This window comes from Dendrobates tinctorius, unplaced genomic scaffold, assembly GCF_039654945.1.
Source record: "Dendrobates tinctorius isolate UK_male_01 unplaced genomic scaffold, ASM3965494v1 ptg000249l, whole genome shotgun sequence".
In the NCBI taxonomy this organism is placed as follows: domain Eukaryota; kingdom Metazoa; phylum Chordata; class Amphibia; order Anura; family Dendrobatidae; genus Dendrobates; species Dendrobates tinctorius.
Window position 1 is genome coordinate 5,450,250 of NW_027361916.1, and position 62,029 is coordinate 5,512,278.

The 62,029-nt window shown below is 46.9% G+C and overlaps 2 protein-coding genes across 2 annotated transcripts; one reads left to right on the forward strand and one right to left on the reverse strand.

The window, feature by feature from the left end:
- Positions 1-37,566: 37,566 nt before the first annotated feature.
- On the forward strand, positions 37,567-51,831 carry LOC141063352 (uncharacterized). The gene is made up of 5 exons (XM_073557395.1): positions 37,567-37,788; positions 37,872-37,995; positions 38,079-38,176; positions 38,375-38,465; positions 50,754-51,831. The coding sequence occupies exons 1-5, from the start codon at positions 37,567-37,569 to the stop codon at positions 50,870-50,872; spliced, it is 654 nt and encodes a 217-aa protein (XP_073413496.1). The 3' UTR covers positions 50,873-51,831.
- Positions 51,832-53,595: 1,764 nt separating this feature from the next.
- Positions 53,596-60,536, reverse strand: LOC141063300 (uncharacterized; the record flags this gene model as incomplete). Its single annotated transcript, XM_073557357.1, has 1 exon — positions 53,596-60,536. A coding segment is annotated over one exon (1,128 nt), but the record flags the coding sequence as incomplete, so codon positions are not given.
- Between the last annotated feature and the right edge of the window lie 1,493 nt (positions 60,537-62,029).

Consider the following 62,029-nt stretch of genomic DNA (forward strand, 5'->3'; position numbering starts at 1 on the left):
CTCTGGGTTCCCCACGGACACTTCCCTCAAGATATCTGTCATGACCGGATGACTGTCTTGTGCAGCTCTTGGCTCACCATCTTCCTGAGATTTACAGTCTTCAGGACCCTTTTCCAAGATGGGCTTTGGCAGTTCTGCCTTGCTATCAGTCGGGCAAGGCCGCTGTACGTATTCGCCCCTCCACTTCTCCTGCAGAAGACCTTTTACTACTCCACTGAGTTCTTGCAGAACTTTATCTTTCTCCTCTGCCAGGTAGCGACGCTCATCCTCTCTCCTGAGAATCTCCTGTTGATGCTTCTCTTGGGCCTCTCTGAGCACCTCCATATCTTCCAACAGGGTCTTGTTCATGGTTTTACACGCTGACAGGTGACCTCTGAGCTCAGAGACTTCCTTCTCCAGCTCATCCACTCTGTGCTCAGCTGCTTGCCTTAGGACTCTTTCCCGTTCGACATGTTCTGTTACATTCTCCTTTATCAGCTGTATCTCACGATCTTGTTCTCTTTTGTCAATCACGTGTCGCACCACTACCTCTTTAATTATATCGTTAAAGGGTACCACTGGGTCAGTCACCCCAGTCGAGTGAACCCTCCAGTTACCGTCCAGCACCAATGTGTCTAGTCCAGTCGTCTCATCTCCCAGCCCACCATCTGTCTTATCACGAGACGTCAGGTCCGTCACTTGGGCAGATGTACTTCTTCCTCTGGTCAGTTCTACCTCTGACCTGTCCATGTCAGGAGCCGTCACTGTCTCAGTGTCCGCTTGCCCCACAGTCGAAGCATCTCCATCGTCAGACCAAACGTCATCAAACAAAAGAAAGTCCCGGCCCCTCTCCCAGGCATAGACTAAGTCCCGTGGTATTCCTCTACCTTGGCACTCACCACCTTTGGTCCCCTCAAACACTACTGTGTCTACTGCGTAGTTCACCGTGACCCCGTGTTTACAGTGAACCCTGACGTTTTTCTCGGTCAGAGAGAAAACGAGAGGAGTTCCTGTCAGAGTCACCTGACTCTCTGAGTCCAGCCGACCAAAGGCTCCTTCCCGGTGCAGCATCACTGTACACATCTGTGGCCCATCATTACTACCTGGAAAGGATATTCCACATTCTGAAAAAGACCTGCACATACACTGCGGTACTCCAGACATACCTACTGAGTCACCCAGTGCTGTCACTTCTTCACACTTGGCCACTTTCTGGACCACCACCCCGCTTTGGGTTGCCACCCCAATTTTGGTCACCGCCCCTTTTGGAACTCCACCCCTTTTTGGGTTACAACTCCAATTTGGGTCACCGCCCCCTTTTGGGACTCCACCCCTTTTTGGGTTACCACTCCAATTTGGGTCACCGCCCCCTTTTGGGTTTCCACCCCTTTTTGGGTTACCACTCCAATTTGGGTCACCGCCCCCTTTTGGGTCACCACCCCCTTATGGGTCACCGCCCCCTTTTGGGTCACCGCCCCCTTTTGGGATTTCCCCATGTCCGTCCTGCAGAACCTCTTAGGCCACAGTTCACACAGTACAGTTTGTCTTTTAACGATACCACACAAGTCTTTGCTGGCACCACCACAGCTCCTGCTGTCACTGATCACCGGCACCTCCGGCTGCTGTTCACACACACACACAGCGGCTGGTGTCACTGCAGCTCCTGCTGCGCCATCTTCGTGGACCCGCCGATCCACCGGAAGCCGCTTGTCACCTTTGTAACCCTGCCGGGTTACTGGAAGCCGCTTGTCACCCTCAAAGATAAAAAAGCCACAAAAGTGCGCCCATAGGGCCTTACCAGTGCAGGTATAATGGGTTATGCAGCAATAATACAGGGTACTCACCCTTAATAGTTGTGTAAAGCCACAACTGCTGTATCCGCTTAGTCACATGCAATAAAGCTGCAGCAGGATGGTGTAGACAGACAGCGTCTGCTACCAATGCTCCCAGGGCAGATCCCTTAAAGAAAACACCAGGTCCTTGTGCTGCGAGACCTTCGTGACCCCACTGAGCCACAGCAAGCACCTTCAGGTTTTGCAGAGGAAAAGAAAAAAAAAAAAGAAAAAAAACACATGCACAGTCTCTCACATGTCCTGTTCGTGTGCCACTCAGGACCTACCGTCTCCGCCTGAGACCATCCACCACACAGGGCACACTGGGTGCTATTCAGGGAGCCGACCCTCCTCCCAGGGTCTCCCAACACACCGGCCTCACCAGGTCCAGGGGCTCAGCGGGTGCTATTCAGGACATCCGTCTCGGCCTGAGACTGCCCAACACTTAAGCCTCACCAGGTCCAAGGTCCTACCATGTGCTCCAGGGCTCTTCCCAACACTGACCCTCCAGGACCTTGCTCACTGAACCCTCCAGGAACACAGTCTTTACCAATGACCCAGGTCAGTAAAACACTTTTTTTTTTTTTTTTTTTGCTTCTTTCCCGACCGGCACCTGCTGGCCGCGCAGGTTCTCGGACCTCTCTACCGCAGAGGTATCCTATAAGTCTTTGCCACTGACTCCTGTCAGCACATCACATGGCTTTAAGATCGTCAGCCCTCCTGGCTCAGCGTTGCCCCCAGCAACCGAATCTACAGTCCTTTTCCGTTGCCCCTAGCAACAAGGCTACAATATTGCCCTTTGCTTTCTCCACCATATGTGAGGTAGCGCTGTCATGTAAGTAAGGGGTTCTCGCTTGCAGCGATCGAAAAACACATCCGGCACAGGATTTTCCAACAAATCATAGTCTATGAGGTTTATTCATCCTTCATAAACCTCCAGCAGCAATATACACAGCATTACAGGAGAGCGTCCATTATACAGGCTATTTAGCCCCAGGGTTATCTCACCCACGTCAGGGTTCCCATATGGCTGTTTCTCCAGGCCGCAGAAGTCCACTCACTCCTCAGGGACTCTCAGATACTGGCCGCCATTACACACACAGCCGCTCCACAGGCTGCTGTTAGTGAGGAGATCCTTCTCCTCACGGGACCTTCCAAACTGGACCAATCAGGTCCCAGCATTCACTCCATGTGACCTAACCTGGCCACATTATATGGTCCATAGCCACGCCCACCGGGTCACATGACTATGACCTCACCACAGGTCCTTCAAACAGACATATATACTTTACAATAGCATTCATAAACATACATATGTCTCTATCTCAAGGTCACCCACCTTGAGATACATAATGGCTCTTCAACCACTCACACTCTTGGGACATCCACACAGCGCCCCCTCGTGGACACAGTGGTCATTACACCACACAGTATAGAAGGTTGCGAATAACAGAATATTATAGGTAGATGGTTGACCCAGCTTAGGGGAAGGAATTTTTTTCCCTATGGAGAAAATTGGCTTCTACTCTGTGGGTTTTTTGCCTTCCCCTGGATCAACAATGCAGAACAGCTGCACTAAAAATAGGCTGAACTAGATGGACATAAGGTCTTCCTTCAGCCTTCAAAACTATGTTACTATGTTACAATTTCATAATTGCAAAAAGGAAAAAGGAGCGATGCAAAACTTTGAGCACCTTTAGAGATTTGTGTACCGAGATAATTTTGATCAAGATTTCACACCTTAATTAGCTTGTTAGGGTTATGGTGAGATCACATGGTGACCAGGAGCTACAGTCTGAGGAAAGGGCTAAAAAGCCTTCACTAGACCCCTGTACAGCTGTATAATGAGGCCCAGGCTTTATAGTGAAGGGACAGGAGTGAGGGCCTGTGCCCAGGAGCTACAGTCTGAGGAAAGGGTTAAAAAGCCTTCACTAGAACCCTGTACAGCTGTATAATGAGGCCCAGGCTTTATAGTGAAGGGACAGAAGTGAGGGTCTGTTCCCAGGAGCTACAGTCTGAGGAAAGGGCTAACAGCCTTCACTAGACTCCTGTACAGCTGTATAATGAGGCTCAGGCTTTATAGTGAAGGGACAGGAGTGAGGGCCTGATCCCAGGAGCTACAGTCTGAGGAAAGGACTAAAAAGCCTTCACTAGACCCCTGTACAGCTGTATAATGAGGCCCAGGCTTTATAGTGAAGGGACAGGAGTGAGGGCCTGATCCCAGGAGCTACAGTCTGAGGAAAGGGCTAAAAAGCCTTCACTAGACCCCTGTACAGCTGTATAATGAGGCCCAGGCTTTATAGTGAAGGGACAGGAGTGAGGGCCTGATCCCAGGAGCTACAGTCTGAGGAAAGGGCTAAAAAGCCTTCACTAGACCCCTGTACAGCTGTATAATGAGGCCCAGGCTTTATAGTGAAGGGACAGGAGTGAGGGCCTGTTCCCAGGAGCTACAGTCTGAGGAAAGGGCTAAAGAGCCTTCACTAGACCCCTGTACAGCTGTATAATGAGGCCCAGGCTTTATAGTGAAGGGACAGGAGTGAGGGCCTGTTCCCAGGAGCTACAGACTGAGGAAAGGGCTAAAAAGCCTTCACTAGACCCCTGTACAGCTGTATAATGAGGCCCAGGCTTTATAGCGAAGGGACAGGAGTGAAGGCCTGTTCCCAGGAGCTACAGTCTGAGGAAAGGGCTAAAGAGCCTTCACTAGACCCCTGTACAGCTGTATAATGAGGCCCAGGCTTTATAGTGAAGGGACAGGAGTGAGGGTCTGTGCCCAGGAGCTACAGTCTGAGGAAAGGGCTAAAAAGCCTTCACTAGACCCCTGTCCAGCTGTATAATGAGGCCCAGGCTTTATAGTGAAGGGACAGGAGTGAGGGCCTGTTCCCAGGAGCTACAGTCTGAGGAAAGGGCTAAAAAGCCTTCACTAGATCCCTGTACAGCTGTATAATGAGGCCCAGGCTTTATAGTGAACGGACAGGAGTGAGGGCCTGTGCCCAGGAGTTACATTCTGAGGAAGGGGCTAAAAAGCCTTCACTAGACCCCTGTACAGCTGTATAATGAGGCCCAGGCTTTATAGTGAAGGGACAGGAGGGCCTGTTCCCAGGAGCTACAGACTGAGGAAAGGGCTAAAAAGCCTTCACTAGACCCCTGTACAGCTGTATAATGAGGCCCAGGCTTTATAGTGAAGGGACAGGAGCAAGAAGAGCCGGACTGCCCATCACTAACCTGCAGAGCCGCACTCCACACATATGGCTGCTCTGTGCACAGGACCTGTGATGAGGTCACAGGAGGGGAGGAGTCAGGGGTCACATGATCTCCGGAGTGCAGACCTCCATGGAGCCTTCTCCTCAGTCAGTGACATTCCCGCCATTATTCGCCCCTCACTACTGGCACAATTACCCTGCGCCGCCTTTTCTACACAGTGTTATGTGTGGAATGTAACGTGTGGTTTCTCTGGAGGGAAATAGACCCCACACATGAGGGAATTCTCACCGGTTACCGGCCATCTACTATATGGCGGCATATGATTGTGCTCTCGACTCCACACCAGGAGCTAAAATGCCCAAATCTCTAATGTAACCGCTATAAGAGAAGATATAACAAATTTCCCCTAAACTCACACAGCGGAGGAGGCCTCACTTGGAGCAATGTGACTTGCGCACAGAAAATCTATTCCCGGTTCTGTGATTAAGTTATCAGCCGACAGGAAGAAGAAAGGTCTGAATTACAGCCCAGACTGGAGGAGAAACTGCAGGAGTTAGAATTGGCCAATCAGCGCTCTTCACCCCTATACTTATCTACACAAATACAAGATATGAAATGACAATTAGACGCCATTCTCACCACCAGAACGGAGAGGCCCTATGTGGAGGACACAGGACCCGTTCCTCCCACGTCACCACTGTGACGTAACTACACAGGCACAGCTCTCCGGCGCCCCCCCCGGTCTCTCAGGTCAGTAAAGGAACTGCACCTACAGCAAATGGCCGCCGGGGAGGATGTCCTGTTACCCGCTGGGTATTCTAAGATTCGTGATCAGAGTAAAAGCATCAGCCCAAGATTAATTTTATAGTTTAATTGCCTTAAGGGCGCATTAGATAATTATAGAAATATACAGAAAGCTATACAATGGAATTACAGTGGATTTGCAGTCGGAGTAAGATATAACAATAGGGTACAAGACATATGGCCCTTTTACATTTAGCGATGCACCAGCGATCCGACCCGGTCAGGATCGCTGGTGCATCGCTAAATGATCGCTAGTGAGCTTTCATACAGAAAGATCTCACAGTGATGCAGCAGCGACGCAGCGCACGATACTCACCTTTCACACACAGCGATCCTGGCGTCCTCCCGCCCGCCTCCACGCGTCGCTCGTCTCACACAGCAGGAAGCCCAGTAGGAAGCTGACGACGAGAAATGGAGCCAGACATTCTCGCGCGATCAGCGATGGACAGCGGGGGAGCCGGTCGGAGGTAAGTATCACACATAGCGATATCGCTATAACGTCACAAAACCAGTGACATTATAGCGATATTGCTAGCGATATCGCTTAGTGTAAAACGCCCTTTAGAGATATTAAGCTGGAGGTCAATTTACCAGGCTGCATGAGGGTGCCGGGATCTCTGCAGTCCACAGGTACAGGAATCTTAGTTGCCGGACAGACCCCAAAGCGCGGGCCGCTGCTCCCCTTGGCAGATCTGTCCCCAGTTCCTTCTTAGATCATCATCGTCTGGTTCTTCTGTGTGAGTCTCTCTGCCATGTGCTGCTAGTTCTTAAACACGCTAGGTTCCTCCCCCTATGTCAGAGGGAGGGCTAATAATCACCACCCTTTAGCTCTCTGCAGAACTTATTCACAATATCTAAGAAAGGGGGTAACTTTCTACAGCATGGTCGGATCAGGACATGAGAGGTACCAGTGAATGCGGTTTGTTTTGCCTGTCGTGTGGAGAGCAAACATGGCCCCATTGGGTCACTGTGGAGGGCCAATCTCTATATCTCAGGTCCCAGCGCCCTCACCGACTCAGGAGTCACACTGCCAGATGTGCAATTTCCTCAGGGTCACTAAGATATTTTCATGAGTCCATAACTCGCAAGATGTGTTCATAATCCATGCTCCTACGATGGAGCTGGAGCGACTGGGACACACAATGGATGTGTATTCCTGTGTCTGGCTGACAGGTATATTCTAATTAAAGCCCTCAGGCATTTTCCTGCCCCATGCTGGCGCGGCTCCTTACCTAAGTTTTGAAGTTCTGTTTTGGGCCTTATCTCATTATCATACTAAAAGGCCTTGCTATTCAACATTGGAGCACTAATTCCTGCATTATTCACTATGCACACAGGCCCTGGGGGGGTAGGAGAAGTTGGCTGCCTGCAATTCTGGTAAACTCAGACCAAAATGGATGCCAAGCTCAGACATGAGGCGAGCATTAGGCCCCATATCTAAGATGGCGGCTGCTCCTTCATCACACCCTAACTTGGACTAAAGCCGCGTTTTATAACCATGCCAATAAGCCTAATAAGATGCCGCTCGTAAGCTCAGAATGAGAGAGTCACTGCATATAATCTCCTCTATAAAAGACCCTAAGGGTCAGACCTCAGCCCACCCCGATGTCATGTATAGCACTTATAATGAATACCCCCAGAGTTTGTATTCCCCCCACAATCACCCCCCCTCACTACTGGAGTCATTCCTTCACACACTACATCTACCTAACCTGACTGAGTCCGCGGCACAACAACTCCATTTACACATCTCTGAGGAGGAAATAGTTTCAACAATCAAAAAACTAAAAGAGGAAAGGCCCCGGGGCCGGATGGTCTTACAGCAATATATTATAAAATGCAGCGATGTGCTGACACCACATATAAAAACCTCTGTAATTCACTACTAAATGGCTCACAGCTGCCCCCTGAGCTCTACGTGGCGCATGTAACCGTAATCCCTAATCCTAAGAAAGATCATCTCACAACAAATTATAGACCTATATCCCTCTTATACATTGACTTCAAAATCTTTACATCCATTGTGACTAACAGGACCAATAAAATCCTCCCTCACCTCATCCATCGGGGTCAGGTTGGTTTTATACCAGCGCGACAGGCCCCAGATAATATTAGGAGAGCGTTAAATATTATTCATACAACTAACCTACAGCGAAAGCGACTTCTCCTGCTTGCATTAGATATTGAGACGGCTTTCGATTCGGCGTCCTGGACATATCTCTTTACGGTTCTATCGGAAGTCGGATTCTCCCCTAAACTTATAAAGTGCCTCCAATTGTTATATGATAGCCCTATCGCTTATGTAAAACTCCCGTCACCACATCCCCCTCCAATTAATATTCAGAGGGTACCAGGCAGGGCTGTCCTCTATCTCCGGATCTTTTTGCACTTGCAATGGAACCCATTGTGGAAGCAATAAGGAGAGATCAGAATATCCTGGGCCCTGAGAATATGGGAGACCAATATAAAGTCAGCCTCTTTGCGGATGATCTCCTGCTAACATTAATAAGTCCCCACACTACACTCCCTCACTTGTTTTCCTTCCTTCAAGAATTTGAGAAGATCTCAGGGTTAAAGATTAACATTGATAAAGCCGAAGCATTATTTGTAAATTTTCCTAAGAGCAAACTAATATAGCCTCCCATTTTGGGTTTATAGACAAAGAACATTACTGTATTTTTCGGACTATAAGATGCACCGGACCATAAGACGCACCCCAATTTTCAGAAGGAAAATAGGGAAAAAAATAATAATGTGTCAAATGGGGGTCCGTCTTACAGTCCGAATTCAGCTTACCTGGGAAGGGATCCGGCACAGGTGGAGGAGTAGTCACAGGGGTCATTCAGTGGTCCAGGCTCGTGCGGTGGCGGCTCTGTGCTGGGGCAGGTTGGTTGTGCTGGGGCAGGGACAGCTGTGCTGGGGCAGGTGGCCTGTGCTGAGCTGGGGCAGGTGGGCTCTGCGGGGTGAGGGTGGCGGCGGGCTGCGCTCCGATGCAGGGGCGGCGGCTCCGCCGCCATTTCCTCGCAGCCCGGAGGCCCCCGCACATCCCTTGCTGGCCACCGCCATGTTGCAGTGGCCTCCAGGAACATGGACGGCGGAAAGATGGCCGCCGATCCGGGGACGGCGCATGCGCGGGTTCAGATCTCGCCGCCACCCCGCACAGCAGAGCCCCGCCCGCTGCCACCACCGCACCGCAGAGCCCTGCCCGCTGCCACCACCGCACCGCAGGTTAGTATATTGCGACCATAAGACGCACCCCCCACTTTCCCCCAAAATTTTGAGGGAAAAAAGTGCGTCTTATGGTCTGAAAAATACGGTATCTAACATATCTGGGTATCAACTTAACAGCCAACAGGTCAACTCTGTTTAGGTGGAATTACACTCCACTGATCCAAAACTTCCAGAGGGACCTGGATAGATGGGCTCCCTCAAAGTTATCCTGGCCCGGCAGAATACATGCATTAAAAATGGTGTCACTGCCTCGCTTCTTATATCTATTTAGGTCCCTCCCAATTATGGTACCAGCCAGAACGTTCACTCATTCACACTCTATGATGTCTAAGTTTCTTTGGCTCGGAAAACAACCCAGAATTGTGCAAAAACTTATGTTCCGTCACAGAAAAGAAGGGGGTTTATCCCTCCCTAATTTTACACTTTATTACAAGTCGGCACAGATTGCTCCATTAATAAGTGCGTGTTGATATCCCAATAGTCCGAGATGGGTTATTCTGGAATCATTTCTCTCCAAACCATTCTCTTTATCAGGCCTAATGTGGACCACAGACCGACTTCCACGGGGGTTAATGAATGTGGCTCCTTTTACAGTCCACTCGTTGCTTCTTTGGAGGAAAGTCCGGTTTAAATATAACTTACAATCAATCCCTTCTCCCCTGACAGCTATATTACAAAACCCCATGTTCCCGCCAGGCCTTGGGCCACAAATGTTTTCTTGGTGGAAGCTGAAAGGTATTCATATACTTAGGCTGTGTTCACACACAGCGTTTTTATCGCGGTTTTTCCCGCGGATTTTTTGGCAAACGCGAAAAAGAAGCTTCCCATTAATTTTGCACTTTTTGTGCACATTGATGCGTTTTTTACCGCGAAAAAAAAAACGCATCGCGGTAAAAAACGCAGCATGCTCATTAATTTCGCGTTTTGTTCCGCGTTTCTGGCTTTTTCCATGTGTCTAGAAACTACGCGGAAAAAAACGCAAAAAAAACACGCGGAAAACGCGCAGAAAAAACGCGCGGTTTCTGGAAAGGGAGTCAGGTTTTTCAGCAGAAAATTTCTGCTACGTGTGCACATAGCCTTAAACATTTGTGTTCCCCATTTAATATCTTAGGCTAAGTGCACACGTAGCAGAAATTTTCTGCTGAAAAACCTGACTCCCTTTCCAGAAACCGCGCGTTTTTTTCTGCGCGTGTTTTTTGTGCGTTTTTTTTCTGAGTTTTCAAAACGCATATAACTAGCCAGAAACGCGGAAAAATCTGCGTAATTATTGAGCATGCTGCGTTTTTTACCGCGATGCGGTTTTTTTCGTGGTGAAAAATGCATAGAAATGAATGGGAAGCTTATTTTTAGCGGTTTTATTGGAAAAACCGCTAAAAATACCGCTAAAAAAATGCTGTGTGTGAACACAGCCTTACTTGACAGACAGGAATTTGTTCAAAAATGTGACCCTCCAGTTAGGGAGGTAATGCGATTGAACCAGATCTCCCACTTTGCAAAGCAGATCCTCCCGAGCGGTACTACTCTCAGGGCAACGAGTTTTGAAAATTAATGTCTAAATGACCCTTTGGGCAGGGGAACGATCTCATTGATCTACTATGCTATAAATTCTCCACAAGATGATAAAAAATTGAAGTATATGTTACAGTGGGAGGAGGATTTGGGGTTTGAATAGACAATTGATGAATGGTATCGTAGCTGTGACACCCTATCATGAGGTAGTCACCAGACTTCCCTTGTGGAGACCTCCTTAAAACTATTGCACAGAGTCTATTATGTACAGGAAAAAATTCACAGCATTTTTCCCAATATCTCGGGAGACTGTTTTAGGGGCTGTGGAATATCTGGTGACATGAGACATATTTGGTGGTCTTGTACGGTGGTTTCTGGGCTTTGGGAGAAGGTGAAGCGTCTGATAGCACAGATGTATGGTGGACCGGTTAATCTGGAACCTTCTACCCTTTTAATGGGAACCAGGCCTTCCCGGCTTCCACAAAGATTTCAGAAGCTAGTAAGCTACTTATGTATGGCCACTAAAATCCACATTACGGCAAAGTGGAAGTCGCCCTCACTGCCAATATCTATGGTGAAAGAGAAGATGAACAACATTATGTTATATGAAAGAATAGAAGAAACTAGAACCGACAGGTGGGATTCTTTCTTCAGGGTTTGGCATCCCTGGATGGAGCTTCACTCAGATACTCGACTGGATCAGGCTCTGAGGCTCTCTCCGTAGCCAACTGAGAACTGATCACGGCCTGGGACGGGATTCATATATGATCCTACAATAGTGGGTTGCATAACCGCTTTAATCGCCCTGGATTGGTTATTGATGACACCATTATAGATTATTGGATATCGTATAGATAAATCCTTTGTGCCTTTCCCTACCCTGTCTATGTCCTGTCTCCCTTATATTATTTGAAGTTTATTGAATGTGTGGTAAATTGTTAGTTTACGCTCCCTTGCATGGGAGATCATAACTTGGACTTGGTTTAATAAGTTTCTAAATACAAATTTATTGAAACTAAAATGCCAAAATTTTGTTTATTTCCTCCCTTCCAGAGTCCGGCTGAGGCTCATATACGGCCATGCTCCTCTCCGGTCACCGTGGGGGGTTTGGTAGAAGGATGGAGGGCTGTGCCTGTGAGTCACGGGTCACCTTCCCTATCCTTTACCCCTTATACCTGACCTGTTTATACAATTATCTGGAGCTAAATGGTTTTACAAACTTAACGTGACACGCAGGGCCGATTTTAGGCAAAGTTTAAAATGGGGCCCAAATGCTGACATATGGCACATCACACAGAAGCATTTCGGTTGTAGTTACATGCGCTGAGTTCAGGCCGCTAAATGAGTGTGATCGACAATATTGAAATCGTTCCACACTTGTTTCCCGGCCTCTTTACACCAGCTGAGGAATAATAATGGGAACGGAACAATCACTATTAGATGAATCTGTCCCCATACAGTATCATGTTATCAGCAGCACATCTACAGTTTACACCGGCGATGTGCTGCTGAGAACAATGATTTTTCTTGCAGCATGAACAATCCAATCACTCGATGAATATGCAGCATTTTGCTTGTTTAGTATTATTCACACCATAGTCCGCCATACATTATAATGTGCACCACAGTCCTCCATATTGTACAATCCACACCCCATAGTCCTCCATATAATATGTGCCCCATAGTCCTCTATATAGTATAATACACTCCCTATAGTCCTCCATATAGAATATAATGTAGCCCCCATAGTATATAACACAGCCTCCCCCATAGAATATAATGTACTCCCCATAGTATATAACACAGCCACATAGTATATAACACAGCCTCCCCCATAGAATATAATATACCCCCCAATAATATTATAACACAGCCCACATAGTATATAGCACAGCCACGTTGTATATAGCACAGCCCACATAGTATATAGCACAGCTCACATAGTATATAGCACAGCCCACATAGTATATAGCACAGCCCACATAGTATATAACACAGCCCACGTAGTATATAACACAGCCCACGTAGTATATAACACAGCCCACGTAGTATATAACACAGTCCACATAGTATATAACACAGTCCACATAGTATATAGCACAGCCCACATAGTATACAGCACAGCCCACATAGTATATAGCACAGCCCACATAGTATATAGCACAGCCCACATAGTATATAGCACAGCCCACATAGTATACAGCACAGCCCACATAGTATAGCACAGCCCACATAGTATAGCACAGCCCACATAGTATATAGCACAGCCCACATAGTATATAGCACAGCTCACATAGTATATAGCACAGCCCACATAGTATATAACACAGCCCACATAGTATATAACACAGCCCACATAGTATATAGCACAGCCCACATAGTATATAACACAGCCCACGTAGTATATAGCACAGCCCACATAGTATATAACACAGCCCACGTAGTATATAACACAGTCCACATAGTATATAGCACAGCCCACATAGTATATAGCACAGCCCACATAGTATATAGCACAGCCCACATAGTATATAGCACAGCCCACGTAGTATATAACACGGCCCACATAGTATATAGCACAGCCCACGTAGTATATAACACAGTCCACATAGTATATAGCACAGCCCACATAGTATATAGCACAGTCACATAGCATATAGCACAGCCACATAGTATATAGCACAGTCCACATAGTATATCGCACGGCCCACATAGTATATAGCACAGTCCACATAGTATATCGCACGGCCCACATAGCATATAACACAACCCAGATAGCATATAGCACAGCCCATATAGTATATAGCACAGCCCACATAGTATATAGCATGGCCCACATAGTATATAGCACGGCCCACATAGTATATAGCACGGCCCACATAGTATATAGCACGGCCCACATAGTATATAGCACGGCCCACATACTGTATATGGAGTCCACAAACTACAGTAGGGAAAATAAGTATCTGTTATGCTGGCAATTTTGCAAGTTTTCCCACCTACAAAGAATGAAGAGGTCTGTAATTTTTATTGCAGGTACACTTCAACTGTGAGACAAAATGTAAAAATAAAAAACAGAAAATCACATTGTATGTTTTCTAAATAATTAAATTACATTTTATTGCAGGAAAGTAGTATTTGATCACCTGCCAATTAGCAAGAATTCTGGCTCTCACAGACCTGTTAGTTTTTCTTTATGAAGCCTCCTCTGCACTCATTACCTGTATTAATTGCACCTATTTAATCTCATTACCTGTATACTAGACACCTGTCCACACACTCAATCACACTCCCAACCTCTCTACAATGGCCAAGACCAAAGAGCTGTCTAAGGACACCAGGGAAAAAATTGTAGACCTGCACAAGGCTGGGATGAGCTACAGGACAATAGGCAAGCAGCTAGGTGAGAAGGCAACTGTTGGTGCAATTATTAGAAACATTGAAGAAATACAAGATGACTGATCTTCCTCAGTCCGCGGCTCCATGAAAGATCTCGCCTTGTAGAGTAAGGGTGATTCTGAGAAAGGTCAGGAATGAGGCCAGAACTACATGGGACGAGGACCTGGTCAGTGACTAGAAGAGAGCTGGGACCACAGTCTCAGACATTACAGTTAGTAATACAGGACGCTGTCATGGATTAAAATCCTGCAAGGCACACAAGGTTCCCCTGCTCACGCCAGCACATGTCCAGGCCAATTTGAAGGTCGCCAATGACCATCTGGATGATCCAGAGGAGGCATGGGAGAAGGTCAAGTGGTCAGATGAGACCAAAAGAGAATTTTTGGGTATCAACTCCTTACATATGTGAGGAGGAACAAGAAGGATGAGTACAACCCCAAGAACACAGTCCCAACCGTGAAGCCTAGTGGGGGAAACATCATACTTTGGGGGTGCTTTTCTGTAAAGGGGACAGGACAACTGCAACGTATTGAAGAAAGGATGGATGGGGTCATGTATCGGGAGATTTTGGCCAACAACCTCCTTCTCTCAGTAACAGCATTGAAGATGGGTGGAGGCTTGGTCTGCGAGCAGAACAATGACCCGGAACACACAGACAGGGAAACTAAGGAGCGGCTACTAAAGAATGTCAGGGTCCTGGAGTGGCCTAGCCGGTCTCCAGACCTGAACCCAGCAGAAAATCTTTGGAGGAGCTGAAACTCAATGTTACCAAGTGACAGCCCCGAAAACTGAAATATCTGGAGAAGATCTGTATGGGGGGGGGGGGGCAAAAATCCTGTTTTTCTATTGTGTCAAATACTTATTTCATGCAATAAAATTCCCATTAATTCCTTAGAAATCATAGGATGTGATCTTCTGTTATTTATTGTTAGATTCTGTCTCTCACAGGTGAAGTCTTCCTACAATAACAATTACCGACCTCTCCATTCTCTGTAGGGGGAAACTTGGAAAATCGGCAGAACATCAAAGACTTATTCTCCTTACTGTATCCTGAGAAAATGTGTTCTCCAGGAATCCAATAGCGTCTTCCCTCCCAAGCCTCGCCGGGTGGGCATGAAGCGCTGGACAGTCATCGGGAATTGTCGGACACATTTTGGGGCCATTCTTGCCTATTTCCCCTTGTGTAAAGGTAAACTCTGGGGAGAAAACGGTTTTTTTTGTGGTAAAATGTAATTATTTTGTCTTCGTCGCCCAATGGTATAAAATTCTGGGAGAAAGATGAGTAATTGAGAGGTGGCGGGTGTAACATGGCGCCTCTTATCGGGGGCTCTGATAATGTGACCCCCTAACACCATAAGAGCAGACTCGGCCCTGTCAGACGGCGCTCCTTCCCTCCTGAGGAGTGTCCGGCCCCTTATGGGGTATCGGTGCTCAGGGGAAATTGTGGAACAAGTGGTTTCTGTTTTCTCCTCTTCTCCCGTGTGATAATTACAGACTTGGGGACGGAGCGACATTTTAGTGGGAACATTTCATTCCTCCGCTCAATGTTACACAATTCTGTGCCCCCTGAGGGTTAATAATCCTCCCTGCCCCCTAGATGAGCCCCCCAGAGGTGGAGGGGGTAACATGGGGCCACTTGTGGGGTCTCTGCTGTTCTGGTGTCAGAGCTCTTCACACGTCACACGGCGTCCGCCGTCTATCCCAGCCACAATGGCGCCCCTTCCCTCCCGAGCCTGTGGGGTATCGGCACTCAGGAGACACAGCGCACTGTGCGGCCTCAGCGCTCCTGTCACCTGTAGGACAATGATACATTGGGGGAAAGTCACATTTCTGTGAGGAAAACAGTAAAATTGTCATTTTCTCCTTCCACATTGCTGAAATTCCTGTCACACTGTCCGAATTCAGAGATTGTCCTGTCAGAAAGGAGAATACAGGGAGCGAAAGGGTTAATAGGACTCACAGGAGGAACCGGCCCAGAAAGCAGAAGATCCAGGAGTGTCTGCCACATATATGACTGCTCTGTGTGCACAGGACCTGTGATGAGGTCACAGGAGGGGAGGAGTCAGGGGTCACATGATCAGGGGCCTCACTGGCTGCCACATCCCCGCCGGAAGACATTACATCTGACTGGATGGTACAGGACCTGCGGTGACGTCACGACTATGTGGCGCAATGGGGGAGGAGCCAGAGGATTTTGCAGGCTGAAAGCTGAAAGATATGGGAAACTTGTGAGAGGTAATGGCGGGAAAAGGGAACATGGGGAGGACAGAGGGTGTGTGATAGAGGGGAGCGAGAGGGCGCAGGGGGTGTGTGATAGAGGGGAGCGAGAGGGTGCAGGGGGTGTGTGATAGAGGGGAGCGAGAGGGTGCAGGGGGTGTGTGATAGAGGGGAGCGGGAGGGTGCAGGGGGTGTGTGATAGAGGGGAGCAGGAGGGTGCAGGGGGTGTGTGATAGAGGGGAGCGAGAGGGTGCAGGGGGTGTGTGATAGAGGGGAGCAGGAGGGTGCAGGGGGTGTGTGATAGAGGGGAGCGAGAGGGTGCAGGGGGTGTGTGATAGAGGGGAGCAGGAGGGTGCAGGGGGTGTGTGATAGAGGGGAGCGAGAGGGCGCAGGGGGTGTGTGATAGAGGGGAGCAGGAGGGTGCAGGGGGTGTGTGATAGAGGGGAGCGAGAGGGTGCAGGGGGTGTGTGATAGAGGGGAGCGAGAGGGTGCAGGGGGTGTGTGATAGAGGGGAGCGGGAGGGTGCAGGGGGTGTGTGATAGAGGGGAGCGAGAGGGTGCAGGGGTGTGTGATAGAGGGGAGCGAGAGGGTGCAGGGGGTGTGTGATAGAGGGGAGCAGGAGGGTGCGTGATAGAGGGGAGCAGGAGGGTGCGTGATAGAGGGGAGCAGGAGGGTGCGTGATAGAGGGGAGCAGGAGGGTGTGTGATAGAGGGGAGCGGGAGGGTGTGTGATAGAGGGGAGCGAGAGGGTGCAGGGGGTGTGTGATAGAGGGGAGCGAGAGGGTGCAGGGGGTGTGTGATAGAGGGGAGCAGGAGGGTGCAGGGGGTGTGATAGAGGGGAGCAGGAGGGTGCAGGGGGTGTGATAGAGGGGTGCAGGGGGTGTGATAGAGGGGAGCGAGAGGGTGCAGGGGGTGTGTGATAGAGGGGAGCAGGGGGGTGTGATAGAGGGGAGCAAGAGGGTGCAGGGGGTGTGATAGAGGGGAGCAGGAGGGTGCAGGGGGTGTGATAGAGGGGAGCAGGAGGGTGCAGGGGGTGTGATAGAGGGGTGCAGGGGGTGTGATAGAGGGGAGCGAGAGGGGGCAGGGGGTGTGTGATAGAGGGGAGCGAGAGGGTGCAGGGGGTGTGTGATAGAGGGGAGCGAGAGGGCGCAGGGGGTGTGTGATAGAGGGGAGCGAGAGGGCGCAGGGGGTGTGTGATAGAGGAGAGCGAGAGGGCGCAGGGGGTGTGTGATAGAGGGGAGCAAGAGGGTGCAGGGGGTGTGATAGAGGGGAGCGAGAGGGTGCAGGGGGTGTGTGATAGAGGGGAGCGAGAGGGTGCAGGGGGTGTGTGATAGAGGGGAGCGAGAGGGCGCAGGGGGTGTGTGATAGAGGGGAGCGAGAGGGCGCAGGGGGTGTGTGATAGAGGGGAGCGAGAGGGCGCAGGGGGTGTGTGATAGAGGGGAGCAGGAGGGTGCGTGATAGAGGGGAGCAGGAGGGTGTGTGATAGAGGGGAGCAGGAGGGTGCAGGGGGTGTGTGATAGAGGGGAGCAGGAGGGTGCAGGGGGTGTGTGATAGAGGGGAGCAGGAGGGTGCGTGATAGAGGGGAGCAGGAGGGTGTGTGATAGAGGGGAGCAGGAGGGTGCAGGGGGTGTGTGATAGAGGGGAGCAGGAGGGTGCAGGGGGTGTGTGATAGAGGGGAGCAGGAGGGTGCAGGGGGTGTGATAGAGGGGAGCGAGAGGGGGGGCAGGGGGTGTGTGATAGAGGGGAGCGAGAGGGTGCAGGGGGTGTGTGATAGAGGGGAGCGAGAGGGCGCAGGGGGTGTGTGATAGAGGGGAGCAGGAGGGTGCAGGGGGTGTGTGATAGAGGGGAGCGAGAGGGCGCAGGGGGTGTGTGATAGAGGGGAGCAGGAGGGTGCAGGGGGTGTGTGATAGAAGGGAGCGAGAGGGTGCAGGGGGTGTGTGATAGAGGGGAGCAGGAGGGTGCAGGGGGTGTGTGATAGAGGGGAGCGAGAGGGCACAGGGGGTGTGTGATAGAGAGGAGCAAGAGGGTGCAGGGGGTGTGTGATAGAGGGTGCAGGGGGTGTGTGATAGAGGGGAGCAGGAGGGTGCGTGATAGAGGGGAGCAGGAGGGTGCGTGATAGAGGGGAGCAGGAGGGTGCGTGATAGAGGGGAGCAGGAGGGTGCGTGATAGAGGGGAGCAGGAGGGTGCGTGATAGAGGGGAGCAGGAGGGTGCGTGATAGAGGGGAGCAGGAGGGTGCGTGATAGAGGGGAGCGGGAGGGTGCGTGATAGAGGGGAGCGGGAGGGTGCAGGGGGTGTGTGATAGAGGGGAGCTGGAGGGTGCAGGGGGTGTGTGATAGAGGGGAGCGGGAGGGTGCAGGGGGTATGTGATAGAGGGGAGCGGGAGGGTGCAGGGGGTGTGTGATAGAGGGGAGCGGGAGGGTGCAGGGGGTGTGTGATAGAGGGGAGCGGGAGGGTGCAGGGGGTGTGTGATAGAGGGGAGCGGGAGGGTGCAGGGGGTGTGTGATAGAGGGGAGCGGGAGGGTGCAGGGGGTGTGTGATAGAGGGGAGCGGGAGGGCGCAGGGGGTGTGTGATAGAGGGGAGCGGGAGGGCGCAGGGGGTGTGTGATAGAGGGGAGCGGGAGGGCGCAGGGGGTGTGTGATAGAGGGGAGCGGGAGGGCGCAGGGGGTGTGTGATAGAGGGGAGCGAGAGGGGGCAGGGGGAGTGTGATAGACGGGAGCGAGAGGGTGCAGGGTACATGAGAGAGGGGCGTAGGGTGCGGGAGATGGAGGGCTGCAGGGTGCGGGAGATGGAGGGCTGCAGGGTGCGGGAGATGGACGGTTCGGGAGATGGAGGGGTGCAGGGTGTGTGCAGTTCCAGCTGCCAGTGACAGGTGAGTGATGGAAGTGGCGGTGTTGCACCCACCGATCAGACAGTGATCACCCGTCCTAAGGATACGGATCGGTCATCAGTGGTAAAGTCGTGGCCTCTGTACACAATCTTATCCTGTCTGTCGCTCAGTGGTCGGACATGTTGCTCGTGCAGTGTGTGAGTGACAGGCTGTTCTGTGCATTCGGGGGCTGTCGGGCTTAGATCTGACCCCACAGAGCAGCGGTCAGTGATGTGGCTGATGGGGTCAGTGACTATAATGGGGCAGAGTCGGTCTCTGCTCTGTCCGCCATCATTTTTGGCTGGATACACCTAGCTCAGGCAGGTGATGACCAAGGAGGCGTCTGGCTCCAGATTGTACAGCGAGCCCAAACATCCCGCCAATACCATAAAGGGGCGCTCAGACTTAGAAGTCTGTATTCACGCTGTGACGGTTCCCTGGTACCAGACAGCGACCCCGTGCCCTTACACATGTGATTTCCTACCTGGGGTCATCAGTGTACGGTCCGTGTGTCATCAGTGTACGGTCCGTGTGTCATCAGTGTACGGTCTGTATGTGTGTCATCAGTATACGGTCCGTGTGTCATCAGTGTACAGTCCGCGTGTCATCAGTACACGGTCCGTGTGTCATCAGTGTACAGTCCGCGTGTCATCAGTGTACGGTCCGTGTGCCCGTTTTTACCATCAGTTATCGTCAGTGGTTTTCACAGCTGGATAAATAAATGATGGCGCCTCTGTTATACTTTGCAGTGTTAATCACAGGCAGCACACGGATGGCGAACACGCTGTATACTAATATTACCCGTGTGATGGGTTTTCTGGACCCATAGACTTGTATTAGCACTTTTCATATGTTGCACTGTAAAAAAACGGAGAAATCTCTGTAAGTTTTGCCCAGGCTCGCAGTGAGAAATCACATCCATGTGGCCTCATAGGCTATAATGGTGTCCTGTAGGTGTGAAAACTCCGGATAGAATTTGTCCGTGTGACACTGACGGCTGCAGGAGGCTGTTGTCTGACTTCCCAATAGGGGGAGCGACCACTCACAGCGCCTCGGGCAGCATCAATGCCAAATACGGCGCCGGGTTGGGTCGTCCTTCCCACATATAAATTCTGACATTAGCATATAATCCCATATAGGCCGGGGTCAGACATGAGAGAAACTCGCACGAGGCGCACACCTCAATACCCGGCACTGCCGCCGGCACTCGGGACCGGAGCGTTCAGCTCCATGGATTTCAATGTGCTCCGGTCCGAGGGCCGGCGGCAGTGCCGGGTATTGAGGAGCGAGTCTGTGGAATGGCTGACCCTGGACATATAACTGGTGGAACATGACATGGGGCTTTTGGTCGGGAAAATTTCACCAGTAGAAATAAGGGTGAATTCAGAGAGACCATGGCAGATCGAGTCACAACAGAGGCAAGTTTTCAGATTGCATGTAATGATTTTATTCGGGAGACAGGCGATTTTTAGCAAATCTTCCGTCTTCTCTTTTATGTTTCTTGGTGCCAGGACATTTTTCAGTGATGGAGGTCTTCAAAATGTCAAAAAGGGATTGCTGGGTAATGTTTTTCCCATTCCAGCTGTCTGACATGCTCATGATGCTCCTGCAGAGGACGTGAGAAACTCAATATATCATCAGGTAAACTACCGCAAATCTACCCATCGGTGAGAGAAAAATATAATTACTGACATTTTCACAGACTGCCGGAGCATTGGTTACCCCGAATGGCAGCATCAGGTTTTATATCTGCCCCTCAGGTGTATTGAATGCGGTCTTCCACTCGTCCCCCTGACGTACACTTATAAGGTTATATTCCCCTCTCACGGTAAGTTTGTAAAACCATTTAGCTCCAGATAATTGGATAAACAGGTCAGGTATAAGGGGTAAAGGATAGGGAAGGTGAACCGTGACTCACAGGCACAACCCTCCATCCTTCTACCAAACCCCCCACGGTGACTGGAGAGGAGCATGGCCGTATATGAGCCTCAGCCTGACACTGGAAGGGAGGAAATAACCGAGATTTGGGCATTTTCGCTCCTGGTGTGGAGTCGATAGCACAATCATATGCCGCCATATAGTAGACGGCCGGTATCTGGGGATAATTCCCTCCTGTGTGGGGTCTATTTCCCTCCAGAGAAATCACACGTTACATTCCACACATAACACTGTGTAGAGAAGGCGGCGCGGGGTAATTGTGCCAGTAGTGAGGGGCGAATAATGGCGGGAATGTCACTGACTGAGGAGAAGGCTCCATGGAGCGTCTTCACTCCGGAGATCATGTGACCCCTGACTCCTCCCCCCTGTGACCTCATCACAGGTCCTATGTGGAGTGCAGCTCTGCAGGTGGAGGTATGTGGAGATTCCCCATTACTGAGCACTGGGGAATGGTGGTACTGTGAGAAGATTATACTGTGTGTGGTGGGATAGTGATACTGTGAGAAGATTATACTGTGTGGTGGGATGGTTATACTGTGAGAAGATTATACTGTGTGTGGTGGGATGGTGATACTGTGAGAAGATTATACTGTGTGGGGGTATGGTGATACTGTGAGAAGATTATACTGTGTGTGGTGGGATGGTGATACTGTGAGAAGATTATACTGTGTGGTGGGATGGTGATACTGTGAGAAGATTATACTGTGTGTGGTGGGATGGTGATACTGTGAGAAGATTATACTGTGTGTGGGGGATGGTGATACTGTGAGAAGATTATACTGTGTGTGGGGGTATGGTGATACTGTGAGAAGATTATACTGTGTGGGGGTATGGTGATACTGTGAGAAGATTATACTGTGTGGGGGTATGGTGATACTGTGAGAAGATTATACTGTGTGTGGGGGATGGTGATACTGTGAGAAGATTATACTGTGTGTGGGGGTATGGTGATACTGTGAGAAGATTATACTGTGTGGGGGTATGGTGATACTGTGAGAAGATTATACTGTGTGTGGGGGATGGTGATACTGTGAGAAGATTATACTGTGTGTGGGGGTATGGTGATACTGTGAGAAGATTATACTGTGTGGGGGTATGGTGATACTGTGAGAAGATTATACTGTGTGTGGTGGGATGGTGATACTGTGAGAAGATTATACTGTGTGTGGTGGGATGGTGATACTGTGAGAAGATTATACTGTGTGGTGGGATGGTGATACTGTGAGAAGATTATACTGTGTGTGGTGGGATGGTGATACTGTGAGAAGATTATACTGTGTGTGGGGGATGGTGATACTGTGAGAAGATTATACTGTGTGTGGGGGTATGGTGATACTGTGAGAAGATTATACTGTGTGTGGTGGGATGGCGATACTGTGAGAAGATTATACTGTGTGTGGTGGGATGGTGATACTGTGAGAAGATTATACTGTGTGTGGGGGTATGGTGATACTGTGAGAAGATTATACTGTGTGTGGTGGGATGATGATACTGTGAGAAGATTATACTGTGTGTGGTGGGATGGTGATACTGTGAGAAGATTATACTGTGTGGTGGGATGGTGATACTGTGAGAAGATTATACTGTGTGTGGTGAGATGGTGATACTGTGAGAAGATTATACTGTGTGTGGTGGGATGGTGGTACTGTGAGAAGATTATACTGTGTGTGGTGGGATGGTGGTACTGTGAGAAGATTATACTGTGTGTGGTGGGATGGTGGTACTGTGAGAAGATTATACTGTGTGTGGTGGGATGGTGATACTGTGAGAAGATTATACTGTGTGTGGTGGGATGGTGATACTGTGAGAAGATTATACTGTGTGTGGTGGGATGGTGATACTGTGAGAAGATTATACTGTGTGTGGTGGGATGGTAATACTGTGAGAAGATTATACTGTGTGTGGTGGGATGGTGATACTGTGAGAAGATTATACTGTGTGTGGTGGGATGGTGATACTGTGAGAAGATTATACTGTGTGTGGTGGGATGGTGATACTGTGAGAAGATTATACTGTGTGTGGTGGGATGGTGATACTGTGAGAAGATTATACTGTGTGTGGTGGGATGGTGATACTGTGAGAAGATTATACTGTGTGGTGGGATGGTGATACTGTGAGATTATACTGTGTGTGGTGGGATGGTGATACTGTGAGAAGATTATACTGTGTGTGGTGGGATGGTGATACTGTGAGAAGATTATACTGTGTGTGGTGGGATGGTGATACTGTGAGAAGATTATACTGTGTGTGGTGGGATGGTGGTACTGTGAGAAGATTATACTGTGTGTGGTGGGATGGTGATACTGTGAGAAGATTATACTGTGTGTGGTGGGATGGTGATACTGTGAGAAGATTATACTGTGTGTGGTGGGATGGTGATACTGTGAGAAGATTATACTGTGTGTGGTGGGATGGTGATACTGTGAGAAGATTATACTGTGTGTGGTGGGATGGTAATACTGTGAGAAGATTATACTGTGTGTGGTGGGATGGTGATACTGTGAGAAGATTATACTGTGTGTGGTGGGATGGTGATACTGTGAGAAGATTATACTGTGTGTGGTGGGATGGTGATACTGTGAGAAGATTATACTGTGTGTGGTGGGATGGTGATACTGTGAGAACATTATACTGTGTGTGGTGGGATGGTGATACTGTGAGAAGATTATACTGTGTGTGGTGGGATGGTGATACTGTGAGAAGATTACCGTATACTGTGTGTGGTGGGATGGTGGTACTGTGAGAAGATTATACTGTGTGTGGTGGGATGGTGATACTGTGAGAAGATTATACTGTGTGTGGGGGGATGGTGGTACTGTGAGAAGATTATACTGTGGTGGGATGGTGATACTGTGAGAAGATTATACTGTGTGTGGTGGGATGGTGATACTGTGAGAACATTATACTGTGTGTGGTGGGATGGTGATACTGTGAGAAGATTATACTGTGTGTGGTGGGATGGTGATACTGTGAGAAGATTACCGTATACTGTGTGTGGTGGGATGGTGGTACTGTGAGAAGATTATACTGTGTGTGGTGGGATGGTGATACTGTGAGAAGATTATACTGTGTGTGGTGGGATGGTGGTACTGTGAGAAGATTATACTGTGTGTGGGGGGATGGTGGTACTGTGAGAAGATTATACTGTGGTGGGATGGTGATACTGTGAGAAGATTATACTGTGTGTGGTGGGATGGTGATACTGTGAGAAGATTATACTGTGTGTGGTGGGATGGTGGTACTGTGAGAAGATTATGCTGTGTGTGGTGGGATGGTGGTACTGTGAGAAGATTATACTGTGTGTGGTGGGATGGTGATACTGTGAGAAGATTATACTGTGTGTGGGGGGATGGTGGTACTGTGAGAAGATTATACTGTGTGTGGTGGGATGGTGATACTGTGAGAAGATTATACTGTGTGTGGTGGGATGGTGATACTGTGAGAAGATTATACTGTGTGTGGTGGGATGGTGATACTGTGAGAAGATTATACTGTGTGTGGTGGGATGGTGATACTGTGAGAAGATTATACTGTGTGTGGTGGGATGGTGGTACTGTGAGAAGATTATACTGTGTGTGGTGGGATTGTGGTACTGTGAGAAGATTATGCTGTGTGTGGTGGGATGGTGATACTGTGAGAAGATTATACTGTGTGTGGTGGGATGGTGATACTGTGAGAAGATTATACTGTGTGTGGTGGGATGGTGATACTGTGAGAAGATTATACTGTGTGTGGTGGGATGGTGGTACTGTGAGAAGATTATACTGTGTGTGGTGGGATGGTGATACTGTGAGAAGATTATACTGTGTGTGGGGGGATGGTGATACTGTGAGAAGATTATTCTGTGTGTGGTGGGATGGTGGTACTGTGAGAAGATTATACTGTGTGTGGTGGGATGGTGATACTGTGAGAAGATTATACTGTGTGTGGTGGGATGGTGATACTGTGAGAAGATTATACTGTGTGTGGTGGGTTGGTGGTACTGTGAGAACATTATACTGTGATAGCAGGGTTTTTTTTGCTGCTATCAGGTATGAATACAGACTTCTCAATTTAGCACATTTGTTTCCTTGCATATTTGCTGTGGTGTTAGTTCCTCTCATTGTTGCACTAACACTGCTTCACTATATGAAATCTTTTTCTATTTATGCATTTGCATCTTATAAATAATCTTAAAGTTTTTTTGCTACTATTTAAGGCCTTTGAATAGGATATTTCGGAGGCGTTTTTGCACCTTATATTTAAAATACTGTCCATATTTGGTCCTTTTTTGCATCAATATGTGCAATAGAAAATGTGTGCAACGTAAATAATTAGTCTATTTATGCCATAAGATTATTCTTGCAGCACTTTTTTTGTATTGGTGTTTCCCCTCTTAAAAATTTTTTTCGCATTGTTGCATGTATTAATTAAACTTAATTGTGTATTTTTTGTGATATATAAAAAATTGCATTGTCGCTAATAACAGTTTAAAATAAATTCTATTTTTATGGTAAAAAGCTTCCTTTTTCTTTCGGGTTTTTTATGTATCTTTTGGAAGTACCCATTTACTTTGGCACTATATTTATTTGATTTATCGTAAACACAGGGCTCCGCTCCGCTCACCTCGTACACATGGCTCTGCTCCATACACCTCGTACACACACGGCTCTGCTCCATACACCTCGTACACACGCGGCTCCGCTCCGTACACCTCGTACACACACGGCTCCGCTCCGTACACCTCGTACACATGCAGCACCGCTCCGTACACCTTGTACACACACGGCTCTGCTACATCCCCCCTGTAAACCCCTCCTGACCCCACACATAAACTTCCCCTCATCCAGCAACCATGACAACCAGCACACTGAGTCCTGCACACACTGAGGCCCCTGATCATGTGACCCCTGACTCCTCCCCTCCTGTGACCTCATCACTGGTCCTGTGTGCACAGAACACACAGCCCAGCCACATCATTGCAGGCTATGGTGGATCTCTGGGACAGGGAGGATGGGGTCGGTGCATGGGGGGGGGGGGCGTGGTGGCTCAGTGCAATGCTGGAAAAATGGCGTCCTGGGCGGGATGCGGGTGGGGCGTGTCAAAAACGTGACTGTCCCACGGGAATCGGGACGGTTGGGAGCTATGAGTAAGGGGTTGTGCTGGACTGTAAATTCCTCCATACTGACTGGGGGTCCTTATTTTCTGTAGCAGGGTGTGTTGGCCATAATACTGTGTGAGGTGCTGTGGGGGCCGTAATACTGTGTGGGGTTTGTGGAGGCCACCATACTGTGAGGGAGCCCTCATACTGAGCTACATGGCCACACAGGAGAACAATTTCCTTGTGATGAGTCAGAAAGTGAGAAATCCAGGCCTTTGGTCTATCTGATTGCCGTCCTCCTGAATTGATATGGTGTTGTGTGCCAGGAGGGATACATCAGATAGTACGTTCTGAAGGAAAGCAAAGATATAATGGCAGTAAGAATTCGGATTCCAGGCAGGGAGCATAGCGGAGACACAGAGCAGGAAGAGGTCATTAGCTCAGGTTTGCTGCACTATTGTGGCTTATAACAAAGGTTATGTACTGCCGCATGTAACCGGAAAGTTCCTGACTGCATAATACAGAAGAAGCATTCATAAAGTGTGACAACTGAAATGTGATGTGTATACTTCTCATCAGGTTCTTGTTAAGTAAAGGAAAGTTTATTATTGAACTTTTGGTCTCCCTCATTCATCTCCATAACCTCTGGTCCGGACCTGCCAAGTACAACACCAGCATGCGATCTGCAGAGACGGGAGATATGACTCCTCCAAATATATATATGTATATACCGGGTCGGACTGGGGTGTCTGGGGCCCACAGTGGGAATGGACCCTAGGGGCCCACCCTACACCTATATGCGAATATCTGTCAGTCGTTATACTGATTATAGTGGACCATCGACTGTAAAATGCAGGCGGCTCCTGCACATCTACTGCGCACCCCCATAACTCGGATGTATGATTGCGGTAGTTTACATTAATGGGGTTCTTTGATTAAAACAAGTTTTCACTGATCCTTGGGCTCCACAGGATAGGTGATCATTTAGGTCCGACCAATAGAAACTGCACCATTCAGAAGAATGAGGAAATTTTATCGTTGATAGGACACTTATCTCCATTTTAAAATGGAGTGGCAGGTGGGAGGACTTATGTCATGATCCAGATCATGGTTTGTTTCTTGTTATTCTCTCCCCAGCCTTGTCATGCGGGGGTTAACTTTCTCTGCCTCATTTTGGGATTAGTTTGACTATTTCAGTCCGCTGCTGCCTGCAGGCACCGTCAGTTATAGTTCGTGCCCCTGGCTTGACCGACTCACCCCGTTACACTCTGATTTGTCCTCTGCCCGTTTCCTGAGTTCCCGTGCCTTCCCCACTCCTACTACCCCGCTCATCTTAGTGTTTGCTCCCCATGCTGTGTGTGACCTCTTGGTATTTGACCCGGCTTGTTCTCTGACCTGTTTTACTATCTCACGTCTCTGGCATCTCTGCTCCCGACTGGCTCTGATTTCTCTGGCTTGCAGCTGACCATGTGTATTACTGTTTCCTCTGGTACTGCGTTCCCTGGCGGTTACTGACCCAGCTCCACCGACCACTCTCTTGCCACCTAGTGGCACCTGCGCTGCTGCACTGTGGTGCTACGCTGTGAGTGCAACCTTTCTTCCCTCACCAGCACCCCCTTTTGGAGCTTGTGCGCTACTGTGCTGCAGCAGCATTACATTATAACTGACCAGTATATCTAAAGGGGTTTATCATTTTTTTCTCTGGTTATGGATCTGCTTCGTAACTTGACGGATCAGGTGTCCAGTTTGACGCAAATGATGCGGGAATTGTGGGTAGAACACCGGGCCCTGGCCACGTCCCATACTCAATTGCAGAAAGAGTTGGAGACTGTTAAGACTTTGCAGGGTGCCCCCCGTCATGTTCTTGGTAGGACTGGTGATTTTGTAGATGTCACCTTGCACTCTCCCGAACCCTCGGTCAAGCTACCTGACACCTTTTCTGATGAGAAGGATAAGTTTCGTACGTTCAGGGAGAGTTGCAAATTTTTAGACCTCGATCCTCTGGGGATGAGAGTCAGTGGGTGGGGATTATTATATCCTTCCTCTGGGAGGATTCTCCATCCTGGGCTTTCTCGCTGCTCCCTAATGCCCCTGAACGGATGTCGGTGGATAGGTTTTTGGAGGCTCTAGGACTTATCTATGATGAACCAGACCATGTCAGGTTAGCAGAGGGCACTATCATGGGTCTTGTTCAGGGAAAGCGCTCAGCCAAGCAGTATTGCTCGGAGTTTAGATGATAGTCCCCCGAGGTGTCCTGGAACGACTCTGCTCTCGGGTGCCAGTTCTGGAGGGGAATGCCTGATCATCTGAAGGACGCTCTGGCTCTCCATCCACCACCCACCTAGTTCCTTGGAGAAGGTTATGACTCACGCCATCCGGATCGGTCGAAGACTACGGGAGAGGGGTGTTATGCAGCTGGAAGTTCCATTACTTCCGAGTAATCTCGACGTTACACCACATTCCGGGCCCATGGAGGTGGGGGCCACCGCCGTCAAGGAAAAGGAGAGGAAACGATGATGGAAAGGGAGACTCTGCTTCTACTGTGGTAGTCCGGGACACTGGAAAAAGGACTGTCCCTCCTGTCCTTCAATTCTCAATGTGCCGGGAAACACCTAAGTCTGGGTAACTATCGAGGAGGTTGCCCAGACTCTTAGGCTAGTTTCACACTTGCTTTTTTTTGCAGCGCGTTTTTCCCGCAAAAAAACGCATTGAAAAAACGCATACATAAGCATACAACTGCTGCGTTTTTTTCAAGCATTTTTATGAGCATGCATGAAAAAAACGCAGCGTTTTTATGCGTTTGTATGCGTTTTTAGCGCGTTTTTACCGCGTTTGCGTTTTTTTCCAACATTTTTAGGTGGCCCCTCACACTACCCAAACCATGACTTTACTAACCCTAACCCTGACCCTAACCCTGACCCTAACCCTTAACCAAATCATACTTAACCCTAACCCAAACCCTAACTAACCCTGACCCTAACCGTAACCCTGACCCTAACCCTGACCCTAACCCTTAACAAAACCATACTTAACCCTAACCCTGACCCTAACCCTGACCCTAACCCTGACCCTAACCCTTAACAAAACCATACTTAACCCTAACCCTAATCCTGACCCTAACCCTGACCCTAACCCTGACCCTAACCCTTAACAAAACCATACTTAACCCTAATCCTGACCCTAACCCTGACCCTAATCCTTAACAAAACCATACTTAACCCTAACCCTGACCCTAACCCTGACCCTGACCCTAACCCTTAACAAAACCATACTTAACCCTAATCCTGACCCTAACCATGACCCTAATCCTTAACAAAACCATACTTAACCCTAACCCTGACCATAACCCTAACCCTAAACCCCCTTAACTAACCCTAACTCTAACCCAAACCCCTAAATTCCATGGTTTAAAAAAAAAAACGCATATGCAAAAAAACGCATACATGAGCATGCCAGTGCGCACATATGCGCATCCATAGGCTATAATGGCCATTTTTAGCGCAAAACGTGCGCATGCGCTTTTTTGCAGGGCCAAAAAATGCAACATGCTGCGTCTGGAAAATCCCAACGCACACCCCAAAAAAACGCAGCGCATGAAAATCGCATACATGCACTGACCAGTGCGCAGGTATGCGCACCCATGTTAAATATAGGGGAAAAAACGCATGCGCAGGTGTGCGTTTTTTTCCAGCGCTAAAAAACGCAAATGTGAAACCAGCCTTAGGTACCTTTTTCGTCATTGTTTAGGTTATAGCTGGAAGTGGAACTTTATGGCCAGAACTGTTGTACTCCCACTTCATCTTTTGTGGACTGCGGGTCATCTTTGCACTTGATTGACTCTGATTTGGTTGCCAAATGTAAGTTAGGGACAGTCAGGTTGGGAAGTCCCATTAATATCGTGGCCATTGATTAAACACCTCTTGCTAATAATGTTATTAAGTTTGTCTATGAGGAGTTTATCAATGTGGGGTCCTGTCATCAGGAACATTTTACATGTTTTGGACAATCTTCCTGCGGGATTGGTGTTGGGGTTTCCCTGGTTACGAGTACATAACCCGATTATTGAATCCCGGTACATTGTTAAATTGGGGTCCTATTTGTTTGAAGGGGTGCATTGTTAATGTATCTGTGTCATCCATCAGTCTGGAAGGTATTCTGGAGCACCTAAAGGATTTTAAGGATGTGTTCTCTGAAAAGGAGGCTGAGGTCTTACCACCACACCATCGATTGTGCTGTTAAAATCGTTCCTGGTGCCAAATTGTACAAACGGGCCTTGGGCAATCTCTCTGGCCTTGAGCAGGCTGCTATGAAGGAGTATATCTCCGAGAGCCTTTGTAAAGGACTCATTCGTCCTTCTCTTTTTCCTGTGGCAGCGTGGTTCTTTTTTGTTAAGAAAAAAGATGGTGGTTTATGCCCATGCCTCGATTTTCGAGAATTAAATAAAATCACTGTAAGGAATACTTACCCCCTCCCTCATTCCTGATTTTTACAATCAATTGTCTGGGGCCAGGTGGTTCTCAAAGTTGTATCTCAGGGGAGCATATAATCTCATCCGTGTGCGGGAGGGGTTTGAGTGGAAAATGGCATTTCTCACCTCTGAGGGATTGTTTGAGAACTTGGTTATGCCTTTTGGCCTCACTAACGCGCCAGCAGTATTTCAGAATTTTGTTAAATATGTTTATGGTTTTATTGGGCGCTTCATGGTAGTTTATCTGGATGATAACCTTATATATTCTGCTGATAAAACAGAACCACGTGGGTCACCTTCGTGCAGTCCTCCAGAGGCTTAGGGAGAACTCCTTCTTTGCTAAACTGGAGGTCTTCATTTTTTTTGTTTAAGAATTATCCTTTCTGGGGTTCATTTTGTCTGCTGAGGGGTTTCTCATGGACCCTAGAAAGGTACAGGCTATTGTGGATTGGGTGCAACCCAGAGATCTCAAAGGTCTTCAGCGTTTTCTGGGTTTTGCCAATTATAGAAAATTCATTAAGTGGGTTTTCTCAGATGGTTAAACCCCTCACGGATTTAACTTGCAAGGGGGCTGATCTTAAAAACTGGTCAGTTCCAGCTTTAGCAGCATTTTCTTCTTTAAAATAATATCTTATGTCTGCCCCTGTACTAATTCAACGTGATCTATCTGAACCATTTATCATGAAAGTGGATGCCTCGGAGGTGGGAGTGGGGCCGGTGTTGTCCCAGAGGCCCACCATGTTAACCAATTTAAGACCATGTGCCTTCTTTTCGAAAATAAATTTCCTCTGCTGAAAGGAATTATGATGTGGCTGACTGGGAGTTATTAGCCATTAAATACGCTTTTGAAGAATGGAGGCATTTTTTGGAGGGGGCTGTCCATTGAATCCACAGTCATTTAAAGACCACAAGAACCTGTCATACATTGAGTCTGCCAAACTTTTAACCCCGAGTCAGACAAGGTGGTCACTTTTTTTTTTTTTTTTTCTCGATTTCAGTTTTCTATCACTTTTAGACCTGGGCCCAAGAATGTGAAGGCTGATGCTTTATCTCGCAGCTTGGATCCAATGTCACCTCCTGAACCTCCTTCATCCATTCTACAGTGCGGAGTAGTTGTGGCTTGGGTTTTCTCAGCGATGGAGCAGGAGATTCGGGAGGCCCAGTCTCTTGCTCCTCCATCTGTGCCTGATAATAAGTTCTTTGTGCTGGTCCAATATCAGTTAAGGGTGCCCCGGGAGTTCCACACCTTGGCTCTTAGTGGGCATCCTGGATTCTCGGCCATGTGTAAAGCTGTCGCTAGGCTATTTTGGTGGTCTGCGTTGGCTTCTGATGTCACTGTATTTGTGTCCTTTTGTGAAACGTGACTGTGCTAAAACCTCCCATAACCGGCTGGCCGGGGAATTAATGCCTTTTCCAACTCCAGATAGACCTTGGACTCATCTGTCCGTGAATTTTATCACTTATCTCCCTCCTTCCAATGGCAAAACTGTGGTCTGGGTAGTAGTGGTTAGGTTCAGTAAACAGGCGCACTTTGTACCGTTGGCGGGACTGCCTAATGCTGAGACTTTATCGAAACTATTCATAGAGCATGTTGTGCGATTACATGGTGTGCCTATGAGTGTGGTATTTGATAGAGGGGTGCAGTTTGTGTCTAAGTTCTGGAGGGCTTTTTGTAAAAGGCTGGGTATCAGTTTGACCTTTTCATCAGCCTATCATCCCGAGACCAACGGTCAGACTGAAAGGACCAATCAGTCTTTGGAGCAGATTTTACGGTGTCGTTGCCACATCTCGACAGGATGATTGGTGCTCTTCATTACCTATGGCAGAATTTGCATTTAGTAATCGTGTCAATCAGTCCACTGGTACTTCCCCGTTCTTCTGTAATTATGGTTTTCACCCTTATTTTGGTCAAATTTCCTGGCTGGATTTGGGGTGTTCAGGGGCTGATTCAGCCATTCTGTGGTAGGCTGAGGTCAGGAGGGAAGGCTAGAGGAACATTGGGGAGTCTCAGGCCAAGTATACATTTTTTGTGGATAAACGACGGTCGGTGGGGCCGGCATTCCAGGTGGGGGATAAGGTATGGTTATCCACCAAGAATATAAGGTTGAAGGTTCCTTCTGCTAAGTTGGGTCCCAAGTTTATTGGTCCTTACGAAATCTTAGAGGTGGTTAATCCTGTTGCCTTTTGCTTGCGCTTGACTCCATCGTGCTGATCCCCAATGTGTTTCCTAAAAAGTAAATTATATTACGGTAGTAATAATGTCCCTAATTGGACCGTAAAGAAATTGTTTCCTACTTGCCACCATAAATTAATATACAGTGTTCCTCATTCTGGCCCTCCAACAGTAATTTAGTCCCTCGTCCTGCCCCCTTTATTTAATAATCTTGCCCAGCCTGGCCCCCTTTATTTTATAATATGCTCCAGCCTGGCCTCCTTTATTTTATGATATGCCCCAGCCTGGTCCCCTATGCCCCTTGTCCAGCCTGACCCCCAGATATCCATCCTGCACCCCCAGCTATACATAATGGCCCTCATATGTGTCTTATCCTGCCCCCATATATCTTTCCTGGATCACCATATATCCTTCCTGGTCCCTTTTCCTGGCTCCCCCATATATCCATCCTGGTCACCCATATATGTGCATCCTGGACCCCCATCTGTGGACGTCGGGCACTCAGACCATCCTCATGGAGACGGTTTCTAACCGTTTGTGCAGTCACATGCACGTATGTGGCCTGCTGGAGGTCATTTTACAGGGTTCTGGCAGTGATCCTCCTGTTCCTCCTTGAACAGAGGCGGAGGTATCAGTCCTGCTGCTGGGTTGTTGCACTCCTACGGCCCCTCCATGTCTCCTGGTGTACTGGCCTGTCTCCTGGTAGCACCTCCAGCCTCTGGACACTACGCTGACAGACACAGCAAACCTTCTTGCCACAGCTCGCATTGATGTGCCATCCTGGATGAGCTGCACTACCTGAGCCACTTGTGTGGGTTGTAGAGTCCATCTCATGTTACCACGAGTGTGAAAGCACAAACAACATTCAAAAGTGACCAAAATATAAGCCAGAAAGCATTGATACTGCGACGTGGTCTGTGGTCCCCACCTGCAGAACCGCTCCTTTATTGAGGGTGTCTTGATAATTGGTAATAATTTCCATCTGTTGTCTTTTCCGTTTGCACAACAGCATGTGAAATTGATTGTCAATCAGTGTTGCTTCCTAAGTGGACAGTTTGATTTCACAGAGGTTTGATCTACTTGGAGTTATATTCTGTTGTGTTCCCTTTATTTATTTGAGCAGTGTATGTGTGTATATGTATGTATGTATGTGTATATGTATATTTTTTCCCTTTAAGTTGAGGGGTCCAATTCCAGCTATTGCTGTCAGACCTATGATTTCTATCTACACCAGTGTATAGGATGTAACGTTCCACCATGTGAGTGGACGGGGATTACTCACTTTGCAGGTCTTTGAGGTAAACACTGGCACGCTCAGGGTTTAAATTGAAGCCATTCGGTTTTTTACTAAGACAGTTCCAGCAGTCATTTGCACTGTCTGTTAAACATTCAGCTGTAGCACATGAATACAGATACCGTCTCTCACTGAAAATACTTCTCACTGACCCCGGTCAGTATAACACGGACACCTGTCCATTACCTGCTGGTGTCGGCTGTACAGGTTCCCGGGTACCTCTTATCCACAGAGGCACCCCATAGCCAATTCTCACGCAGTCTTCCACTGACCCCGGTCAGTATAACACACGGTTGACAAGACCATTACCTGTTGGATCGCCACACAGGATCTCGGATTCCTCTTATCCTCAGAGGCATCTGATAAATGTCCATTTACACCCAGTCTCTTTCTGACCCCGGTCAGTATCACACGGTTTTCAAACCGTTACCTGTTGGCCACGCAGGTTCCCGAATCCCTCTTAGCGGAGAGGCATCCTGTGCACATTTCTCTCTGACCCCGGTCAGTATCACACGGTTTTCAAGACCGTCCGATCCTTTTGGCTCGGAGTTGCCGGCATGTCTTCCCTAGGTTATGCGACGTCCGAGCCTGGAACATGGGAGCTCTGCCTGGGCTGACAGACTCGAACACACTCACTCCCATGTGCAGCACACCTGCCTTAGCCTGTAACCACTCCCAGTTACCAATCACATGGCTAGTCACATGTTCATGACCTCATCACAGGTCCTGCAGATTCACAACCATATACATATTTTCAGCCAAAACGGGGTACAGAGAGCCCCCTCACCACAGGGTGTGGTACATGGGTAGCCCGACCCTTCCAACTCTCAAAGCTACCCGTAACCCGGACCCAAATTTGAACAACTACTTAAGAAAACACTCCGGGCTACATCACAGGGAGCTGCCATCCCAGTGACACATACCTTCCATTAACCACGCGACCACCAGTCACACCACAAGGATAATAGGGTACAATAAAATTGTTAAGGACGAGACTTCACTAACATTGTGCAGTGACTCTGCTTTCCATATAGTGACGGATTATTTCTTTTTTAAACTCTTTATTGAAAGATTCCACAAAATAAGATGACAAACATGACAATGCAGTGTAAGATCAAAGTAATCCGTATAATCACCATCCACAGTGACATAGATATAATATCACACTTTCAATAATAAAGTAAACTAACAAAACGAATGAGACATAGCATTCACCATAATGTGCTCTATAAAGCATTGCTCCTCCTAACCAACAGGTTCATTATCAGAGTTTTGAGCTCGTACCAGGTCAGGTTATAATAGACACATATTCTCAAGTCCACACATATCATCACTTTCATACTCTGGAAGGGATATACATCAGGGATTGTATCCGAGATGGAGGAGACCATGGCATTAGGAGCCAAGTGTGACAAGGGTGAGTTACACCACCATTCCCGAATCCTATGGAACTTCTGGGGACATCTTCTGTGTCTATATAGTAAAGAGTGAGTGAACTATGTCACGCTGTGAGTGAGGGTTAAATTTCGCGCCAATTTCGCTGATTGGTCACCAGGCGCGACCAATCAGAAAAGCGTGTTTCAAATCCCGCGGCAATTCGTGGGCGGACTGCACCTGTCGCTGATTGGTCGCGCCCTGCCGGCCGCGACCAATCAGGCTAGCTCTGGTTATCTCCCGGCTTCGTCGCCGCTGACCTCTGTGCGGTAGGAGATGACCCACAGCGCTGCTGATCTCCCGACGGTAGAGATGGCGTGCGTCGTTCAAATTCTGCGCCAATTTGCGTCCAGACTGCGCCTGTCAGTGATTGGTCGCGCCCGGCTGCGACCAATCAGCGACGCGGGATTTCCGTTACAAGCAGAGAGACAGACAGAATTAGACGATTATATAGTAGATGTTTTCATAAGGAATTATATCATTTCCTAATTAGGAAAGCCTAAGGCCGGAAATAAACCCCATAGATCACTGTACATGGAGACTTTGGGATCAGATCATTTCTGTCCGTTGTGTTTGTCGAAACAAAAAATCTTTTCTAAAAGCCTCAAACTTCTGTGTGTGACTCAGAGCTGAGATCTAAAGTGAGAGAAGATTCCAGTGCGGGGAAGACGGGAAACCTTCATATAGACGGCCGGTGGGGATGGAGTCAGTGACCGACTCTGGCCAAATCTGTCTCTAGAGCCGTAGTAGAAGATGAAGATGTCGTCCTCATCATGAAGGAGTTATTTCTCATGTCGCGTGTAATGAATATCTCCTGCACGACGGTTGGGTATTCGAGATCCCTGTTGGGTTTTACCCCCATTTCCCAAAACTACCCTCAGCCCGTAATTCCCCCCATCTGAATACCATAGACCCGCCACAAAAATGACTCAACACCATATTTGGATAAATTGGCCACAGCAGCCATTTATTAAAACATTTAACATAACAGTTCCTTTAAACGTTATTGAAAAAGGGGGCGGTCCTCGAGGCCCCAAATTATAATCGCCTCAGGTTCCAGTCCCATAATAATAAACTTGGCCTCCAGGTTGAGTCCTGCCTCTAGCCAGTAGGCACCAGCTCAGAGAAAATAAGAGACTCACCCCCGGCCAATATCCGTCATGAATTCCCAGTGATCCAATATTTCCACGTAAACCAACCAAGGGGGGAGTCCAGGACCTTAGAGATCCCCCCTTCCAAGCCGCCAATTACTTTCACCATCAACCTCGAGGACCACCTCCCCCACGCCACGCTGCTATGACAAGTTATACATAACCATTAGTAGTAACAAAGATGAGATTACTATGAATTAACTGCATATCGATGCCATTTTCAAGGGCGGGTGGGTGTGAGGTTGTGTTCTCTGTGATACGGGAACCTAAAATGGTTGCCCTATAAAATGCCTACCCCCTTTTATTGTATACACCTTAACCCCGCCTTCTACCCCTCAGCCCTATCAGATATCCACGTTCAAATTCCTTAACCCTTACTAGCCTGTCCCTCTTAACAAATATCCTACCCTATTGTCCCTCTCAACCCCGTCATGCTGTCCTCCCTTTTATGGCCTGTGGCCCCCCAGTACGGCCTCACTGTATTGCTAATGCTGATTCCAGTGTCGGTAATGAGACGAGAATTAGCGTTATGGAAGATGAGTCTATGAGGAACGTGTTCAGCTGCCGACTCCGAGGAGGAAACTGCTTGTTGTCTGTGGCCTAAATATATAGGTTTTATTAGTAGATGTCAGGGAAGAAAACTAAACCCTGTAAGATAATAAATCTCCTCCTATGTTTCCCTTATTATCTCCAGTAATTGTATTATTACACAGGATTCTTATGATGTTACATCGGATCATCTTCTCATTCAGGTCTCTACAATATCGGATCCTCTCAGTGAAGATCTTCTACAGAAGAGAATTTTCCTGATTTACCCATCAAGGATGGATATGGACAGAGACAAGATGGCGGAGAGGATGTTACACCTCACCCTAGAGATCCTCTTCCATCTCACTGGAGAGGTGAGAGATTCTGATGACGTCACATTACATCATTCTTATCTATGGGAATAACAGATGGACAGAACTGGAGAGGTGAGGACTCTGGAAATGTCTGTAGTGAGATTTATTAATGTGTCTCTCCATTACCAGGATTACACAGTGGTGAAGAAGACCTCTAGTGATCGCTGTCAGGACCCTGTGTCTGAGGGATGGGGAAGACCCCTGAGCCCAATCACGGGGCCTCCACCTCACCCCCTGATCCATGAGGACATCAATGACCAGAAGTTCCTAGAACTCATCTACAAGATGATTGAGCTGCTGACTGGAGAGGTGACACTGCTGGGAATGCTGGAACATTATACAGTAACGCTATGAAGGGATCGGGGGGATGACGGTATCATTGTATGTGTCAGGTTCCTATAAGGTGTCAGGATGTCGCTGTCTATTTCTCCATGGAGGAGTGGGAGTATTTAGAAGGACACAAAGATCTGTACAAGAACGTCATAATGGAGGTTCCCCAGCCCCTCACATCACCAGGTAATAGACAGGACTAAATACACACGGCCTATAATTATCTGTATGTAGAGAATGAATTCAGTCCCTGTATGTGTTTCCTCCAGATCTATCCAGTAAGACGACAACACCAGAGAGATGTCCCCGTCCTCTTCTTCCACAGGACTGTAACCAAGAAGATCCCAGTGCTCCTCAGGATCATCAGGTAGATGGAGAGAAGGTGTCAGGAGATCTCCCCTATGATGTGTAGACGGCTGTGAAGGTCTTGTGCTCAGTCTTGTTTTATCCACCAGTATTATATGTTTTATACTTGTGTAATGAGAACGGTGCAGATGGCAGGATTAGAGCTGATCATAGATGGGACTTCTCCATCTGTCGGTGACTTTTACAATATTTGTTTCAGGGTGAAGATCTGACCCATATTAATACTACAGAGACATATGTGAGGGGTGAAGAGTGGTGTAAAGAGGAGATTCCCACATATGACTACCCAGGTGAGTAGTAACCACTGAATGCAGAGAAGTCACAGATTCCTCTCAGTCACCGGCTGTGGCTGCTTTATCGGTGGTGTAGTCCGGCCGTATTACCATGATCACCATTTTGCCTCTAGACCACAACATTCTCCTCCACACAAAACTCCACCTACCCCCTGGTATTAGAAGACGCTGACCGTTACCTGCCCAGATCTGTAACTATAAAGCCAAATGACAGCGTACGTAGAATGTGCTGACAAGATAGAAAATCCCTTGAAGAAAAATCTTATGCTGGGCCTGTAAGAGAAAGCGGAGGGTAATGATGCTGCTGGCTTCCTAGATCCCTGAGATCTTATCGGATGAATCTTCTCTCCCTTCTGTGCTGCTGAATGTCTCATGGTCCCTACAAGAAAAATAAAATGCAAAGAGAGGCGCAATGAGTGTACCTGTGTTAGAATAAAATTCCCTAACTGAATCAGCAGGGTGCCACCCTTGCACAACCACGGTGTGAACGTGAATGGTAGTTGGGGCGCGTGTCCTCGCAGCCCAGAAGGGCACTGCACGTGGGTGTCAGCAATCTCCGCTCTCCTGGTTAGTCCATCTCTCACAGGCTTCCGGACGTGATGTTGAGACCAATCCCAGCCGTAAGTGAACACCAAGGGTCCCAGAGCTTCCCAGCACCGCCCAGCAATCGCAGGTTCTCCCACAAACAGCTGTCCTCCAAGCTGCTCCTGCCGCTGATCCTCAGAGAGGAAAATTCAATGTGAAGCAACAAAAAAAGCGGTCTATAGGAGCGCTAAAGGAGAGGCAGAAACCAGCAAAAAGGGCATAAAATCTCAGCTTTTATCCTTCCTCCAATACCCACAACGCGTTTCTACGGTCACAGCCGTCTTCCTCAGGTGGAATGAAGGAAGCATCAATTATTGCAGCCTTTGTAGGTAGCCCTAGTTGGAACAACTCAGAATCCTATGCGACCTCCCCCTGGTGCTGCACGTTAACCCTTACATCCCCAATAAAAACATTGTTAAAAAAAAACATTTGTTAAACAATCATTATACATTTTGCAGGTTATGACATTCAACCTCATCAATATTCCATAAAAAACTGATGATAAACCCTATCCAAGTAATAAACCCCCCCCAAAGAAAAAAAGGAAAATGAAAAAAAAAAAAAAAAATACAAATTGCACATATAAAAAAGGAAATCAATCATATTCACTGATCTATTAACCCTACCTGGAAGCTTTCTCTATAGTGAGATTCAGTCCCTCCGGATATAACGCACCCAACTTGAACATCCAGTAGCTTTCTCTTCTAATAAGGTTACTCAGCCTCTCTTCACCAAGCTCCTTGATATGGTCAATGATGGTCAATCTTATCTTTCCTGGATCCTTATTGTGACTCCCTGCAAAGTGTCGGGATACACTGTGTAATTGGTAACCCGAGCGGATGTCCTGTCTGTGCTTATTCCATCTTGCATGTGCTGTTTGGATGGTCCTTCCCACATATTGAAGCCCACAAGGGCATTCCAATAGATAGATGATATTGGTGGACTGACAAGTAACCTTGTGCTTGATCTGGAATGTCTCATTGGTAGTATTAGAATGAAAATCCCTCGCATTATCCTGAATCACTCCACAACACAAGCATTTGGGTACTTTACATGCAAAACAGCCCCAGCTGCTATTATCATTTCCATATGACGTTTTATATTTCCGCGTTATGTTGCTTGGTGCTACCAAGTTCTTTAAACTTCTATTTTTTCTATAAATAATATTTGGTTTATTGGGAATCATTGGGGCCAAAAGAGGATCTCCTTGTAGGATGAAGCAATGTTTCTCCAGCAATTTACGCACAATTGATCTCGAATGACAGAAGGGAGTTATCAAACTCCATTTATTCCTCTCCAAATTCACCCCAGGTGTCCTATTTTTATCTTCCATTTTTTTATGGACAAATCTTGTGTGAAATTGCATGTCCTCTTATAAGCATCTTTTAAAAGATTTTTCGGGTATCCTTTCTCCACAAACCTCATCCTGAGTATTCTAGATTCAGTTTGGATGTCTTGGTCAGAAGAGCAATTCTTCCTAATTCTCCAGTATTGGCCACAGGGTACATTCTTCACCCACCCGGGGAGGTGCCCACTGTCAAACCCAAGGTAGCTGTTGACATCAACCGGTTTGAAGTGTGTTGCAGTGGACACCATCCCCAGGTCGTCAAGCCGCACCCATAAGTCCAAATACTGGATGGAATCGGTGGAAATGGTAGCCGTAAAGGTTAGTCCCCGATCATTCATATTGAGATTGTTAGCAAATGTTTCTGCCTCTTCAACCGACCCCCTCCACAGGATAAACAAATCATCAATGAACCTTCGGTAAAAGGCCACCCCTTCTTTTTCAAGACTGGGCTGCGCAATGAGGACGGACTCCACCGCACCCATGAATAAATTAGCATAGCTTGGTGCGAATCTCGTCCCCATTGCGCAGCCCTTCACCTGGCGGTAGAGTTCCCCCTCAAAAGAGGACACATTGTTACTCAGGATGAACAAGATGGCTTTCAGTATGAGTTCCCTTTGTTCAGCTGGCATGGTAGTATCATTCATTACCACTTTAAGGCCCAGTTCATGCGATATATTGTTATAAAGGGCTGTGACATCCAGTGTTATCAGGATGCATCCCGTCATTGGGGGTAAATTCCTCAGCTCACTGATAAGTTGCGATGAGTCCCACACGAAGGATTTTAACTGTTTTACATATTTCTGTAAGAATAAATATATGTAGTGAGATAACTTACATGTTATGGACCCGATGCCCGATATGATGGGCCTACCTGGGGGGTTACTCGGGTCCTTGTGCAATTTGGGTAGAAAATATAGAAATGGTACTTTTATATTGGGCAATATCAAGAAATTTGCGTTCTTTTCTGTTAATGATTTCCCTCTCCTAGGCTCCCTTAATCAAAGAATTATAATTCAAAAACATTTTGATATTTGGATCATCTAATTTCTCATAAAAAACCCTCTTCTAAAATCCTTCTCCCTTCCTCTATATACCATGCCCTGTCCATTATAACTACCCCCCCTTGTCGCACTGCGTATGACGATATATTCATTATCCCTAATGGAGGTAATGGCTTCTCTCTCAGCCCTACTTAGATTGCACCTCCTTTTTGGTTGTGAAATTGCCCTAACTTCTTTCACAACCAGTTGCTGGAATGTCTCAATATGGGGACCCTTATGACGAAGAGGATAGAATTTATCATTGGAATTCCTAACATCAACATGTAGCATGTTCTTAGTGGACTCTGACTCTTCTTGGACACTGGGAAATTTCTGAATATTGGTTCTACTTTAGTTTTTCTCTTCTAATATAAAATGCCTTTGTATGGTGAGTTTCCGGAAAAATTCATTGAGATCCAAATATAATGAAAAAGTAACTAAATTCGCAGTGGGGCAAAAAGAGAGTCCCTTTCCCAATAGGGATTTCTCCTCCTGTGGGAGAGTGTATTTGGAAAGATTATAAATCCCCAATTCCTTTTCAGTACAACCCTCTTTTACTACATCTAATCCATTCTGGGGCTGGCTGCTTTTGATCGCTTCAGTGTGGTCTCCTGATTTTGAGTGTCCCCCTTTTCTGGAACATCCACTCCTCCTACACCCTCTTCTCCCCTTTTTCTCTTGGGGTGACGGCCTGGAGCCACCCAAAAAAGCTGGGTGATTTTGGAATCCTTTAGAATCTCTTCTAATGCTATCGGGGTATCCACCACATTATGTACCCCATAAGAGCTCACCCTTGCGGTCTCTCTTACCAGTGGCATAATCGATAAAGAGCTATTTATAGTCAAATTAGATAGATCAACCTGATTATTAGAACCCCCATCCCTTGAAGGACCATGGGGTTCTTCCAATGCACCTGTTGGATCCCCACTGTTCTCGCCTATCAAATCCCCTGAGAATGGGGTCCCTTCCGTTGTAATTGAGCTTTTTGAGGGATTGGTTATAAATTCTAACACTGTATTATTCCCAAGAACCCCAGACCCCTTCTCCAGTGTTTGAGTGGAGGTGACATCATGTACTGTAAAAATGGATAAATCCATACCACCTGAAATAATATCTCCAACATGAAATCAATCCGCACTGCAAGAAATTGCATTCATTGTGCACATGCCTGTGTGAACTGCCGCCTAGAAAAGCGTGCAGTATAAGAAGTTCTCCATGGACCGGGGTGCCACTCCAAAGTAGTAAGTACAGCAACTTCACCAAAAAAGAAAAGAGAAATACAGGTGGCACTCACCGGTCAAAATCTTCTTTATTCTGTTTCTTTAAAACATGGGCATAGGGAGGATGGGAGCGGGAGTGGAGATGGCGACAGCTGTTTCGTGCTGCAGTGGCGCTTCTACTGGTCTCAGAGGGGAGTGAGCCCAGTCTCACCTCTTAATCAAACCTCACCCCCACTGCTTCAACACATATGCAGCAATTATCAATGACAATTAAAAGATTTTAGAAAAAAATAAAAAAACCCATATACAATCATGAAAGCTTATTATAGGAAAACAGCCATATCCAATCTCTCATTTAGACCAGCAGATTCTTGTGCCCGAGTGCACATGATCCATATGGCCTCTCTTTTCAATAGAAGTTCATGTAAATCTCCCCCTTGTACTGGAAGAGACACCCTTTCCAGGCCAGCAAAAGAAAGTACCTCTGGATTTCCTCCATGAGATTCCCTGACATGCTTCATTAGGCGTGGGACACCTTTACCTGCTCCAACCGAGTTATAGTGCTCCCTGAATCTCACATATAGGGGGCGAATGGTCTTACCGATGTAAAAAGCTTTACGGCAACATAAAACAACATAAACCACATGAGCAGGTGATAAAATCCTTGACAACGTGAGACACTCCCCCGATGCACAGTGTTCTATCTACAATATGGTAATTACAGAAAGGACAATGGCCACACTTATAATTACCATGTGGAACACCCTTGCTTAACCAATTATTTCGTGGCTTCACCATCCGTTTTTTTACTACTATGTCACCCAAGGTAGTACCCCGTCTATTAGAAATAATGGGACCCCTTGCTGCCACCTCTACGATATCCTTGATATCCTTATCACGCTCCAAAATATGCCAATTCCTGCGAATGGCAGATCGTATAACCCCATCCATAGGGCCAAATTTGAAACAAAAAACAAATCTCTTTTCAGATCCACAGGCAGGACTACGATTGCGACCTCCTGCCTGATCAGCCCTAGCCTTAGCTTCATTGAGAAGACCATTAGGATAGCCCCTACAAGGGAACCTATCACATAATTCCTCTGCTTGCTGGTTGTAACCTTCCTGGGTATTATTAATCCTCTTCAATCCTAATAATTGGCTATAAGGGAGAGACCGTTTTACATGATTTGGATGGAAGCTATCAAACCGCAGAACGGTATTTGTGGCGGAGGGTTTATGAAATACCTTGGTCTGCAACTCACCATCTACAACACTAATCTGTACATCCCAAAAATCGAGGTTAAGACCTCCATATCTCGACGTAAATGACATATTCATGCCATTGGACTTACTGAGGTACTAGACAAATTCATCAAATGATTCACGGGGTCCGTCCCATATCATGAATATATCGTCCACATAGCTCACAAAAAGTCTGATATGTCTCAGAAAATTATTCCCCACTTTATACACCTAGTCCTCCTCCAACACAGCTAGAAAAAGGTTCACGAAAGTGCAAGCGACCGGATTTCCCATCGCGGTCCCAGTGCATTGGAAAAACCATGCGTCTTCAAACTTGAATGCATTATGTTTTAAAACAAAGTCAACCCCTTCGCATACAATGTTGACAAAACTGTCACTTCTCTTCAAAGACCCCAAAATCCTCCTCAAAACCACAATACCTGGATCCTCGTGTATAGGCTTTCTACATCAATCGACACCAAAGAGAAGCCTGTTTGCCATGTAATGCCTCTAAGCGCCCCCAAAAATTCATCAGTGTCTTTGATGTAGGAAGGGATATCATGCAATACGGGGCGCAACAGCCAATCCATGTATTGTGACAATGGTTCTGTGAGGGATCCGATCCTTGACACAATGTGGCGTCCTGGTGGAGCAATAAGGGATTTATGCACCTTTGGAATATAATACCAATGGGGGCGGCGTGGTAACTCCGGTAATAACCTTTCAGCCTTTCTCTTAGATAACACACCTAATTCCACGTTTTTCCATAAAAAGCTCGGCAATTCATTTTTATACTTGATCGTCGGATCTTTTGCCAATTTTAAATAAGTAGATGTGTCAGATAACTGTCTCATAGCCTCCATCATGTACTGCTCGTTTTTTAATAGGACTACATTGCCACCCTTATCAGCGTTCCTCACGACCACATCCAACCACTCTCTAATCTCAAAGAGGGCACGTCTTTCAGAGGCCGACAGATTGGGCGGGGCGGTCAGATATACAATGGACTCAACATTCTTCAACACCTGCGTTTCAACTAAATCGATAACATTCCCAGGGGCCACCTGGGGCATGAAAGTGGACGGTACACCGCCTGTAAAGAGTTCTTAGGAGTCTGAAACTACAGAATGAGCCAATTCTGGAGCAGTCAGATCGCACCAAACCTGGGCATCCGTCCTGACATCGGCCAGTGAATTGGTGCCAGCAAGAAACCCCATGGGGCCCACCTGACACGGACTCTCTCCTTCTAATACTGTTTCCTCTGAAACACCTGAAGCAAATGATTTGTGTAAATTAATTTTTCGCATAGCCCTGAAAAGATCTATTTTAAAGTCCACAAAGTTAAACGCTTCTGAAACACAAAAACCCAATCCCTTTGAAAGAACAGACACGTGTGAGCTATTCAGAGCATGATCAGTTAAATTCACCATGTTATCACAAGAGTCTATTGCTGCTTCTGCCTCCATGACACACGTTTCCTTTTCCACTGGCGTCCTGCGCCTTCTCTCGCTTCTCCCCTCTGCGCGTTCTCCGCCTAAAGGGGGCGCCGGAGCGGAATCTGCTGCATTAGCATAAGTCCTTTCTGAATAGCCTGGTGAAGTGAGGGATTCTTCTTGTGCACTTGAGTCAGACTCTTGTCAGATATTCATTCCTATATTTCTTGCCACCATGTTTCCTATTATTTCTCTAGCAACCTTCCACAACAGCATAGGAGGATTTCTCCACGTCCTAATGGGAGACAGGAAGCACGAGAGGTTAAAAGGTCCCTCCCACCTCCCTCTCACCAGTGACTTTCCTGTCCCCCATGGGGCATGGAGCGGTCGGTATGCTGTGTGGCCGGCTGCTGCAGCGTACCTGAAAGATCCAAAAGCCGGGCAGTGGTGGTCGGTGGCGCTGCCTTCCCTCCTCCGATCTGCTCCCGTCTTCTCCTGAACTGGGGACCGTTCCTGACCCTCCCGCGCTCCCCTATGGGGAGTAAAGCGGGCCAGTGATCCCTGACCAGAGGCCTCCTGTAGCTCTCCGGTCTCTCCTCCTCCCCCTGCGTGCAGTGCAGGGTCACTTCCGGGTTATATGGAGGATGCGCTGTCATGGTGGCCCCTATCCTGTTGCCGGCGCGTGGAGCTCGCCAGCGCTTGCTGGGCCTGCTTCGGGACCCGTCGAGGAGGAGGGGGAAACAAATGACTGCGCTGAGGGCGGGGTTAATCTGTTATTAACCCACCGGAAGACGCCGACAGGTAAGATGCAGAATCCCCTGTTAGCATGGACGGGTCTTCCTGCCCTGCGTCTGCAGAGCCCAGCGCTGCCACAGTAAGTGTCCTGGTGTGGTTCCTAGTGGTGCAGTCCAGGGTTTAGGTCCTCAAAATACTTCTCCCCCTTGTTCCATAGGGAAAAAAGTCTGCCCATAAGAGCACCAATACATCCAGTAAGTCGGCCAAATGTGCAATATGCAGCACAAAACTTCCCTCAAATTGGGAGAAGCTATGTCAAGCTTGCACGGATAAGGTGGTTAGGGCTGAGCATCTGTCATTGATCGACAAAGGATAAGGTGGTTAGGGCTGAGCACCCGTCTTTGATCGACGAAATCCGCAGCTTGGTTACCCATCAGGTTCAAACCTCTTTAGCTGCCCTGCCCCCCCCCTCCACCACCTCCACTCCCTCCGATTGTGGGCTCACCACCCCCAAAAAAAACCTAAAATTCAAATAGACGATTCGGGTCCGAATCAGAAAGATCATACAATTCGGGATCCGAGAATTGGGAACAACCGGTAACCTCTAGGTCAGCCGACACTAGGAAGTGCCTCCTTTTCACGGAATATGTGGAAGAGCTGGTCAGTGCAGTACGTGCAACTATGGGCCTAGAGGACGAACCCGTCACGCAGACAGCACAGGATCGCATGTTCGGCGGATATGAGGGGCCTAAACGAACATGTTTTCCAGTTCACAGGAGCGTAGCAAATATGATTTCCCAGGAATGGGAGTATCCAGAAAAACGCTACTCGGCCCCTTCAGAAGTCCGACATAGATTTCCCCTGGAGGGAAAGGAATTTAAATGGGACATCCCGAAAGTTGATGTCCAGGTGGCAAGGGTGGTAAAAAAGACGGTTCTGCCGTTTGATGATGTATCCCAGCTTAGAGACCCGATGGACCGTAAAGCAGAAAGCCTCCTAAGAAAAGCCTGGGAAACCTCTGCCTTTACTTTAAAATCAGGAATCGTATCCACTTGTGTCTCTAGGTCCCCCTTCCAATGGATTGAGGAGCTAGAGAGCCATATTTCTCGTGGTACCTCAAGGAGTGACCTCCTTAACTCCCTCCCTATCTTGCAGAGAGCTACGGGTTTCCTGGCAGATGCATCAATGGAGATGATCCGTGCCTCTGCCAGGGCTATGGTCCAGTCAAATTCCGCCAGGCAGGCCCTCTGGCTTAAAACATGGAGCGGGGACGTTACATCCAAGGTTAAACTCTGCTCTTTACCCTTCAAAGGTGAACATGTCTTCGGCCCGGCCTTAGATGAAATTCTAGAAAAGGCCACAGATAAAAAGAATGTGCTTCCAGAGCAGAGGACCACAAGAAAGCGTCTTTTTCGAGCCCCCCAGAGTCAGTCATCCCAACCGCGAGGAAAGGGAAAGACTGGAAGATGGAGCTACGCTAAAGGGAGAGGCAGGAACATCCTGGTCCCCCAGCAGCAGCAGCAATCACAAGAAAAACAATGACTCGACCCCGGTCGGGGAAGGCTTTCAAGGTTTTTTCCTGCTTGGCAGTTGATTTCCAACAGCCCCTGGGTCCTCAGTGTGATCAGAGAGGGTCTACTGCTAGAGCTCGAATCCCCCCCCCCGCGGGTTATAAGAGTTACCTCCCTACCACCTCGGGAGACCCCAGCACTAAAATCCGACATTCGGCTTCTACACTCAAATGCCATCTCTCGGGTCCCTGTGGAGGAACAAGGAAGGGGGCATTATTCCAGATTGTTCCTAGTAAAAAAGCCCACAGGGGAGGCAAGAATAGTAAATCTGAAAGGCCTCAACCGACACATTGCATACCTCAAATTCAAGATGGAGTCAGTAAAGACCGCCATTCCACTGATAGGGCCGTCGTACTTCATGGCAACCATAGATCTGAAGGATGCTTATTTCCACATCCCCATACATCCTTCCCACAGGAAGTATCTGAGGTTTGCGATTCGTCAGGGTCCGGAAGTCAAGCACTTTCAATACAATATGCTTCCCTTCGGAATATCCTCTGCCCCTCGAGTGTTTTCCAAAATTATGACAGAAGCTGTGTCCTACATCAGAAGCCGGGGTATATCTATTGTACCTTACCTGGATGACCTACTGATAATAGGGTTCTCCTACCAGACCCTGGAAGACCAGGTAGCCCAGACTCTGGACATTCTCCAATCATTGGGGTGGATCCCAAATATAAAGAAATCACAAATTCAACCCTCTCAGGAGGTACAATTCTTGGGAATCCTACTAGATTCAAAGAATCAAATGTCCTTCCTACCGGAGGAACATCAGAGATCAGTAATGTCAAGAGTCTCAGATTTCAGGGGTCAGAGGTCCCCGACCCTCAGGTCAGCCATGTCCATACTAGAGTTAATGACCTCCTGCATCCAGTAGGTGCCCTGGGCGCAGGCCCACTCCAGAACACTCCAGTCCCATATCTTAAGAAACTGGAACAGGGATCATACCTGCCTGAACAAAAGAGTCCAGACCCCAGGAATAGTGAGGGCTTCGCTAGCATGGTGGATGGACCGCAAAAACCTGTGCAGGGGAATTAACTGGTCCCAGATCCCCTTGGTTACATTAACGACAGACACCAGAAAATAAGTCTGGGGAGCCGTAGTGTCTCGACAGCCATTCTAAGGGTTATGGAGGCAGAAAATGAGTGCAAGATCCTCAAACTTCAGGGAGCTGAAGGCAGTGGAGGAAGCTCTCCTGGCAGCAAGACACCTGGTCCAAGACCAACATATCAGAGTCTACTCGGACAACATAACAACAGTGGCACATCTCAAGCACCAGGGCGGCACAAGATCCAGCGACCTGGAGGGCCTCTCAGGCCGAATATTTTGCTGGGCCGAAAGACACCTCCATTCACTGACAGCGGTCCACCTGAAGGGTACGGCCAATCTTCAGGTAGAGTTCCTGAGCAGAAAACGCATCCAGCCCGGCAAGTGGACCCTGAATGGAAGAATCTTTCAAACACTAGTCAGCAGGTGGGGCCTCCTGGAGGTGGACCTACTAGCCTCAGGAGAGAATGCTCAAGTGAGGGACTACTTCTCCCTGAACCCCAGGGACAGATCCCCGGGAGTGGACGCCTTCGCCCACAGGTGGAGGTTCCATCTGGCATATGCCTTCCTGCCAGTTCCGATCCTTGCTGCAACCCTGAGGAAAATCAGGGAGGATCAGACCCCAACCATTCTAGTAACTCCGCTATGGCCAAAGAGCTGGTATTGGCTAATCACAGAACTACAGGTAGACGGGCCATTTATCCTACCCATAGAAGAAGACCTTCTCTTGCAGGGTCCTCTATATCACCCAAACCTCCGGGGAATGAGGTTAGCGGCCTGGTTTCTGAGGCCCAGATCTTGAGGGCCAAGGGGCTATCAGAGGCGGTAATTAAAACCCTCCAGAAATCTCGGAAGCCGGTCACCATTGCCATATATAATAAAATATGGAAAATATTCTCCTCATGGTGTCTGCCAGACCTTCCCGACCCAGAGAACCCTAACATTTCCCGTATCCTGGATTTCTTACAGAGGGGGCTGGAACTAGGTCTAAAACCTAGCACACTGAAAGTATAGGTATCAGCATTAAGCTCTATGTTTGACTGTGACTTGGCTAACCACAGGTGGATAAGAAGATTCATGACATCTGCCGCTAGGCTACATCCAAAATAACTAGTTTCTGTTCCGCCATGGGACTTGAATGTGGTGCTTATGGGACTCACTCAATCACCCTTTGAGCCTCTGTCATCCTGTACTTCTCAGCTCCTCACCTATAAAGTAGCCTTCCTTATAGCAATAACCTCAGCAAGGCGAGTAGGAGAGCTTCAAGCTCTCTGTCAAGGAACCCTACCTAACAGTTAGAGACGATTCCATAGTTCTCTCTCTTGATCCATCTTTTCTACCAAAGGTTGTGTCTGACTTTCATATGTCTCAGAATATAATTCTACCTTCATTCTGCCAAAACCCAGCAAACCCCAAAGAGGAGATGTTTCACACACTGGATGTAAGACGTATAATTCTCCACTACTTGGAGTACACCAAACCATATAGAATCGACCACAACCTATTTATCCATACCTCTGGTCCAAACAGAGGAAAGAAGGTGGCAAAGAACACCATTGCCAATTGGATTAAAAAGGCTATCTCTGAAGCATACCTGGCGCAAAACATCACTCCCTCTGCAGGGATCAAAGCGCATTCAACACGATCTACCTCTACTTCATGGGCTGAGAGGGCAGGTGCATCTTCAGAGCAGATTTGTAAGGCAGCAACCTGGTCCTCCTTACATACTTTCACTAAACACTACAGGTTGGACCTTGTGTCCAACAGGGATCTAGTCTTTGGCCGAAAAGTTCTTCAGGCCGTTGTCCCCCCCCCCCCCAGTGCAGTATAGGTTGTTATGCCTCCTATGCTGTCGTGGAAGGTTGCTAGTGAAAATGGAATTAGACTTACCGGTAATTTTGGTTTCTAGAAACCTTCCACGACACCACTATTTCCCTCCCTGCATTCTTGGACAAATTCTGAGAATCTTAAGGCAACCGGTGCTATGGTAATCAGTTATAAGTCACTGTTGAGAGGGAGGTGGGTGGGACCTTTTAACCTCTCGCGCTTCCTGTCCCCCATTAGGGCGTGGAGACATCCTCCTATGCTGTCGTGGAAGGTTTCTAGAAACCGAATTACCGGTAAGTCTAATTCCATTTTCTCTTGTAATGAAAGAACCTTTGTGGTTTCTGATGGGTTTATGATTTGATGTTTATCTCTCAATGGGAGATCGATATGCTGGAAGGTTGCCAGATTTTGGTCTGAGGCCTACTCGAGTAGCGGAGAACAAACACACACAGAGACAGGGTATGTATCTGCAGGATGTTCCCCATTTCCTGATTTAATTAGGTAGCTTATATGCTCATTCGAGTAGGCGGTAACATTACATCATCACATTTCATTGGACAATTGATCATTCAACAGTAAGCATAAATGGTTTCAACCAATCATATTCATATTCGTTAACCAATCAGATTGTACTCGGCTGTTAATTATTAGTATTTGTGCAGACGTGCTGAAAGCTTTAATAGGTCTTGTGTAAATTACACAAGACCCCAATATCATTCTCATTAATCTATCCTCATGACAGTTATAGCTCCATTAGCCTCATTAACCTGCCTTACTAAGTATTCATGGCCCCAGTATCTACCTAACATGTGGACGTGTAGTTTCAATGTCCAACTGGGTGCAGTAAGCAGTTTATCCATCATGTACAATTTCTTATGAAGAATAAGGTTATAGGTAATCATCATTGTGAGACAGCATTTTCATATACAGAGTATGCATGTAAGACCCCAGAAATACATTGATACTAAAAGGACATATAGAATTCCCTGTCAGTCCCCCCTTTTGAGAACAGATATGACTCTACCATTCACATATAGGTACATTCAAAGGCCTAATGCCAGTGTCGGACTTCCTATCCCTTCTTCTGCCGAATTCCCCATAGGGAAAGGGAGATCATATCTAATTCTCAACCTCAAACCATTTGCTCATAATCATCATTATAAGGTTTCAATGTAATGTACATAGTTTTAGTAATAGACGCATCAATCAATCTTTGAAGTAGTCCTCTGATACATGGTATGCAGCAGCATCCACAGGTCACAAGTACTGCTGCTACTACTGCCAGAGAGATGAGGAGGCTGGACACAAGATGACTCCATCTACCGAACCAGGATTCCAACCAGTCCATGAAGGGATTGTTGATACCCGAATTTTCTGCCAATTCTTCGGACAGGGATGTAAGACCCTCCAACGCCTTGGTGATACTCCCATCCGAAGTTGGGCCTAATTGTTCAGCTATCCCTTTTACTGCATCCCTTGTGTAATTTATAAACCTTTGCTGATTATAATAAATATAATTTATCCAATCCACATTTTTATTAATTGTCACCCACCAAAAGAAAATTGATTCAAAACATGCTGCTATCTGGTTCCTGGCCTTGTACTCATCCGGTACCCCTCTGGGTACCCCTATATTGTCTATATAAACTCTAGGATCAAAGGACCCAGCAGGTACTGATCTTCTATTTCTGTGCAGGGTTTCAACATTCATTCCACCTCCTTTAATCTCTTCTGATGAAATTATTTTAAATGGCACGAGCACTTGAACTAGAGCACAGCTGCCAACCCAACTTGGTGGCAACCTAGGCCTTAATTTCATATCTCCACATAACCACCATATGTCACTCCTTGCTATAGTTTGGTTTTGAAACCAACTGGCTTTAAAGCCTCCTGTATCTGTATTTATTGGGATGGTGATGTGACAAAACTCTGAAGTTAGATTTCCTACCCATCTTCCTGGTCCTGTTCTCAGGAAGCAAGTGTAGTCACCTGGATATGCATAAACTCTAGGTGGTACCTGATCAATTTTTGCTATTGGATACCGGACTGATAGAGATTGACATAAAACATTATCACTAGGGTCATATGTGGCATTATACAAAGCTAGAATACACTGTAAGTCTACTTGATCCTGTTCTGAATATCTGAGGGGAATAGTCCCTAAATGGGGCCTAGCGGTTGCACATGCAATACAATCAGTTTTGTTATTTTGCTCTGTAGTATACTTCATCCATAGCAACCATTCATTCCTCTCTGTATAGCCTGTTTCTACGGCTAACTTCTCCTCATAGCCTAATTCCCTAATTCCATCAACATCCAACATTTCTCCTGACCTTTGGGGTTTGTCCTCCTCTTGCTCCTTGTCCTGTGCAGGAACAGCTTTTAACCAAAATGTTCCCTGCTGAACCTGTCTACCTGGGGTATACAGTCCCAATACATAGAGACCTTCATCTCCAAGAGAGGGTTCATCCAGTGTTATAAGGAGAGGATTGCAAGAGAATCTCCAGTCCAAAACCTCTGGATCACAACCCCATTTTGGAATGGGTACAGCAATATTCATCCTCTTGAGGAGAGGCTTTCCTGATGAACTAACACGAGTCATGGCTTCCTCTGGCTTATACCCCCATGAAGTTCCCGTGTTCCAAGCTGCATCTGACCAAGAATTACAGTTCTCATTTCCAGGTCTAGTTACACAGATATATACCACCGCCCCTTCAATTCCTGTTAGATATTTATAATTGGGGTTGCTACTCTTCTTCCCAAATTTAAGATTCCATTGACACTTCACTATCTGACACAAGTCCACCCTAAATGTAGCTGTTGCTGCCTTGGTGTCAAACCACAAGGTTACTGATGTGCTATTCTGAAGTGTCTCGTCCATTTGTCCTTCTTGCAGTAAAGCTGCCAACATCATCAGGGACAGGACCCTCATTCTTCCGCTCCAGGACCTCATAGTAGCTTGTATGGACCGGTCTTCCGTTTAACTCTACGGATGTGGCTTAGCGGGGACCATCAACCAGTGGCTCCAGTGGTCTTTGTGTCTTTTGGTCAGCAACCAATGTCTGGATTAACTAAAATAGAATCAAAAACTTATTTATACACAAATGGGAGTCCCTTTTGGACTCCGGACCTGCTGCAGGGGTTGTCAAATAGTTACAACATCTATGTGGACAAAAGAGTACCTCAGTTGTGGTAGCTTCTGACATCAGGAAGGCTTCCAGTCCCCTGAAAAGAGATCAACACACGAGCACATACTTCATACATCTTACCTTGGGCAACCTGTATGAAGTCAATCTGCAGTCATTGAAACGGATAGGAGGGCCCAGGCGCACGTGTATGTCTATGGCATCTTTCTAGTCTATCTGTGTTGTGCGCATCTAATGTATGTTAATGTAAAGCTAAACAGGTGGACCCAGCATCTTTCTTCAGAGCACATAGTTTTTGTCTTCACTCACGTGCGTTGAGTCATGAGCCATCACATGGTGCAAGGGTTTTAGCAAACATACCCACTGTCCCACCATCCACGGTTCTGAGCTCCAGCTTCCGACCAGACTTCAGTCTCTTCCCCGGTTGGTGACCGAGTCAGAGCCTGTAAGATACTTAAGTCTAACTGGTTATCTTTAATGCTCACCATGACCAGTGGAGGCGCCTCAGGGGTCTCCCAGTACCTTGGTCTTCTGGCTGATTCCCAGCCACTTTGTTTGCTTCGTGCTTCACGGGTTCCTTCTCATATGTACCCTCACTTCCACTATGGCAACCTCTTCCAGGGCCTGTTGGTGTAAGAAAAGACCTTTCCTCCCCATATGGGGCTGCAGTTGTGGGTTCACCTGAAAACAATGACTTGTATATGTGGTGTCTTGCTTACCTTAAAGCCCCCTAAACGCCTCAATGAGTGCCGTCAACTCCACCTCCCCTGTAGAGTTATGAGGGAGGAGTGGTTCTGCTTTCTACTATATCATGCTGTGTGATCGCCATACAACCAGGTTCTTGGACCTTCCGGAAAGAAAAACTCAAAATCCAGATTAATGAGAGATACCTTTATGATTAGCATATTAAAAATAGCGGACTCTCCTCTCTTCTCCCCCCCTTTGGAAATCACCATACTAATACCGAATAGGGGGCAGAGTGGTGGATTTCCATTACACATATAACGGGATTTTCTCTTTTTTTTTTTTTTCCCTTTCTTTCTAACACATACTAAAAGCATTCCTTATCTTTACTACCTGACAATTGCCTTCCATGGATATCTGACACCGCTTCAAGTCAAAGGCAACGTTGTACCTTGAACCATCTGCCTCTCCTTTTTTTCTTATCAACATGCATTCTAAAAAAACTTGACATTAAGAAAAACTAGCTGTACACCTTCTACAAATACGTATTATGCTATAATGTGAATCCAGTGAGCAAAGCTGCAAGCTGCGCTTCTACCAGGTACGTCTCTGGTTCTCCATTATTTAATGGACATCTGACAAGATTATAATTTTCTATGTCACCTAATGAAATTCCGTCGACCCAGGGAGTTGCAGGAATACCATGCACATTGAGCCTAAATACTTTATACTCTGGAAATCTGTCTGACAGAAATCCAAAACCAGTGAGCTGTTGGATATACCCTCCTGGTATAATTTTGACAATTCTCCAACCTTCAGGAGATATAATCAACATTAATCCAAATGTGCAATTAGGGCACGACATTTTCTCATGGAATATTTGGCACACACACACACAAGGCAAGCTCAGACTATAAGACAGAACTTTTCCTATACAATACAACCCACAATATACACCACTCAACAGGTGCCTCCTCGATTCCTGACACGGAACCGTCTATTGTGGAAAACTTGTCCGTCTGGGCTTTGCAATATAAACTGTTCACCAAACCTCAGGTCTCGTAACGTGTGACCTTTCAACGCATTACTTAAAGGGATATGCGTGTTTAATGCTAACAGCACCCACCAATCATCTCCTCGCTGTATGTAATGGAATTTCTTCACATTCGTACCTGGGACTGTCCCAGCAAATATCCATCTGCCATACAAGACATGATTTGCATCAGATTTTCTCTTGAAAATCGCAGTCTGCAGACAGAACCTACAGTGGCCTCTCATTCAAACAGAATTTCACACATGAGATCATGCGCTTCCACTTATCAGCAGAGAGTCTCAAAGGTCATTCACATTCCTTCACACAGATTCAGTAAACTGTTAACTCCTTAAGCTTATTATCTCCTGGTGCTTCTGCTAAAAATCCTATCTATGTTTTCTGGTTGATACTTGACCGTATTGGGGCTAAAAATTCTCCTGGCTTGTCCTAAAATGTAAAATGCCTATGGCTTGCGGACCCATACTGACTGCACTTCGCTAACTCAATGTACAGGCCGCACCTAGACCGTATCTCTCTATCTGCCTCTTTCTCTGGTTGCTATTCACTTATTCTCTTAATATACGCTGTTACTGTGTGCCCACGTCTCAACAAGTGTACTTCATTATCACTCCGCTAGCAATATCTATGCCGACTGCACTGCGCTAATTCGATACATAGACTGCGTGCCGTTGTTATAAGAGGTCCCCGCTCACTGTTTGAACTTGCGTGTCCTAAACTGAAACTGATCAGTTGATAGGCATCAAACCCATGGGAACCTTGATAAGAAGGTTAACTATTTAGTGGTCTGGCCAGACCTCGTGACCCACCTGGTCACCTAACACTAAATCTCTACGTACTCAGTATGAGATGGCACTTCTCTACAGTTATAATAAACCTATATATATACCAGAGAGCAAATCCAATTAACTGTAGGCAGACTAATATGACCCAAATTTTCTTATTAGCCCAGTAAAAATCTTTTCCCTCAACTAAACCTGCTGAGCCTTGTATACTCAGAGATCTTATTTATCAACCAGAAGACTAAAGCTATCATTAGTATGCAGGCTAATGTAATCCCTACTACCTCAAAGTTCTTTAGCACCATTAGAGGGCAGTTTGTGCGTATCAGACAGAATAGAAGGTGGATAGACCTATCCTGTCTGTAACGGCGTTTTAACACCGTAATAGAACCTCTAGCACTCTCCAAGAGGACGTACACAGCCTTCTTTATGCGTATGCCGCCAGAGACGTGTCCTCACATGAATCCTGGCAAGCCAGTTACCATGGAGAGACGCTCCCAAGGGGCAAAAGCACAGTAAAGAATTCCTAGTACCCTCAAGGTTGGTTCAATCATTCATGCGCAATCATACGTAGCAGCTTTTAGGTTTCTCCCTCCAGCATACGTATTATGTATCACAAGGATATTCTACGGTTCTTAGCGCTGGTATTTAAGAAGACAGACTATACTGTACCCCAAGAGCCGGTTCAGAGCATGTAGCAGAGGGGAGACACAGAATTTGTAAGAATCAATGGCTCTTACCTTCACCAGTGATTTTGATCTGTGTGTCCTCTAGGCCTTCAGTCTGCGGGTGCCGGATTTCAGGATACTGGGGTCTTCTGTTGTAACCAGCCCACCCAGGGACGCCAACTGATGGGTTTGTGATTTGATGTTTATCTCTCAATGGGAGATCGATATGCTGGAAGGTTGCCAGATTTTGGTCTGAGGCCTACTCGAGTAGCGGAGAACAAACACACACAGAGACAGGATATGTATCTGCAGGATGTTCCCAATTTCCTGATTTAATTAGGCAGCTTATATGCTCATTTGAGTAGGCGGTAACATTACATCATCACATTTCATTGGACAATTGATCATTCAACAGTAAGCATAAATGGTTCCAACCAATCATATTCGTTAACCAATCAGATGGTACTCGGCTGTTAATTATTAGTATTTGTGTAGACGTGCTGAAAGCTTTAATAGGTCTTGGGTAAATTACACAAGACCCCAATATTATTCTCATTAATCTATCCTCATGACAGTTATAGCGCCATTAGCCTCATTAACCTGTCTTACTAAGTATTCATGGCCCCAGTATCTACCTAACATGTGGACGTGTAGTTTCAATGTCCAACTGGGTGCAGTAAACAGTTTATCCATCACGTACAATTTTCTTATGAAGAATAAGGTTATAGGTAATCATTATCATGAGACAGCATTTTCATATACAGAGTATGCATGTAAGACCCCAGAAATACATTGATATTAAAAGGACATATAGAATTCCCTGTCAGCGTGTTGGGGCGCAGCATGTGGTTCTCTTGGCAGCCATGAGTAAGGAATGAAAACATGGGGTTATGACCTGATGAGCGATTAGCGAGGGACTATTGTTATGTTCACACCTCACTAGGGGATTATTATACCTCTGCTAATTTGCATTCTTGGGGCCTCTTGAATCTATTTGCACTGGCAATACACATACTATTCCCTCCCGCTGTCATAAGCTCAGCACTTTTGTTGCACCTAGGTCTCTTTCTGACACTCAGCCATACTACTATTGCATTATTTTGTCGATTCTTATATTTGTGAGCTATTTAGCAATAAAATAATCATGTGATTTTATATGAGGATATAGACTCCTTCTTTTTGCATGTTTTAAATGTAATGCTCTATTTAATTGGCCTCCCCCTCACTCGACTATCCCCTCTCCAGTCCATCCTTATTGCAGCAGCCAGGGTTGTCCATCTGGCTAATAGGTACTCGGATGCATCCACTCTTTGCCAGCTGTTACACTGGCTTTCCATTCATTATAGGATCCAATTCAAAGTACTTGTTCTCACCCTCAAAGCTCTCCACAGTGCAGCACCCCCCTACATCTCCTCCCTCATTTCTGTCTATCGGCCTAGCCGATCGCTGCGCTCTGGAAATGACTTGACTAACCTCTTCACTAATCCATACTTCCCACTCCCAACTCAAAGACTTCTCCCGTGTTGCGCTCCTATCCTCTGGAATGCTCTACCACAAGAACTTAGGATCAGCCACAAGTTGCATAGTTTTAGGCGCTCTCTCAAAACACATTTGTTCAGAGCAGCCTATCACATTCCCTAATCAAAGTCATTTTATGTGTAAGTGTGCATGTGTAGCCCATTCACTATCTCCATCCATCCCTTCCTCAAGATGGCTGGACTATCATTGTAAATACACACCTGTACTTTGTATCTCCCCCACCTCATTGTACAGGGTGTGCCATTTATATGGATACACCTTAATAAAATGGGAATGGTTGGTGATATCAGCTTCTTGTTTGTGGCACATTAGTATAATGGAGGGGAAAAAATCTTTTCAAGATGGGTGGTGACCATGGTGGCCATTTTGAAGTCGGCCATTTTGAAGTCGGCCATTTTGGATCTATCTTTATTTTTTTCAATGGAAAGAGGGTCATGTGACACAAAAGTATTGAGATTTTCACAAAAAAACAATGGTGTGCTTGGTTTTAACATAACTTTATTCTTTCAAGAGTTATTTACAAGTTTCTCTTTGTTTACAGCCATTGACGTGTCACAGAGGTTAACATGAGAGGAGCGGATAAAAATTATGTTGATGTCTGTTGAACGCAGTACCGGGTCATTGCAGCAGATTTCAATGCAAAAAAACCCACACAAGAAATCTGTCACCATTCCCATTTTATTTAGGTGTATCCATATAAATGGGCCACCCAAAAAAGTTTGCCTCATCACTAAACATAATGTTCTGTGTAAACTGAGGGTCCTGTTCCAATTTTTGTTTTGCCCATTCTGCATATTCATGACACCGATCTGGTCACCAACCATTCCCATTTTATTTAGGTGTATCCATATAAATGGCCCACCATGTAGATTGTAAGCTCTCATTAGCAGGGTCGTTATATTTTGCTTCATTGAATTATTGTTAACGTTGTTACGACTGTTGTGTTTGAAACTGTTAAACTGTCAACACTGTGGAATATGTTGGCGCTATAAAAATAACGTTTTTTATTATTATTATTATTATTATAAACAGGAAAAAGGCTTCTCCCTTGTGTGAGTTTTCTGGTGCCTAACAACATTTGATTTATGTGTAAACCATTTCCCACATTCTGAACAGGAAAAAGGCTTCTCCCCTGTGTGAGTTCTATGGTGATTAACCAAATCTGATTTCTGGTAAAAACACTTCCCACATTCTGAACAGAAAAAAGGCATCTCCCCTGTGTGGGTTCGCTGGTGCTTAGCCAAATCTGATTTCTGGTTAAAACACTTCCCACATTCTGAACAGGAAAAAGGCTTCTCCCCTGTGTGGGTTCGCTGGTGCTTAACCAAAGCTGATTTCTGGTTAAAACATTTCCCACATTCTGAACAGGAAAAAGGTTTCTCCCCTGTGTGAGTTCTCTGGTGTTTAACAAAATCTGATTTCTGGATAAAATATTTCCCACATTCTGAACAGAAAAAAGGCTTCTCCCCTGTGTGAATTCTCTGGTGCTTAACCAAAGTTGATCTCTCGTTAAAATACTTCCCACATTCTGAACAGCAAAAAGGCTTCTCCCCTGTGTGAGTTCTCTGGTGTCTAACAAGATTACATTTTTGGTTAAAACATTTCCCACATTCTGAACAGGAAAAAGGCTTCTTCCCTGGGTGCGTTCTCTGGTGCTGAACCAAATGTGATTTCTGGTTAAAACACTTCTCACATTCTGAACATGAAAATGGCTTCTCCCCCGTGTGAGTTCTCTCATGCCTAATAAGGTTTGAATTCCAGTTAAAGCATTTCCCACACTTGGAACATGAAAATCTCTTCTCCGTTGTGTGATTTTTTTGTTGATTAAGAAATGACTTTTTGAGGGAAAAACTATTTCTATATTCTGAATGTGAAAATGACTTATCTTCTTTAGGAGCAGTTTCTTTTTTGATGCTTATTTTCTTACTTTCATTTTCCTTAGTAGTCAGTAATGAATCAGAAGATGGGACCTGTTTCACAGGATCAGATGACAGATCTTTACTGTAAAGGGATGCTGGTATATCTGGAGCAATGGCAGTCACTTCAGTTGTATCCTGTGGGATTTCGAGATCATCTGATTTAAAAATTGAAGATATCAGCTGTCCTGATCTCCTGGTAGAGTCACCTGCAAAGAAAAAAAGATAATTATTTTAAATAAAATATCCTTGAATTTTGTATTTTTGAAAATGGCTGCTTAAACCGCCAGTGAAAATGGCAAGTTATGTAAAAATATTGAATGACTGTCTAAGTCAATGACAGTTCACAGTCTAATAGATAAAGTTAGAGGATGAACCAGTAGAGTGTGGTGTTCAACTGTTTGTTCATTCTGCCTCCCAAATATAATAAATAAAAAGCAACCCATCAATGATATGTAGGCGAAAATACCACCAATAACAACTCCTACTCATCTCACAAAAAACAAGTTCCCATTCAGGTCCATCATCTGTCAGAGAAAAAACAGATGTCCACATTATTAATGGCTCAAAGACTCTTGAAAAGCAACATGGCTTCCATAAACAAATCCAGCAAAATGCACTCTTTCCAAGTCAACTCTCCCCCTGGCTTCTGAGCTTTGCAGTGTACCTAAACCACATTTACCATCCCTGTATTTGGCATCACTGTAATGAGAAGGACCCACTTAGTTTCCTATGTGCGTGTCTAGTGGAGCACAATCCGGGCATTATGTGCTGGGCAATAATATGGCATATTTCTAATCTTCACTCTCCAACATCCCCTGTGTGCTAATTTCCACAAAGTGCCTGTGGAGTCAAAATAGTCACTACTCTTATAGATTAATTGACCGAGGGTTATAATTTCCAAAATGTAGTCACTTTATGAGGATTTCTACTGCTCTGGATTTCTGACATTTTGTCATATTGAGACTTCCGCAAACGGTATGTCCCATTTTCTCTGGGATCTGCTCCTGTGACATCTGCTTCTGTCACCAGGTGCCATCTTATTCACTCTGCAGGCTGCACCGGTGATGGAGGCGACATTAGAAACAGAAGCTGTAGGCGGCACAGGCACTGTTCAGCCACTAAGATGAGGGTGCCTGGGACCAGTAGTACTGTCCAGTCTGGCAGTATATATGTGTGGGTGCTGTCCAGGTGAAGTTATCTGCTCCCTGCTTCAGCACCTGCTTGCCCTCTTGCTTAACGTGTAGAAATGCAGTAAATATATACAGTAGATATGCGCTACATACACAGATGACCCTGATCTATGAATTACTGAACGTCTCCATGTATGGCTGGGTAGAGCAGGCTGGGGCACACGTACACTTAAGGAGGTGATCAAATTGATTGTGAAGCCGTACTCTGTCCTGGATCTGTACTATGTTGGATGATGCAGAGTCAGCAGTGTTGCAGCCGGCTGCGCTGATCCTGCCACCTGCTTGAAAAGGACAAAGCTGCCGCCCTATGTCTGCGTGATGTCACTACACTGCCGGCTCTCTTCTGTTGCAAAAAAGAAGGGATCCCTGACGAAGGACACTGAAGCCTCAGAAACGCATTGGATAATATCACTCGGTTTTGCAATAGAAGAGAGCCGGCAGTGTAGTGACATCACGCAGACATAGGGCGGCAGCTCTTTCCTTTTCAAGCAGGTGGCAGGATCAGCGCAGCCGGCCTGAACGCTGCTAACTCTG

Bases quoted from the DNA above. Each gene is read 5' to 3' on its own strand.
- LOC141063352 (XM_073557395.1), top strand. From the start codon at position 37,567: ATGTCTGTAGTGAGATTTATTAATGTGTCTCTCCATTACCAGGATTAC. The intron at 37,789-37,871 runs GTGACACTGCTG...TGTATGTGTCAG, and splicing joins TTGAGCTGCTGACTGGAGAG to GTTCCTATAAGGTGTCAGGA. The intron at 37,996-38,078 runs GTAATAGACAGG...TGTTTCCTCCAG, and splicing joins CCAGCCCCTCACATCACCAG to ATCTATCCAGTAAGACGACA.